The sequence below is a fragment of the Ambystoma mexicanum genome, chromosome 8 (genome assembly GCF_040938575.1).
Source record: "Ambystoma mexicanum isolate Mex_15411 chromosome 8, UKY_AmexF1_1, whole genome shotgun sequence".
Lineage (NCBI taxonomy): Eukaryota > Metazoa > Chordata > Amphibia > Caudata > Ambystomatidae > Ambystoma > Ambystoma mexicanum.
In genome coordinates this window covers 103,063,419-103,135,507 of record NC_090929.1, presented here as the reverse complement: position 1 = coordinate 103,135,507, position 72,089 = coordinate 103,063,419, and the positions used below count along the sequence as shown (strand labels likewise).

Here is a 72,089-nt window from a genome sequence, read left to right as displayed (position 1 = left end):
GCGAACATCCATCCGATGAAAGGAGTGTCAGATGCTGCCCTCGCATCCACCTTCATCCCCCCTGAAGAGGGATGGGGAAGCCTACCTCCTCCTCCCCCTCCTATGAAAGACATGACACGGAAGAAGACCAGGAAACATTGCAATCACTCCTCCTATTTCGGGTGAATTCCAAAAAGTCCTCTGGTTGACAAATATGTCAAGAGGTACCCCCTCAGCCAGCCCTGCAGGCCAGGTGCAGTACAAATCTACCCCAGAGTAGACGAGGAGCCCCAGACTGCAACCAAAGACACCTCAATTGACAGTATCAATTAAAGCACCAAGAAGCCATGTTTCTGACGTCGTTAGAGGCACCACAATTTAGCAGCATTAGACAAGAAACACACGTGCCATCCGCACTTCAGGACACAAAAACGCACTCGAAAACATGAAGAACACAGGCATACATTTCTGTTGATAGAGGACAGATACATATACGTACTGTCATTGCTTTTATTATTTTTCCATTAGCCAAATGCAGAAATGCAGAAACCGCAAGAAGCAAGAGACCCTGAGCAAAGCTGCAAATAAACTTATGGAACTGCGGGAGCACCTATGAAATCTGACAGAACCCAGTGTGACTAACCTATGGAGAATATAGAATAGCACAAACACTGTTGATGCCGCTTTGTGATTTAGGACAACTACAGCAGGCCACAGGACTCTCAGCAAGAGCTGAACTGAGTTGAATTCAGGCTGAACAGAGAGCAAAACGTGTGAGACAGGACCCGCTGCAAAGGCCACAAGATATGGATGACAATCCATTCCCTGAATGACCGTAGCACCAGCTGCAATAAACGCAAATAATTTCTCATAATTCAGAGCTGCACAGCTCCAAATCATGGGCTCTAAACATGTGACCCGGCCAACGCAGACAAAGGACAGCAGCCAGCATTGGGAAAGAGGGCGATATCATGTTACTAGACAGAGGACCGCAACAAAGAAGTTACAATGTGAGGCAAGTGTTGCACGGCATGAAAAAGTACTCTCATAGCCTAAGGTAGTACACACAAGTTACAATGCAGACACAAAGTCATTCTTATTACCTTGAAAAGTTACACCCAGAGCTGAGAACCGTTGCAGATCCCAGGCCTGTGGATGTCAGCTCTAGCCAATCACAGTTTAGTATCCATGGGGTGGGTAGCAATGGGCAAGAACCAATGGTAAGACCCTCACACTGCAAACTTGGTATAGATAGTGGCCCTCATTACGACCCTGGCGGAGATCCATGGTGCAATTTGCACCATGGACCATGGCGCAGAGCTGCCAACTCCGCCATGGGGGTTGGCGGACTTACCGCCCCATTCCGACCTTGGCGGGGCGGTAAGTCCCCAATCCCCATTTACCCTTCCCCAGTGGGGAAGGCGTCAATTACGGCACCGTAGAATACGGTGGCGTAATTAACGAGGGGACCCGTAGCGCCATGGATTTTTCCGCCCGGAAAATCCGGGCGTAAAAATCACCATGGCGCTACGGAAAGTCCTAATCTGGCGGAGAGGTACGCCATGCATTACGCTGGCGTAAACCCCTCTCCGCCAGGGTCGTAATGAGGGCCAGTGACTTGAGGAAGTAGCGTGCCAGCCACCTGAAATGGGAGAGCTAGTAGAATAACACATATTGATGACCATATCGGTTATTAGGCTCCTGCTGACCAATCCAGTGGTCCAATAGGTTTTCTGGAGAAGGGCCCTGGTCGTAACGTCACTCTGATGTCATTAGGGTAAAAAACTGGCCTGCAAGCTAGGAGAAGTTGCAATGTCCATGGATTTTTTTCTGTCCCTTTGCTGATCCCTGTTGGTTTTCCTGTAATAAACCATAGTAGGAACTTGCCATTGACTGAGTCCTCCGTTTGTCTTGTGGAAGGTGTTGGGCCTTCCGAAAGTCTGCAAACTGCTAGTGGCCCTCTGGCATACCTGGGAGTTTGTCCCAACACCCTGTGTCCCCCAACCTCAGACTCTACCATTGACTCTGCTCTCAGCAACTTCCACTTGGCCATCACCAATCGCCCTTGACATTATTGCCCCAGTCATGAGGATCTTCCTCCGAGCGTAACACCTGGTACAACTCTGAACTTGCGAAAATGGCGAGTGGCGGAATGGAAGTGGCAAACCTCAGGCTCACCCTCTAACAAACTGACATGCTCCAAAGGCAATACAGACTCTCCATCCATGCCAAGAAAAGGGCCCACATTTAGGCCTGGCTACTTAGGGAATCCAAAAACATGGCTGAATCTGCAGGGAACTAGCCCACCCATCCCCAGTCTCCTCCTACCCTCTTCGTTCCCAGGCCCTCTACAACGCACTGGCCACACACTTCGATACCAAAACGCAGGACATCCTGGACACCCTTGTTATTAACCCGCCCAACCCATCTCACACTCCCTTGCCTCCCTTGGCCCTTCACCATCCTCCTTCCTTCCTCTCCTCCTTCACCCCTGTCACACCTGAAGAAGTTACAAGAGTTGTCCGCTCCATGAAGGTCTCTTCGAAACAGGTTTCCCCTTGCTCATCCAGAATCACCAAGGACAACATTGGCACTCGCTGATTTCTGCAACAACTCTTTTTCCACTGGATCTTCCCCTCCTCCCTCAAGTACTCCCTTATGCACTCCATCCTGAAAAACCTTCATCAGACCCTGCCTGTCCAGCCAACTACCAACCCATTTCGATCACCCTCTTCCTGGGGAAACTGTGGGAAAAGCTTGTCTTGCCTGAACTCAATTCGCACACTGAATTGTTGGTGTTCTCCATCACCATCAATCTGGATTCCGAGCACCCAGATGCACAGAAACTGCTCTTCTGAACACCCGTGAAGAGCTGCTTGCATCACTGGACTCTAACTCCCCAGATGTCCTCATCCTTCTCAATCTTTCCTATGTCTTTGAAACGGTCACCCATTCCATCCTCATACAAAGGCTCCATGATACCCTTGGTATCTCGAACAGGCACTGGTTTGGCTGACCTCCTTTCTATCTAACTCTCTTCTGAAGTCATCCTGGGCACCTCCTCATCTCCTACTTCCTTCTCCTGCTGTGGTGTACCCCAGGGTTCTATCCTCTCCCATTGGCACTTTAATATTTACCTTGCTCAGCTGGCACTCCTCATCTCTTCCTTCTCCGCGAACTTCCAGTGTTATGCAGATGACACACAACGCTTTTTCAAACTTCCTGCTGACCCTCTTGCACCTTCCATCGTCCCTGACTGCTTAGCTTGTGAAAACAAAATCAAAATATCGAGGCTGAGTACCCCAAAAGGAAAAACACCAAACACGGGTTACAAAGGAACATACAAAGTACTTTATTTTATACTGAATCCAGTTACAAAAACAGAGCAAAGTCAGATAGCTATCGCCCTCAGTACAACACAACCAACTCCAGCGTGGTTCAGTGTGTTCAGTGAGAGGCGTTGTACATTGGAATGCATTTGCTTTTTCTACACTTGGTGGGCACGATGCCCAGCCCCACTTCGGGTTAATATTCCATTTAATACATCACCAATCTAGGGTTTGTGCCAAGTCCCGAACAACCGCATATAACTGGTTTGCCTTTAATACATGTATCAACAAACCTATGCTATAACTGTGTATTCTAAGTTTTTCCATGCAGGCCTTCTCAAACATTAATACAATGTAGTTAAACAGATGTTCTACGTTCAGTATTTGAATACATTGTTTCAACATATGCTCGTGGATTAGTTTCATTGCACGAGTAATCCTTCTATAAACAGGTCAACGAAGGACGAGGTCTCAGTTCACGACCCCAACAAGTGGCCTGCAGGCAAGTTACATATTAGCTATGTACAGAGGTCAACATGGCCATGTTGTATTCTGGAATGACATCGTCCACCATTTTAACTCACAGGGTGACTTTTACAAAGCGAATCCTAAAATGGCGGTTTGACCAAAAATGGCGGCTTACATTGATTTAAGGTCAGGACCTTGCAACACGGATTCTTTCGCAAGCGACTTTCGAGCAGCTTGGCGTAGGCCAATATTAATATATTTATTGCAATAGGAGGCACGATATGATTTCTCTTTCGACAAACCCTCCTTTTGGCCTATGCCAAGTGCTAAAAACTACTTTGGATCTCCTTGCAAATAACTCCATGCATCATCGTCCATGCACCCTGAATCACCATCGGAAATATCTATTTCCATCAGGCAATTTGATAAAATATCTTTCAACACATATACTTTGGAAGTTTTATTCGGGGCATATATTTTATGTCCTATCGAACCTACCGCTTGTGCGCAACATCCCCCTAGCATCGAACACATACCAGGCAGACACTGAATACAGCAACAAAGAAACAACAGGGTTCCCAAAATAATTAGCAAGACCGAAAGTACCTTCCAACCCGAAGATCGCAAGAAGTCCCAGAACCAAGCGCTTAGATCCCAGTTTCCCTCGGGAACATGCACTTCTGAACTAAGGACGTGCAGATTCTATATTGCCTTGAAGATAGTTGGGGAAGAATCTGGTACGAAAACACAGCAAGCAGACCCCACTAATTTACACACTCCACCACGCTCAGCTAGAATGACATCTAATGCCATTCGGTTTTGAAGTGCTACTAATCTATTTGCCTTTTGTTCTAACGTCATATTATAGAGTATGTCCATGGTCCGGTTGATGGTTCTCTCCAGTACTCTCACTAGTTTTCTGATATCTTCTGAATTCGCTATCTGCCCCCAAAATGGCACAACTGATTTAGCTATATCTCCCAAGATTTGTGTTGGGATGTCACCATTCTCGTCCCGCCGTGGACGAGCCGTCGAAACTTCTCTTGTACTAGCTATAAACACCCCAGGAAACAGGATCCCTAAATAACAGGTTCCCTGCCAATCCCTGGGCAACCATGGGAATGCTACATTACCACAGACAAAGTAGACAGGTTCGCCTACATACAAAGGTCTGTTTTCCCCAGTCAAATTTGCAACATTGGCACAACCTAGAAAATTTCCCATTGACTGAGTTCCATTCCTCTGTATGCAAAAAGAAACTGAATTGGGGCTATGGTTAACAGTGTAAGAAGGAGGCATGGCATCCTTGTTGCCTATTGGAGCCATCTTAAAGGAAATCAAAGATTGGAAAGGATGAGACAGTTTATCAGAAGGCCTAATAGAAGCAACATTCGGTTTACTCCTGTTTGCAAAAAGCGAGCATCCCAGGGCAGTCAAAACACATTTCTCAAAACTATTCAAATTGGTGCTATAAAAGTTCCCTGAGATGCTATCATTCCATCGGCCAAAGAACAGTGCTCTAAGAGAAATATAGCAAGCAGTTGTCAAAGGTAAAGGATGAATATACCAATCTAGCCCCTTATCCCCATGTTGCGGTAAAGGTGAACAGACCCAACAGTTAGATTTGTTAAAAATGGCATGCGTAGCATTCATGATAAGCAGTAGAGTGTTATTGTGCTACCTTTGTCTGTGCTGAGAATCCCTAGGGGAAAGAGTATGCAAATGTACAAAGGGAGTAGGAACAATAGGTGCACTTTCAGTAGGCAACAAAAGTTCTAAAGAATGAGTTTTCTCGAGGTACCACAATCCTAAGGCAGTGACTATTAAAAACCCAAATATCATCATAAAAATACAGCAATACATTTTCAGGGCCCAGGCATTTTGTCTATCGTCCCGGTTGGTCACCCCCTTATTTACAAGTCCCATACAAGTGGTAGCGGTAGCGGGCATCGTAGTCTTCAAACGGATACTCCAAAGTTCGTTGCTGGTGACCTCCCGGTCGAGCGACTTCTTAGTCCTTCCACAACCCTAGCCAACAGAATCCCCTTTCTCAAATTTGGGCAAAAAGCAGCCGAACTGTGCCGTAAGCCTATCAGATGCACAGCAAAACCGTGCCATAAGTCTATCAGATGCACAGAAAACCGTGCCGTAAGTCTATCAGATGCACAGCAAAACCGTGCCGTAAGTCTATATTCGTGGTCGTAGATTGTACCTTACTTTTCCTGGTACTGGTTGATCCGGAAACAATATGTCATCACTTCCTGCTGGAAGCAACGTGTCGGAAGCAAGTGAAGGTGCTGAATTTGAAATAGCAGTTTCCGGATGCAAAATTTGTGGAGCGTGTGGAGACAAAATGGCAGCTTCCCCAAGCCTCACGCGCTCAGAGAGATTCTCCGACACACTCTCAGTGCTACTTACTGCTTTGGGATTGTTGGTTGAAGTGTCAGCGAGGGGTTCTGTTTCTTCTGTAACGTGTGGCACAGGGTGAGGAAGTTTCTTGACGTGGGACGCATGGATCCAGTTCTTTCTCCCAGCGACCCGCACCGCTGTCTGGGTCACCAACAGGACTTGGAATGGCCCATGCCAGCGAGGCGCGAGGCAAGAGGAGCGCTCAAAAGAATGACGAGCACCCAACTTCCAGGCGGTATGCTGTGGCCCGGGCCCTCGTATCGCACAGGTAAAGCTTCTCGTACTTTGTGATAAATCAAATACAGGTTTTTAGTCAACTGGCTACAATAATCTGAAAGTAATACATTTTCAACATTTCTTAATGAGTTACATTTAGGAAGGTTCCAAATATTGGCAGGTCTCCCCATTACCACCTCAAATGGAGAGAGCCCAATCTTAGTTTGAGGGGTTTTGCGCATGGATAACAACACGATCGGTAAGGCGTTCAGCCATTTTAGTTTGGTGCCGGCACACGTTTTAGCGAGCTTGTTCTTGATGATACCGTTGTGTCTTTCTACTAGTCCGGCGCTCTGAGCATGTCTGGCCGAATGGAACTGTTTGTCAATTCGTAATGCCGTACATATCTGCAGAATTACAGCAGCGACAAAATGTGGACCATTGTCCGACCAGATAACTCTTGGCAAACCGAGCCGCGGGAAGTATTTTTTTAACATGATTTTTGCAGTAGTCATAGCTGTAGCATTTTTAACAGGGAAAGCCTCAACCCATTTACTAAAAGCACAGATAACCACCAGTACATATTTCTTATTATCACATCGTTCCATTTCAATAAAATCAAAGTGGATCACTTCAAAGGGGACAGAGGGTGGCCCAAAACTACCCCTTGGAGTTACTGTCCCCTTTCCCACGTTGTGTTCCAGGCAAATCATGCATTCCTGGATGTAGCGCTGGGCAATTTTCGAAATTTTGTCATTCACCCAAACTTTCTCTAACATTTTTGTCATCTTCTGGGCACATACATGCGTAGGACCATGGGCCATGATGACCATCATCATGACATATGCGTCAGGGAGTAGCCATTTCCCTTCTACTATGTCCACCCAACACCGTCATCATCTAGTTTCCCCAAGCCTTCAGCCCACCTTTTGGATTCTTCTAACGTGGCATCAGCTTGGATATCCCGTACAGACCCAACACCCTCATCTATTGCATAAGCATCTACAGATTCCCTCGAAACATACATCTCCGTAAGGAGATCGGTAGCAGTTTGCCTAGCTATGTGATCAGCGAAAGCATTCCCTTTCCCTATATCATCTGTAATCTTTCAATGTGCTGCACATTTCATAACTGCTAACTGAGTAGCGAGCGCAAGCGCTGAGAGTAGTTGTACTATTAGGGAGCCATGTTGAATTTTGGTGCCATACGAAGTTAGGAACCCTCTCTCTGACCAAAGTCTCCCAAAGTTGTGAACCACCCCAAAGGCGTACTGACTATCAGTATATATATTTACTGCAAGCCCTTCGGAAAGTTCACAAGCTCGGGTCAATGCTATAATCTCTGCGGCCTGCGCAGAATTATGTGTGATTCTCTTAGTTTCCACAACCGTGCTCAATGTAGTGATCACATAAGCAGCTGTGGATGTACCATCCGGAAGTTTGAAGCAGGAGCCGTCACAAAACAGATCTCCTTGTGGATTATCCAAGTGAGTATCTTTCAAATCAATTCTACCCTTTGTCTCTTGTTCGGTCGTATACAAACAATCATACGGCATTTCATCGCCGCAAGTAATATCTTGCGGGAAAGGTAGGAGTTCAGCCGGATTAAGAACACAACACCTCTTAATTTGAATGTGAGGAGCAAACAAGATCAATTAATATCTTGTCAACCGTGCAGAAGTGAGGTGTTGCGTTTGAGTTCGGTTCAGTAGAACATCTACAGAGTGAGGTACCATCATGGTTAGATCATGGCCTAGGACCATTCCCTCACTCTGTTTTACAGACACGGCAGCAGCAGCGACAGCTCGCAAACATCTTGGCAAAGCGCATGCTACAGGATCAAGGGCGGAAGAAAAGTAACCGCACGGCCTATTCTTCCCTCCATGTTCCTGCGTTAATACAGCCAAAGCACATCCATCACATTCAGGCACAAACAACACAAAGGCCTTTTTATAGTTTGGTGTGCCCAAAACTGGTGCAGAGCATAATGCAGTCTGAAGCAAGTCAAACGACTGCTGGTGTACCGCGTTCCATGGCAATGGCAAAGAAATGTCCTTCTTTGTCAAAGCCAACATCGGTTTGATCACTGGTGAAAAATTTTGATCCACAACCTACAGTAAGAAGCCATATCTATCAATGCTCTAACTTCCTTCTGTGTATTTGGGACAGACATGCCAGAAATGTGTTTTATTCTTTCAGGTGTCAATCTTCTTCCCTCCTTTGACAGGAGATAGCCTAAATAGGCGACCTCCTGACAACAATATTGAAATTTTTTAAGCGAAGCTTTGTGACCATGCTTAGCTACATGGATAAGCAACAACACAGTGCCCTCCTTACAGGCACTCTCAGAGTCAGCAGCTAGAAGCAAATCATCAATGTACTGAAGCAAAGTACAGGTAGAGGGCAATTCAAGGGTATCAAGTTGTTCTTTCAAAGCCCTACTATAAATGCTAAGAAACTCTGTGGACCCTTGAACTGCACGAATAAATGTGAATGAGCGTCCCCCTAAGGTGAACGCAAACAAATATCTACTATCCTTGTGTATAGGAATACTAAAGAACGCATTCTTTAGGTCCACAACACTAAAGTAAGTAGCTGTGGCTGGAATCATGGTTAGGATTGTCGTTACATCAGGCACAACTGGAAATTGTGGTGCCACAACTTTATTAATGGCACGTAAATCATTTATGAAACGGAATGGAATTGCATTATCGCCTTTCTTGTACACGGGTAAAATCGGACTGTTACGCAAACTCCCTGAAATTTCTTCAATCACCCCACGATGCTCAAAACCGGAAACAATGCATTGCAAAGCTCGCTCGCCCTCAACTGAAATCTTATACTGAGGAATGCGTGGCAGCTCAATTCCATGTTTCAAAACTATCTTGACAGGTTCAATCTATAAAACACCGACATCATTGTCGTCGACAGCCCACAAGCTCTCTGGTACATTCATTAATTCTGGAGGTAAAGGTCTAGTCAAGAATTGCGAGGCAGAAAATTGCTGTGGTGAAATCGTCAAGCGCACTCCATCAGAAGAACAATAAATCACTGCATTTAATTCTTTTAACAGATTCAACCCCAGCAACTTCTCTCCGCAATCCGAAGTCAACAGAAATAGACAATGGTCCGTAAAGGGACCCAAAAAATAGGTACCGGCATAGAAACCGGACAAAAAACTGGTGTATCAGAAAACCCTACAGAAACATTGGTGTGCCCTGACAGTGGAATGTTTGGAACCTGTGAATGCTCAATGAAACACTTCTGTGCTCCAGTGTCTATCAAAAACTGATGTTTCCTATTTCCCACCACCATTTCAGCGTAGGGACCTTTCTGATTGACGGGAATAGGTGTAGCTTCCAAACCCTGCTTCGGGCAATCCTAACTAAACAAAATATCATCAAAAGGAAGCTCTTCAGATAAATATGCAGCAGAAGGATGATCAAATATGTTCCTGGTGTCCACACTCTGAGTCTGATTGTCCTGCGAGAAAGGTTGCTGAGGGTCCTGTGTAAACTGACCTCTACTAGGGCCCCCTACACCCGGGCGACCTCAGGATCGCCTACCCATATTACCAGATGTATTATTTGACCTTTGTTGAAGGACGGGGCATTGTGCTCACTAATGACCCTCTCGACGACAATAAGCGCACTGGGTAATGTTCACAGGACCCAATGGCACATTCCCCTGCGGGAAATACTGACCTCTAACCTGAGAACTACCCCCTCTGGGGCCTCTAACAATTTGCTGCAATAGCACTTTAGTTTTCAAATCGCCTTTTTGTTTTTCAATCCTATCTTTTTCATAATCGACACGGTTCTCGTAGTACTGAGCCATCTGCAGTACTTCTGATTGTGATTTCGCCTGCCAAGCGCTCTCAGAAGACATAATTTGTGACTGGATGTCAGGCAGCAATCCACATACAAATTTGTCCACAAATAATCTTTTCCCAGACTCTGTGCCTAAGTCTTGTCCACTGAAATCCGAGAATACCTGTTCGAACTGATTAAAAAACTTGGTAGCACCCTCAGACTTTCCTTGGACACAGGCCGTAAGCTTGTCCCAAATAATTCTCTTTTCGGGAATTATGGTTTTTAATTTAGCAAAGATTCTGTCAGGCAAAGTTAGTATAACCTGAGGTGGTCTCTCTCGAGCTGGCCTTTCTCCGTCAAGCCTAGTTATGTTAGCCCACGTATCTCCCAACCCCGGTACGTCGTCTATAGTTCTAACCTGTTTCCACAAATCTACGGGTAGGATTACAGGAAACAACAAATCAATGTCACCTAGGGTGAACACTGAGGATTGCAAGACAGACTCTATTTCTTTATAGAATCCTGTCGGATTTTTCCTAATATCAGGAATAGATTGTCTAATGGTGTTCACTTCCTGTCGTGAAAACGGGACGTGAACAAATTGCGATACATAATGTGCAGGAATGTTCACAGCGACTATATTATGTGCAGGATCAGCCGCAATCTCAACCTTCGGGACAAATGTCGGAGGAACCTCTCTCATAGGCAACTGAGATGTAGGCAACTCCGAACGCTTACTAAGCAACAAAGCCAAGTTGAGCGCTAAAGCGGTCGAAGAAGTGTCAAGTGAAAAAGCTCTCTTATAAATGCTCAATAACTCTGTGGGACAACTAATCTTCCTTTTTACACACTCATCCTGCAGGTACTCTACCATTACCTGTATCACTTTCCTCTGCATTTCTAGCGTATATTGACTATACGTGTCATATACTTCAACAGGAGTTATCGATATGTCTGAAATCCATCTAATCGCGTCTTTCTTACAAATTTGCGTTTCCTCAGATATCGATTTACGACACAGAAGGAACCGCTTCTGTACATACATATTTTCCTCCTCGCCATCCTCATTCTGTAACTTTTCTAACTCCTTTCTATACCCAAACAACCTCTCGACATGCTCATTTACCTTCTCCACAGTGTCTCTAGAAAGCGCTAGAGTATTTAGATCTCTTTACCCTTGCGGAAGATCCGCATTATTTAATCTTCCCCACATTATGCATAACTGAATCCCTAAACCTTCAATAAAAACATTTTTCTCAGGAAAATTATCCATATTACAAAGTGTGCCAAAAACCCTAGCTTGATCATCCTTCTCCATACAATGCTTAGCCCATGCAATTAACTCATGTTTCTTCTCCGGTGGTACAGTATTGCGAGTGACAACCTTCGACCCTGCACCTTGATCGATTAAAAGCAGCTCAGGAGCACTTGGAAGAGAGGGAGCAGGCAAATTTGATGGAGGCACTATAACTGGTGCGATAAAAAGAGGTGGGGGAGCTGGAAGAAGGGGAACATTAGGCGGAGCAAGAACAACAGGAACAACAACAGGTGGGTCAGGAATAACAGGAGGAAGAGGCAAAGCAGCAGGAAGAGGAACATACGGAGGTGGCGCAGAAGCACCAGGCCTTCGTTCATTTAATAATTTGTCAATAAACTCATCAGAAATATGAAGATCTTTAGAAGGATAGATTTTCTGAATACCGAGTGAGAAAGCCCTATCCATATTTTTAGTCGCCTCTGTTTGTCCTGATCATATAACAATGCTTTTTCAGCGTTCGTTTTATGACGCCGCGCATGTTTCTCTCTACTTTTAAGTTGTTGCAATGCTTCTTTTTTCCAATTCTGCAAAACATCAAATGCTCCAGGTCTAGCCTTTTTCTTTAATAGAATTGACTCTAAATACTCAATACGAGGGATTTCAAAACTACCATTGATTAGCCACTGACGTTCGGAGGCATGTCTGGTTTGTCTGTGCCAAATGTCATTAAATACTATACTTCCAATGCCATGCTTACAGTACATAGTACATGCCGGCGACCCCTCCTCTGGTGCCGGATGGCTAAATTCCAAAGATTGTCTATCACTGCGAAATAATGCCCTAAAGCAGGTAGACAATTTCCCAGGCATATCTGAAATTCTTGGTGTTACCTGGTCAATAATTGTGTCTGCAGATACAATGCGCCAAAATTCAAATTGTCAGGATTAAATTAAGAATCGGGTCACGACTCACCTGACCAAACCTAAGGAGGTCCGATCGGATTTTAAAGAACTTAACTAACTAGTCTTACCTCATGTATGGTGATTTCGGCAAATCTGCCCGCCTCGATAAGTGGACCCTCCTCAAGATGCCGTCTCGGACCACACGCTTATCGTCCAAGGATCGGGTCGTGCAGCGCTGCTAAGGTGTCGCGTCTCGTTCAGTGGGGCCCCTTATGTCACACCGTCCGATCCTGGTCCGATAGCGTGCGTCAACCTTCAACAATCCGGCATCAATCTTGAGGGTCCCTATTCGGGCGCCAACTGTGAAAACAAAATCAAAATATCGAGACTGAGTACCCCAAAAGGAAATACACCGAACACGGGTTACAAAGGAACATACAAAGTACTTTATTTTATATTGAATCCAGTTACAAAAACAGAGTAAAGTCAGATAGCTATCGGCCCTCAGTACAACACAACGAACTCCAGCTTGGTTCAGTGTGTTCAGTGAGAGACGTTGTACATTAGAATGCATTCGCTTTTTATACACTTGGTGGGCACGATGCCCAGCCCCACTGCGGGTTAATATTCCATTTAATACATCACCAATCTAGGGTTTGTGCCAAGTCTCGAACAACCGCATATAACTGGTTTGCCTTTAATACATGTATCAACAAACCTATGCTATAACTGTGTATTCTAAGTTTTTCCATGCAGGCCTTCTCAAACATTAAAACAATGTAGTTAAACAGATGTTCTACGTTTAGTATTTGAATACATTGTTCCAACATATGCTCGTGGATTACTTTCATTGCACGAGTAATCCTTCTACACACAGGTCAACGATGGAAAAGGTCTCAGTTCACGACCTCAACAAGTGGCCTGCAGGCAAGTTACATATTAGCTATGTACAGAGGTCAAGACGGCCATGTTGTATTCTGGAATGACATCATCCACCATTTTAACTCACAGGGTGACTTTTACAAAGCGGATCCTAAAATGGCGGTTTTACCTAAAATGGCGGCTTACATTGATTTAAGGTCAGGACCTTGCAACACGGATTCTTTCACAAGCAACTTTCGAGCAGCTTGGCGTAGGCCAATATTAATATATTTATTGCAATCGGAGGCACGATATGAAAGCTGCCATCCTGTCCTGGTGAACTTCCAACGATCTCTGCCTCAACTCCAGAAAAACTGAGATCCTTCCCATTGGGACCCCTGCTCCTGCCTTCTTCCCTTCACTTTGGCCTTCCTCCATGGCCTCTCCCCCTGCTCCTTCTTCTGAAACCAGAAATCTTGGAGTCATCTTCAGTTCCTCTCTCTCCTTCCTCCCTCATACTCAGGAAATTACCAAGAAGTCCCACTTTCAACTCCTCCTTCTCAAAAGAGTTCTTCCTTTTCTCACTTTCCCCCAGAAACTCAATGTTACCTGAGCCCTGGTTCTTTCTAGGCTTGACTATTGCAATAGCCTCCTCCTGAATCTACCTTCTTCCACTGTCCGCCTCCTCCATCTAATCCAGAATAGGGCAGTAAGACTTATCCTTGGCCTTAAACCTGGGGACTGCATCTCTCCTGCCCTAAAATGTCTAAACTGGCTACTTGTTGCTGCACAGATTAAATTAAAATCCTGCTGCATCATCCACAAGGCTTTCTGGGGCCGGGGACTACACCCCCTGCAACTCTCTCTTTCAAAATCCTCTCCCTCTAAACTTCTATGCTCCTTTGGCAGCAATTCTTTGTGTGTAAAGCGCTTTGCCAAATAGGTGGCAGGAGGTTGATCGCTTTCCTCAGCTGGCTCCCTCCTATGGAACAGCCTCCCCCTTCCTCTGCATCTTGAGCTGGACTTTCTTATATTCCGGAAGCTCCTCAAGACTTTCCTCTTTACCACCTCCTTCCCTTCTTCCCTCCTCTGCTAATCCCACAGTTGCTATGTTTGGTGTGCAGGGCCCTTATGCATCCTCGGGGCCTGTGACCACCCCCACCAATCGCCACAGCTTATGTCTACCTTCAGCACTTGCCTCTGCACCCTCCCGCTTCCGCCCTGGAGGCTCGTACTTTCCACCCAACGCGGCTTCAGGTTGTGTAGCACTTACCATACCCTGCACTTCATCTGTGACTGAAACACAAGCACGGACACCCCAGCAACTACCCCCACGCCCCTCTTCCTTGTTGCCATTGCACATTCTGAATACTCACAAGGCAAAGTAGGTTCATCCTTCTTTTTCCCTCTACTGTATGTAATATGTTTTTGTGTGTATTTTAATGTGTTTCATTCCCATGTTCCCTCGTTCCCTCCCTGTTGCCCTCTGGGCACTTTGAAACAGAATTTACTTACTGTATAAGCACCTAACAAGCAAACAATAAAGAAATAAATAAAAAATAACGGATTAACCATTCCAAAGAGGTGCCACGCAACTGGGTCGTACTGGGCCATAAAATTGTCTCGGGCACCAATGAAAAAGTGTCCCACAGTTGCAAATGGCTATTCCTTCCTTTTGTGACAGATTGTTTAAGTAGTACCCGAGGTGGAGGTTTTTGATCAAATGTGATGCAAATTGTGCATTTTAAAGAATAATTATTCAGTAACACTGGTCAAAACTACTAGCCGAAAGGTGAAGTAACTTATCAAACTGCCCACATGGGCCAATAAAGTCGGCCACATTGACCAAAAAAACTGTTCCACGCTAGTATTTTGCATTTTCGGTTCGGGCATTGCTTGCCCTATTGCCCTATAGAGCAATCCGAGCCTGCCAAGCAACTATAAAAAGAGCAATGCAGCGAAGGGGGAAGCAATACCAAACCACAGTAAATAGAAGCTCCTGGCTGTAGCCAGCGCCATGTGGCTCTTTGTTTCTGGAGTGGCTAGCTTTCTTCTTCGGGACTCTTAAAAAACAGTGGGTTCCACAAGTGTAACACTTTGAGAAGTGACCATAAATAAGAAAGAATAGGAATAACAAATCATTTGTCTTTCTGGAATTCCATAAAAAAACAATTGCAAGACTCATTAAAGGGTTATTTCAGGCACACTTCAGGGGGTGAGTCACTCTGTTCTTAAACACCTCAAGTTCACAATGCAGACAAAAACTTCCAAAAGCATTTAGAGTTGAATACACATCCATTTCGGACTATGTACTTTGCTTTTCGTAAGTGGCAGTTATAGCATGTTTTTTCTGCCATTATCTCTGTTATGATCATCACAAGACTTCCATCTCGGTGTCCTCGGTCACTTGACAAAATCCTTGTGCCTAAAAGCTTGTGTACAGTGTAGAAATGTTTGACCATAGCACATAAAGTGGCCCTTGATTTCATTGTTCCACAATTATTGCTTTGTTGTAAAGTGACTGTCTTTCCTATCTCCCTGGCATGCTGTTCAGGATGTTTATTTGCATGTATGAGGTCAGGAGTGCCCGGAGTATGGGATGCCGAGTGAGTGCGCAGCTTTCCCTTCGCTACTCTAAATTCTTTCATGCACAGTTATGATCCCTCCCAATGGTATGTATTTTGCCAACTTCTGAAGCCGGTAACAAAGTAGATCCATGCAGGTTTGCTATGTGGCAACTTTGCACCAGACCTGCAGATGAACTGGCCTACTGTTAAATCTCAGTTACGATATGATATGATAATTCATTTATAGCACGCCTGTACACAAGTGTTTCTAGGCGTGACAAGACAACAGAGGGAAGACATAGGGAGGACAAGACAAACAATCTTAGTAGGCCTCGTGTCAATCAGATCCTGCAAGTGCGAGAATGAGAAGTGCAAGGGAAGAGGGGGGGGGGGAGTGCCAGGGAGACGGACGGGGACAATAGGGCATCAATACTCTGAGTAAGCGCAGCACAGGGCAGTGTGGCTCTGGGTAAGTGCAAAGGAGGCAAGGGACTGTAGAGGTTACAGTTACAGCTTCTAAGTGTGTTGCAGGCCCGGAAGCAGTGCACGGTTAACCGATCAAGAGAGAGCATGGTACCCAGTGAGACTCTGAGTGTAGCCAAGCAACTGGACGGTGCGGCAGACAGGTAGGTCAGCAGGGGAGGGAGAGAGAGAAAGCAGTGGAGAAGAGGAAGGTTTTGAGCTGCTTCAGGAACTTCAGGTGGTCCGGCTCAAGTTTTAGAGAGGCAGGGATGTCATTCAGGAGGGAGCCACCTGCAGAGGAGAGAGATCTACTCCCCACTCTCTGCCAGGAGAAACGCCTGACACTTAGAGAGTTGGAGGTAGCTGAGCAAAGGGCTTGAGAGGGAAGGTATCTAGGAAGAGAGCATTGGATGTAGTGCTGGACCCGGCCACAGAAAGGCTTGTGGACAATGCAAAGGGTCTTGAACTTGATCCTTGCAGCCACTGGTAGCCAGTGGACAGATTTCAGGGCAGAAGAGATATGGTCCCTGGCCCTGAGGCCAAGGATAAGTCTTGCAGTCCTATTCTGGATTATTTGCAGAGGGCGGAGGGTAGTGGCAGGTAGAGGCTGCCTGCTGAGAAAGAGGCTGTTGCAGTAGTCCAGCCTAGAGAGAAGCAGGGCTCTGGGGACAGTGAGCTTCTGGGGGAAGGTGCGAAAGAGAAGAGTACCTTTGACAAGGTGCAGTTGGTAGTGGTACTTCTTGGTGATGTCTGAGATGTGAGGAGAGAAAGAGAGGGTGGAGTTGAAGATGGCACCAAGGATATTTGCCTCACAGGAAGGCTAAGGAAGAGGGCACAAGGAGGGCTGCCTGAGTGAGAGAGGGAAATCGGGAGCAGGAGTTCCAATCAGAAGGAACTCTGTCTTCCTGGAACTAAGAAAGAGATGGTTGTAGGTGCACCACTCCTTAATCGCGGATAGACAGTCAGGAATGAGCGAGAGAGGAGAGGAGGCTTAGGGAATCTTGAAAGAGCTGAGTGTCATCCTCAAAAAATTGAAAATTATAGGAGAAGGTACAGTTCAGGTGGGCCAAAGGGTCCAAGTAGAGGTTGAAACCCCAGGGTGAGAGGATAGAGCCTTGGGGAATGCCACAGGTGGAGAGAGATGTGACGGAGAGAAAGGAATCAAGTTGGACCTGGGAGGGGTCCTAGAGGAAAGCGGTCCACCATTCCATGGCCTGATCCGTGATGCCCATATTCATATGATGTCAATTGACATGGCTGACCATGTCAAAGGCAGAGGACAGATCAAGGAGGATGAGGACAGAAGAAATGCTGGAATCAAGGTTAGAATGCAGATCTTTGTGGGTGTTCATGAGAGCAGTTTCCATGCCTCTGATTCCGGACTGATGATCATGGAGACAACCAACAGATCCAGTGTGGAGACTGAGCTGGGAGATGGCCGGCCTTTCTAGGAGTTTGCCCAGGAAAGGGGTGATAGAGATCGGCAATAGTTTTCCAGTTAGGGTCAGCAGATGGCTTCTTGAGGAGGGGGTGCACAAGGGCGTGATTGAGGAGAGAGGCTAAAGTTCCAGTGGCGAAAGAGTGACTGATTACAGAAATCGACCAAAGGTGGAGCGTGGGTGTCAATATGGTCCTTGATGGTTCTGGAGGAGCAGGGGAGCTCCTGTTAGGGTGACACTTTCATAGATCAGACTTGTCTAGAAACCTCGTCAGGTGTTTTCAGAGAGAAAGAGCAGAAAGGAGGAGGAGAGGGAGAGTTGGCCAAAGGGGGGCCGAGAGAGGAAGAGGGTGATGAAGAGAAAGAGGAGATAGAGGACAGGATGTCCTGAGTTTCAGTGGTGAAGTGAGAGGCCAGAGCTGTACAGATGGCCCGAGAGGGAACAGGAGAGGTAGAGACTGAAGCAGGATTGGCCAGTTCCTTACAGTTTTTAAAGAGTTTGGCTGTGTTATTAGTGGCCACTGAGATGTCTGTATTGCCTTTAAAGCATGCAGCAGGCCAGTTTGTCAGAGGATGCGCCTGAGGGCCTACACTTTCTCTCAGACACCCTGCACTTGCATTTCAGGACGGCGAGGTCAGAGTCATACCAAGGGTTGCACTTGGAGGTAGGCTTCAGCCAAATTCTCATGACGGGGGCAAGGATATCCAGAATGTTGGAGATAATAAGTTGCAGGTTAGAGAGGGCTGTGGCAGTGTGTGAGTCAGCCGCAGGAGTAGGAGGAGCAGAGAAAGCAGAGGTGAAGGCATCCACTGACACACGCTTCATGGGCTGAGTGACCGCGAATGTAGATGACAGTGCTGTGGTGGGCTTTGCCTGAGGGAATAAAGCGTTTCAGGTGAGAGATGAGAGAGCATGCAGACCAGGCATTCAAAGGAGGAGTAGGCCTGTGTAGGAATGACAGAGTCAGGGAGCCACTCGGCAAAGATCAAAGCCACTCCAACTCTGGCTCGTTTGGTTCTGGACTCGGAGAGGATCTTGTAGCCGTTAGGGAGGCGAGTGTCAAAACTCATGACAGAGCTGCCCGTGAACCATGTCTCAGTGACAGCGGTAACAGTCAGGTTCTTCGAGGAGGAGTCAGATGTCAGAGGAGTGTACGACAGCAGAGCGAGAATTGACAGTTGACAGTAGCGACATGGAGCCGGTTGCACCATTTGAAAGACTTCTAGGGAGGGGTACTGGCTTGAGGTGCACCCAGCAGAAGTGGAAGAGGGGCCCAAGAGTTGGCAGAGGCAGACAGGAGAGGTGGTAGAGGAGCCAGTAGGTTGCAGGTAGGAGTAGCGGGAGAAGAAAGGAAGTTGAGAAGACGCAGGAGAAACCTATCAAACAGGAGATTTGGCTGAGGGCTCTGGACTAAGACAGTGCCATTCAAATAGACATTAATGATGATCTTGGATGAGTGAAAGGAGGCCAAGAGGGACTCCCACCGAGTGTCACCTTTAGGAGAGAGACCCAAGACCATATGACAAGTTCATAGGTCTGGTGAAGGAACGACAAAGAGGATGTCGGTGAGATTATGTCTGGCGGAGGCACTGATGCCGGTATCAGCGATAGGGCAGCTGGGTTGCAGACAATGATGTCCCTTTTGAACTTCTTCCTTCCAGACGTAGACAGAGGTATAGGGTAGGAGACAGAGTGGCAGTTAGAGAAAATGGAAGAGACCAAGAGCAGTATAGAGGGTGCAAAGGAGGAAGGTGGGAGGAGAAGGGCGCGAGAAAAGAGAGAGGGATGCAGAGGTCAGCGCCACACAACTCAGGATGCACAGTGGGGGTGCACGGGGGTCACATCCAAGTGGAAGACACAGCAGGAGAAACAAGTTACTCACAACAGTACAAAGGCACCCCTTGCGGGTGTGGTACCTAGAGAGTGGGAGAGAACCTAATGGGACATAGTTAACAATAACACAGCTACCATAATGTAAAACACCCAGCTTTGACGTCCCTGATTTGTCGCAGCAGGTTGACGGCTGCAGGCTTCTTACTTCCCCAGCAGACACTGGCAGACACCAACTGGAGCGGCGTCTGTGGGAGCCGTCCTTTACCTCCTAGGAGGTCCTTCGTCGGAAAGGGGGCTGCTGGGGACAGAGGGGATGCCCTAAGAACAATAGTGAAGTCGGGCCTAGTGCCCAATCAGGGGACGGGGAGGATAGAGGGTGGTGGTATGATGAGTGCCCAGGTTTTGGGGTGTGGGGGGAGGGATGGGTAGATGCCTGTCTAATGGAGCTGCGAGGTGGCAAAATGGAGAGAAAAAATAAAGTTAACCCTTTTTTTTTCAAAGGCAAGATGGAAAACACACCTTTACACTTTTAAGGCAAGATGGAACAACACCAGAGCAGAAACACGGCAAGATGCAATGCAATGAGTTTTTAAGGCACAATGGAAACCTTTACACTTAAAAGGCAAGATGGAAATAGCGCTAGGCTGCAACACGAGCAGAAGCTCGACAGACAAGCCCCTTACCTGTGCTCAGGCCAGCCGACTGGGGAAGCTGCGCCGAGACCACAAGTTACCAGTTTAATGGTATCCACTACAGAGTGTAATTTGCTTTCTGACTTTTAGAACATTCAGACATGTAATTGTTCATTTTACTATAGCTGGTAAGATAGCTATAGCCGGTAAGATAGCTCAGTGGGTTAAGCGCTTGCTGTTGCAATGTGTGCGTGATCTGCAGGTTGCAGGTTCGAATTACGGCAATGCCAACTCAGCTTTTCATCTTTATGAGGTTGATAAATGAGTACCAACACAGGTTGCGGTGATATTGTATGTATATTTGCTTTATATAAAGCGCTTAAGTGCAAGTGCCATATAAAAACACATCATTATCATTTGGCCTTGGATGTTTGCTTGCATTCACAGTAATTTGGTAATAAGGACCCATACATACCGATATAAACGATACATATGGTGATCCATTCTTGTATGAAATGTATATCACATTATAGTGATATTGTCACCATATTTTTCGTATTGTACTTGTTATGTGATGCTACGTCCTGTATTGTCAAAGGATGAAAGGTCTTCTTCCATCACTTCCTGTGATGTCACTGCAGAGGGGGTCAAATGACATCACTTCCTGTGATGTCACCAGAGGTCAATGTTCTTGTGATATCACTTCCGCTACCCCTGGCATTTTGGTGAAATGACGTCCCTGATCACCACTACCATATGTACAGCATAAGAAAATCTGCTACAAATAAGAGGTTTGGGGGGATCTGAGAGGTACTTTTGAAGATATGCCTAATTATGAGTTTGGTGGTACTGTAAAAAAGTGGCATCAATTCCATTACCATCATTCTTTGAGGGCTGTAACGGAATCACCACAATCTTTACTGCACCATTGAATTTCGAGTTTGAAGATAAAGTGGAGGATTCACCTCCCCAAAAAAAAGCTTGAGGTGAGTCCTCCACTTTACCTCCAACAATCTGCAGAATTACCACAACAGAATTACCACTGGCTGTAATTTTGCCACAATTCTCCATGGAGTCCTGTAGACTCCAAAAAATGGGATTTATACCAGTTTGTCTCCACTTGTAATCCTCTGGGAAGCCCACGGGACAAAGTGGTAGTAACGGTAAATGATTTTGGCAGTAATTTGGTTGATTTACCGCAGGTTTACCAACAAGCTTGTAATGAGGCTAAATGTCCGATTTGACTGTTCATCATGTCCTTTTAATCGCACAAGATCAGGGGTTGGTGAGAAAAGGGAGCGGCCAGGGGTCTCATCACCTCGCCTGGTTTCGCATATCCCAGACACCCCTGCTTCCATAGCAGCGTTCTCCCGCTTACAGCGATGACTATCAATGAGAACCTAAAAGTGAAAGCTTTAAAACATGAATTTAAAAGTATGAGTTCAGCTGTGCCCCAATCCTTTGCATGCCATTTATTGGGGGGGATTTATCAAGCTTTTTTAAAGTTTTCTTTTTATGGGTAGCAAGGGAGGGCTCAGGAGTTGCAACTGCGACCCCTGGCGACCCCCAAATGACGTCCCTGTCAGGTGCATGGTATAAATCAACATAGCATAGCATAACAAAACACAAAACATGCAATTACACTTCTTCACACTGTTATATGCTAATGTATGTTTGCAAAGCGAGACAACAGACATCACAAATTCACATTGATTGCGGTTCCACAGAATATTGTCACACACTCATTAGTCACTACGAGACTCCTGAATTCTAATTCTCTAATGGCCGTCATAAGGAAGGTGCGGTCTTACTGTGCAAATCCCTGACAGATGTAGCAGAGCACAGGATGCAAGTCGCTGCACAGGGGCACAGATGTGTGCCACCCCTGACAAAGTGCCATTTTTGAATATTTGCTCCCTACCCAGGTGCCAGATTTTATGCTTTTTGTTGTGAATAACTGAGTCCCCATGCACCCTCTGCTGGTGGCACTGTAGGCAGTGCCCTGGGATCGTTTTGGCCGAACAAGTCAAAAAAGAAATGGCGAATGCGCGTTTTCCATGCATTCAGCATCGGAAAAAATAACGAAGTCCCATAATGTCGAACAAGGGGAGTGGCGGTTGCAGGGGTATCCCTTGCTTCCATAACAAGGAAAGCGGGGAAAACGAAAGTAAAAAGACGACCCGGCAATGCAAAGATTTACACTTTGCGCTTTTCCGCCCGTTCATTTCGGCTACGAACATTTCCCATACAATCCACTGGGATTGCCTTGTTGCAGCACCGACCCTGGCGGGGAATCTCTTCTTCCGTCCCCACACCATTCGCCTTGCCTGTGGGCCAGGAGGAAAGTTCTCCCGATGCTTTTAGAGATCCCTGGTCCTTCCCACCGCCGCAGGTGAAGGCGATGGCTCTCTAATGAGCTGTAAGCAAAATTCCTCTGTCTTCCCCATGGCTCGTAGCAATGGCACTATTACTCCAGGCACAGAAGGAGGGCCGTGGCGCAGGGTTTCTGGGCATGGACTCAGGCCAGGGGGTGAGACCTGCATTCCGATTGGGAGAAGAAAGTTCTGTTCTTAGGCCACAAATAAGGCTAGTACAGGGGTCTAGATCATTTTGCTCTCCAGATGTATTGGACTGCATTTCCCATCAGCCCTTGTCAGGACAGTCAATGGTGAGGTATCATGGAAGTCGTAGTTCAAAACATTTGGAGAGACGCAGGTTGCAGATCCGTTGGCTAGAAGTAACATAGCCATCCAAGCCCCTATCGTCTCCTGATCCCGATGGTAATGGCACCATTAATTCGGGCCCCATGGAAGGCAGCGGTCCCACACCATCACTGCTTTTATTAGGATCGTACTCTTTCTTGATGCAGGAGCAGCATGGTGGAGCCATTGTAGGGGGGATGATTTAGGGGTATGAGCTTCATCTCAAGCCCTCCCACTCAGTCATCGATCAGCAACTAACCTCAGCTCTTTATACTGAAATAATGCTTTTTTTTTTAACTCTGTCCTATACTGGCTACCGATTGGTCATCGGTCCACCTTCAAGGCTATGTGCCTTACCCACCGCGCTCTGCACAGCACTGGCCCAGAATATCCAGAACACAAGCTCACCCCCTACAGGCCTAACAGAAACCTGAGAATCAGGCACAGGTCTCCTCCTTGTCATCTCAAGTCGACCAGAATAGGAGGAGCCTCCTTCTCTGTCCAACCTACCCCATATGGAACTATATCCCTCTGTAAGTGATTTGAACCCCGCACTTCACCTAAGTCAATGCCTAGCGTGTGATGCACAGCTGAAACCCTTAATTAATTATTTGTGTCTATAAGTTCTTTTATTTATGAACGATGTACCACTTATATCATGCCCCTCTCTTTTAACCCCCCCTACCCCCCCCCGGTCACACTGAACCAGGAGTTAGGCTGGTTTGCAAAGTTAAAAATATTTATTTGATAGATTTCACAATATATATATATCACACTATTTTAATGAGTATACAATGATCACCAATGGGGTGATTTCACACTAACAATCTCTTTAATCACAAGGAGCAATGGTGGGAAAAACAATGCAGCGTACAAATAATACTTTTGTGTGTTCAATCAAATGGCAATGTGACTACTACTTCCACCTGCACACTCTTCTATCCCCCCAAAATGCAATATGAAGAAATAGAAGGAGAGAAAACAGGGTTCAGGAATGCAGAACTCAAGCAAATATATCAATCCCAACTTTCCCCAGCAAACACCAGAGAAAAACAGAATTGATTGGCAAACTTGTCAAAAATGGTTTTACAGTTGGCTTTGAATGAAATGGGGAAAACACTGAAATGGGTTTAATTCCCTGAAATTGTTCAAATTCTCATGGGAGCCACTTGGTATGGTATCAGACAAACACTAGCAATGATTTGAGAGTAATAAGCAAGTTGAAAACTTAATTTTTAGGTCAGGTGCAATGAAAAGCTATTTCACACGTTATAGATTTGAGCCGAACGAAAAATTAGCGGCAAACTTTTCCACGCAACACTTAAATTTCGTTTCTAGCATAAACTATGAAGAAGTTATGAATGTTTTCATGGAGGTCGTTTTTTTCAGAAAGAGGCAAAATTGTAAAACAAGGACACACTTTTAAAAGTACAAACAAGGTTTCTTTACACTAGGGATGGACTTATGAAGATGCAAACTACACGACAGCACAGCCACCAGATTAGGACGTCACCGATCAGGTTTTTGCCCGCCCAGATGTTTGCCTTTCTTCAGATGCAATATATCAGCGCAAAGATGATTTTAACAATATTATTACAGAAGGACTATAGGATAAGAGAGAGAGTTCAGGCAAGACAAAAAGGATTTCTAGCAATACAGTTCTGGATATGAGATAGATTTGATTTAGATAGGGATGACTATAGACAGTACATAGGCTAATGACAACCCTATACTATGGATACTCACTACCAATGTTTTGAATGGACCCGTCAGGGATTCTGGTCAAAGATTTCTGGGACAGACTGCTGGGCACACCAGACTGGACGGGTCAGTGATCAGCAAGGCCCTCTGGTCTACACTGCTCAGCAGGACTGGACTGGATCTGCAATGGCTCTCTGGTCTGCACAGCATGGCCCGGCACACAAGTGGGATTTAATCTGCCTTTCTGGTTATGAAGATGATTCTTTGGCAGGCAGGCAGTTACAACACAGCCTGGCTGCTTCTTTTTGGTTTCCCCTTCAAGTTGAGGGATGGGTTCTGGAAGTTAGGCCCAGCTGAAAGTGGTTCAGCTATGCTCTGGAAATGAGCCTTTCTGCTTGCAAAGTTTTTGGAGTCTGGAACAAGGAGTATGGATGGATCGCCAAATTTGAGATGGTGGGTTGATCGGTCTGTCTTCTAGGTCCTAAGCTGTCTCTATTTATGTGTTTCCTAAAGGGGTGGGTATGCTGAATTATCCTGGCGCACCACCTAGGTATTCTATTGGATAGGGTCTTTCCTCTCCCTTGATTGGAGAAGAAAACAGAGTGTCATCATGATGAGGTGGTTTATGAGGCAGGGAAAAACTTCCCCTTTGTTTTTGCACATGAAATATACTTTTCATATAATACATATTTACAATTTTACAAACTTGATAGCAACAGCATATCTAGATCACATATTTTGTGGAGCAAGTTTTCATCCAAGCCCCGTCTCTGTAGGATCTTGGGTCTGGATTTGACAGATTTTCTCACTTTTTGTCCAGGATACAATATCTATTTTGTCCAAACTTGGTACACATGTGCACATTGCATATGGGCATAAGTGTGTGAAGTTTCATATTTCTGACATCAGTGCATTTGCTATAAAAACACAATTTCTACAGTTATGTCCCAGAACATAGCACAGAGGTCTGGCACCTCTTAAAATGTGCACCCAAAATTTAGATTCAGAAGTCCGGGTTTTATATATTTTTAACAATTGTCCACAGTAAATTATCAGTCTTATGAGAAATCTGTTTTTTGGTCCTTTGTGAATCCACAAAATTATCTATCCCCGCCTCCAAAGGTTTCTTGTTGCTCAAGTGCAATCCCCGCCTTCTTCCTCTGGCAGAGAGCAATGTTGACACTTTAATCTGCATATCCTTTCAACCCAGGAAGGTCCTTTGTCTCTCCCAGGAGCAGCAGCCCGAGTCTCCTCACCTCTTCATCAACACATGAATGTGATTTCCTGGCCTTTTGTAAGAAGCAGAAGGGAAGTGTCTTTCCCAGTGGGGGGAAGCTTCTTTGTAGTTTTGGCTGAATCAGGCTTACTTTAAAAGTACATTTGTTACATTTTTCTTTGTTGAAATAAACTTGCAATTTTAAAACACACATCTAGAACACTGATTCTAGGCTCTAAACCATGAAGTTTAAATGGTGACAACGTAGTTTGCTCTTGATAACAAGTCACTTAGATTTGAGACATTAGATCTTAATGGTACAACTTTTATAGTTTAAAACAGGCTTTTGAAACAGTCACAGTCATCCGCTGGTACTGCGCCCAGATTTTAACAGCTTTCCCAGGCAAGCAAACTGGCTGTGGATGTTTTTGTGACCAATTCAACTTTCCTGGATATTGCAAATGCACAATAATTCTTTGTATTCCATAGCATGGGACACCCTGCAAGAAGATTGGATGTTTGCGGGTGTTTCGGACCAGCATTCTGTATTTTTTAGCAACCAAGAAAAGATCTAAAAATAGATTTCGGATTTCTTTCAGCAAGCACTGCTTTTCATCTGTGCTCCATTTTTACATGTTGGACAGCCCAACGACAGGTTCCAGCAGTGTGGTCTCCTGTTCCACCACTGACAGCAGGTAAAGTAGATTTGGAAGCCATCTTTTCCGGTTTCAATGCACAATTTTCATAGGTTTTGTCGCGCCCAGAGATTTTGCGGCCATTTTGTTGATTCTGGTGCCACCAGCACACAGGGATGTCGCAGGGCAGAGCCTAGTGGGTTAAAACATCCCACATCTCCCTTTTAGCATTTGCCGCATTGAGGATCACCTCGGCTTCCGGAAGGGACTCAGAACCTGGCTCTTCCATTCTGCTTCTTGACTGACCTAGTCCTCCTCATGGGTAAACTACTACCCCCACACCCAGACAGGCAGATGTGAGCTTCGATCATTCACGTGAGGAGATAATTAAACAGTACTGAGCATGCACAGAAATAGTCCAGTATCCACTACTCGAACTGACATCGCACATCACCTCTGCCACTAGAACGCAACTAGGTCGCACGAAACCAATTTGGTATAGCTGGTGCACATAGCCTCCTTGACTCGCATACTCTCCAGACAGCCCATCAGAGCTCCCATCCACTAGCCAGATCTCCATGAGTCGCAAGCAGGGACTTAGCTGCCCCTAACTGCCATTGTGCTGGATACTCTCCTGACAGTCTATCACAGCACCCATCCACTAGCCAGATCTCCATGGGTCACTAGCAGGTACTTAGCCGCCCCTACCTGCCATCATGCTGGATACTCTCCTGACAGTCTATCACTGCACCCATCCACTAGCCAGATCTCCATGGGTTGCAAGCAGAGACTTAGTCAGCCCTACCTGCCTTCATGCTGGATACTCTCCTGACAGCCCATCAGAGCACCCATCCATTAGCCAGACCTCCATGGGTCACTAGAGGGACTTAGCCGCCCCTACCTGCCATCATGCTGGTTAATCTCCTGGCAGCCCATCACAGCACCCATCCACTGGCCAGATCTCCATGGGTCGCCAGCAGGGACTTAGCCAGCCCTCCCTGCCTTCATGCTGGATACTCTCTTGACAGTCTATCACAGCACCCATTCACTAGCCAGATCTCCATGGGTGGCTAGCAGGGACTTAGCCGCCCCTACCTGCCATCGTGCTGGATACTCTCCTGACAGCCCATCAGAGCACCCATCCACTAGCCAGATCTCCACGGGTCGCTAGTGGGACTTAGCCGCCCCTACCTGCCATTGTGCTGGATACTCTCCTGACAGTCTATAACAGCACCCATCCACTAGCCAGATCTCTATGGGTCGCAAGCAGAGACTTAGCCAGCCCTACCTGCCGGATACCCTCCTGACAGTCTATAACAGCACCCATCCACTAGCCAGATCTCCATGGGTCGCTAGCAGGGAGTTAGCCAGCCCTACCTGCCTTCATGTTGGATACTATCCTGACAGCCCATCAGAGCACCCATCCATTAGCCAGACCTCCATGAGTCGCTAGCGGGACTTAGCCGCCGCTACCTGCCATCATGCTGGATACTCTCCTGGCAGCCCATCACAGCACCCATCCACTAGCCAGATCTCCATGGGTCGCTAGTAGGGACTTAGCCAGCCCTACCTGCCTTCATGCGGGATACTCTCCTAAAAGTCTATCACAGCACCCATCCACTAGCCAGATCTCCACGGGTCGCTAGCAGGGACTTAGCCGCCCCTACTTGCCATCGTGCTGGATACTCTCCTGACAGCCCATCAGAGCACCCATCCACTAGCCAGGTCTCCACGGGTCGCTAACAGGGACTTAGCCGCCCCTACCTGCCATCGTGCTGGATACTCTCCTGACAGCCCATCAGAGCACCCATCCACTAGCCAGATCTCCAGGGGTCGCTAGCGGGATTTAGCTGCACCTACATACCTTTTCTCTGGCTAAAATGCACACATGCATTCTACAATCCTCTTATCAATTCTCATACCTCAGACTTCTGTCCTCCAAGGGCATGGAGCAACAGTGCTTTGCGGTCATACCAATCGCACTAGGCGCTCTAAAATGACATATAACATAATATAACATATAAAAGAGGTCTTGTCTGCTATAGGATATTCCGTGCCAGTCAGTTAGAGTGCATGGTGATGCAGATGTTGCAAGGGTGTCAGTAGACCGCAGAGTCGAGGTTCTGTGTCTCCTCATATCAGCCATACAGGTAGCAACTGCTTCTTCCATATGCAATTTATCAGGAGCGAAGAAGCTTGGCTTTCTCTCCTTCGCTGACAGGGTCACAGTCATCAGTGCTGTCTTATCTTCTAGGCAGGACTATTGCAAGAGACTTCATCTGTGCCTTCCTCTAGCCACCGTCGCAAAAGTGCGATGCGGTGCAAAATGGAGCCACCCGCCCCTTCCTGAGACTCTGCAAATTAATTTCCCGTTTTCCATTGCTTCCCCGCTATGAAAGGAACTGCTTCCCAGTCTCTCTGCATCATTCGCCGATCCTTCCACAGCGTGGCTGCCTTTTCTGAAATGGAAGAGCAAGAAATGCGTTTGAATTTCTTCTGCCTCATGTTTAATCTAATCCCACGAGCGGGGCTAGTGAATTTTTTTAATTGTGAGGTATACGGATTTTTTCCAAACTGGTGCTATAGAAGTGTTGTCGCTGTTAAACACATTCTCCCATAACATTATTTGCCGGTATTCACAAAGAAATGCGATTGTTGCTACGTAAAACGCACTGTTAATGTCAGCCTTCACTCACATTGCTCCCAGAACTGCCCCGTGTCATCTCACTGGCTCACGTTGCACCCAGAACTGCCCCGTGTCATGTCACTGCCTCACGTTGCTCCCAGAACTGCCCTGTGTCATGTCACTGCCTCACGTTGCTCCCAGAACTGCCCCGTGTCATGTCACTGCCTCACGTTGCTCCCAGAACTGCCCCGTCTCATGTCACTGCCTCACGTTGCTCCCAGAAATACCCCATGTCATATCACTGCCTTGGAACATTGCTCTCAGAACTGCCCCGTGTCATGTCACTGCCTCACGTTGCTCCCAGAACTGCCCTGTGTCATGTCACTGCCTCACGTTGCTCCCAGAACTGCCGTGTCATGTCACTGCCTCACGTTGCTCCCAGAACTGCCCCGTGTCATGTCACTGCCTCACGTTGCTCCCAGAACTGCCCCGTGTCATGTCACTGCCTCACGTTGCACCCAGAACTGCCCCGTGTCATGTCACTGCCTCACGTTGCTCCCAGAACTGCCCCGTGCCATGTCACTGCCTCACGTTGCTTCCAGAACTGCCCCGTGTCATGTCACTGCCTCACGTTGCTCCCAGAACTGCCCCGTGTCATGTCACTGCCTCACGTTGCTCCCAGAAATACCCCATGTCATGTCACTGCCTTGGAACATTGCTCTCAGAACTGCCCCGTGTCATGTCACTGCCTCACGTTGCTCCCAGAACTGCCCTGTGTCATGTCACTGCCTCACGTTGCTCCCAGAACTGCCGTGCCATGTCACTGCCTCACGTTTCTCCCAGAACTGCCCCGTGTCATGTCACTGCCTCACGTTGCTCCCAGAACTTCCCCGTGTCATGTCACAGCCTCACGTTGCTCCCAGAACTGCCCAGTGTCATGTCACTGCCTTAGAACATTGCTCCCAGAACTGCCCTGTGTCATGTCACATCATGTGTTTTTTTCTCTTTTTTTCCTTTGTTTTCTTTCCCAGACACCTTGCTTTTGGTGTAACTTTTCTTCTAACATACTCAAATGTATATGTGAACATTTTTAAACTGAATCTATATTCGGGGACATTCAGAAAAACACAGATGAATGACCAAGAACGTATGAAGTTCACGGGAATGCTATGTCCTGATGAAGATGGATACCACCTGCATTGTTTTTGCTAGATGTGTTTTTTCCATTGAAACTACTATTCTGTAATGGTGCCATGTTTGCTTTATTATTTGTTTTCCTCTTTTTTTTCATGACATCATAGTAGTCGACGCCCAGCATCCCTTAGTTAGATTTTAGTGTGTGTGCTTTACTGTCTTTCTTTGAATTAATATAATTTTCTTTTCTAGGTATTTGTCTGCCTCTAAAAATTGATTATCGAAACTATTACTACTAATAGCAAGAAACATCTTTTTGTATTATAATTCTTGTTCAGGTTATGTCACTGATATATAATCTGTTGGCTAGACAGTTGGTCTGGTCAGGACGTCTGGGGGTTCCCCCTATCTGAGTGATGCCCTTTACTCACTTAGGGTACCCTATACGGCATGCCCAGACTCATTTCTAGGACTTATGTGATTTAACTTGTTGCGATTTTCTGTAGCAGCCAATATTTAATACTAGCACTTTGACACAGTAAGCACTTTTTTTTTATAGCTGTATGATATATATTTGTTGTACATTGTTCAAGAATTTCAGATGATTTAATACTCTCTTTTAAAAAAGATTTAAAATGAAATCAATAAATATGGTATTTTTTAACTATTTCTTGTTGTATGCATGGTGATCTGGGCTGCAGCTAGGGGGGCCTTTTCCCTCTCCTCTAGGTTGAATGATGTCCGTTGAGTGAACCCTTTTCTTCTTTTCCGCTGGCTTGACCCCGGTTTACTCCTGTGTCATGTCACTGCCTCAGAACATTGCTCCCAGAACTGCTGTGTCATGTCACTGCCTCACGTTGCTCCCAGAACTGCCCCGTGTCATGTCACTGCCTCACGTTGCTCCCAGAACTTCCCTGTGTCACTGCCTCAGGACATTGCTCTCAGTACTGCCCTGTGTCACGTCGCTGCCTCAGAACATTGCTCCCTCTGCAGGGGAACTCAAGTCACTGCTTGCATTGCCCTGGGCAACTTCCACTTTATTGTTTTTGAGTCTGTGCTAGCTTAGCCTTTTCTTCATGGCTTCTCCATCATAGAATAGGCCTGTTGCCCATTATGGATGGCCCACGTCTGAATTACACCTGCCAGCAAGGAAAGCTCTGGTGGCTGGGCCTTCTCTGTTCGAGCCGCCATTTGTGGAATTCTCTTCCACATTTTGCTAGCAATTTGGCTGACCTGTAACAGGGCATCAAGGTTTGGATCACCCACGCTAATACTATTTTTCACCCATCTTATCGTAGCGCCACAAGAGCACATCTTTGAGGCACTCTTCCCTTCACAAGCATTCAACCTCAATAAACAAATTCATACATAGGTGCTTTGACTCTTCATTCTGATTTCAATGAAATAAGCACCAATTCTTGCACAAGGTGCTTCAAAACGTGGTTTCTGGGTGCTATATATCCACACACAAAACCTATAGGTAAGCATCTTTAAGATACTGCCATACACAACCAGTTTTTTTGACTTTCATTGATTTGTGGGGTGATGGTTTGCTCAGTGCAATGGCATAGGATTTAGAAGGCCTCCCCTCTCTCTCCCCTCCTTATGACCATAAATCATAGATTTGATATACATTTAATTCTTATGCAGATGATCTACAACTCTTCCTCAAGGTCTCCGTCCCCCTGCAGAATTTCTCCCATCCCCACTGTGGCCTCTCTGAAGTTGAACATTGGTTGAGTAATAACAAACTTCCACTCAACCGATCCAAGGCCATGCTACTAGGTCCTTTATACCCCCTAAAAGACCCTATGCCATACCCTATTATGTTTGATCTTCCTACCAGGTTTGCTTCGACGGCCAAGAATCTAGGAGTCATCTGGGATCCTGAAATGAAATTAACCAATCAAGTAAATGACTTTGTCAGATCCTCCTTCTTATGTGAGGCAGAGTTTTCCTTTTGTTGCGCATGCTGCCCATACTATGGAGGTGGGCTCTTCAGCAAATGTCCTGCTTTATTACACCAATGCCCTGTATGACGGACTGCTCAGCTATTTGAATAGCCGCTTACAAAACCCCCAAAATGCATTTGTTAGTCTTATCTGTAAAGTTCCCAAGACCTTTCCGGTTTCTTCTGCTAGACGCTCTTAGCATTGGCTGCTTATTTCCCTAATTATATCTTCAAAATGTTGAGCCTGGTTTTTAAATGCGTCCATGGATTGGCATCCAAGTATCTATGCAAAAACATTAAAGCATATCTTACAGTGTGTTCTGCACATTCCTCCTTCACGTCGCGTAACCAGAGAGATAGGTGCTTTTCGGTTTTGGGCCCTCGCCTTTGAATCATCCTCCCGTTACAGGTTCACTCTCTGAATTCTTTGATCACCATCAGCAAAAAGCTGAAAACCCAACTTTCCATAAATGTCCATTCATCCTAACTTTTACTAATTTATCAAAATCAAAAAATGTATTTCAATGAAAAATGTCTTCAAAAATATTTTTCACATCCATGCCTGTTATATACAAATTCTTTAACTTGGACAAATGTTTTATCTACAAATACATGAATGAAAAGAGTTGATAGTACCTTGCTGTTTGTCGCTAAGCCAATACATAGGCATCTTATAAATTGCATTACCAATATGTTTAAAATGGAATTAATTAATTAATAGTACTTTGTTGTTTATTGCTAAGCCAATAATTATGGTGAGCCAAGGAAAGAAGTTGTTCCCTTTGGAGAGTTAATTAAAACAAGGTTGTAAGATATTTATGTAGGGAATTCTTGGGTGTACAAATATTTTCGAGAAAATGTATCATTGAAATTAATTTTCTGATGTTGATAAAATATTAAATAATAACATCAATTAACATGTATGTTTTTTTTTAAGTAGAACACTTTATTGGCCTCTACAAAGGTTTTGCCCATTGAATTAATCATCATTAACCGGTATGATGTTCTTAGGGAGAAAGTAGTAGCACTTCACACTTATAATGATACATTAGTAAGAGAGATAGCTCTGAATTAGATGTAACCTGTGTGCTATTTGGGACACCTTTTCCTATCATTGTTTTTCTGATGTACTTTTTATATCAGTGTGCTCTGGCACTTCGAAGTGTCCTCTATGCGCTAGATGGAATTATCAGTAAATATATTAGAACAAATAACCGGACAGACCTAAGGAAGATGGCAAAATACTTCTTTAATCTCAGGGACAAGTAACAGCTATCAAAATAGATGCTTGCATATTCTCACCTTATCTTCTTTGCACAGATTTTATATGCTTTTTTATACGTCATTTATGAAGTCATCCTACGTGGCATTTGCAAAACCTTTTAACGGGAGGGAATTGGATTAGGGGAACATGACTACTTATAGAATCATATAAATGTTAATATCTCATTGGCTGCCCCCTGTCTGTAGGACACGCCCTGAACTACCTCTACATACGCCATATATTGATTATAGCAGAGAATATGGCAGCAGGTTGGTAAATGCAACTTTGTATGTACAAGTTTGTGGCAGGCTTTATGATTGGTTAGCATCCCCATCCAACCTTGGACTTTCGTCTTGTTTAGCAGCACATGAGTGAAAATGAAACCTAGATGCTCGAGATGCGTGAATTCATTCCTTGTTTTCCTAATTAGTCCATCTTATGTCATCAACCTGATCCTTAGTTTGTTTGTTAGTTGACCTTGTAGTCTGCTCACTGTCCTGGAATATTCAGGGGATTATGACCACTATCTCCATTTGGGCTTTTAATGAATAGTTGTTTTTGACTTTTGAGTCACGTGTTAGGAGACCACGATGATGTCCATTTCAGCCTCTCATTTATGACTATTTGTATTAAACAGGGTGCCATTATCCTTTCTGGCCTTTACAAACTTGCTCACTCCACTTCACATAGTCTTTTGCCTTTGTGGTTGTTCAGCAGTTGGCACTTGCAGATGTTCTTGTCTCTCCTAATCTTAGCAGAAATATGTCTTATGCACATGGTCTGTTCAATCGGCACCCTTTGTTCCTCGCAGTCATCTCTCGAAATAGCCTCCTTGATCCCAGGCCAAGGTACTCTCTTATTCTACACATGAAAACAGCTTCTTCACCAGTTCTTCAATTTGCATTCCTAGGCTCGTCTTTTGAGGTAGTAGGGTTGATTCTTAACACAGGCTGTCGTCCATTTTCTTCCAATGGCTGTCCTAAACATTGTGTATATACCTCATTTTAGGAACCTTTGATGTACCTTTCTACCTTGCATTACAGCGTATTTACAGTTATTGGTCAGCCCATGACTTAATCTTCTTATATTTACAATTACTTCGTCTTTAGGTAGATGCTTCTCTTAGTGTTTTAGTTACATTGTCAGTTCCAAGTATTTTCATATCGTTTCGGCATAGGTTCGTACATCTTCTTTATGACATCATTCTGTCTTCATCAGACTTTACTTAGAGTTCGTCCACATTACCCATAGCTCCATTCTGTCTTCTTGATATTGGACATGCTTCCTGGTAGCATCCTTCTTCTACCTCTATGTGAGGGTATATTCTGAATGGCTGCCTGAGTGCATGTCGTCTTTCATACACTCGACGCGGTATCGGAATGTTGCATGGATTCATGCATGTGTTCCCAATTGAGCTCTTCGTCTGCTACTCCAATAGGACGGTGCTAAGGGGCAGGGGACCAGAGGAGAGGCAGCACACCCTACAATTATGTTGCTCTTTTTTCCATCTGCGCCCAAATGCAGGCAATGTGTGCTTGGAACCCTCTTGGTAATCCATCATATAACATAATATAACATAACATGACACAACATAACATAAGATTATAGCTAGTTAAATACTACTGTTAGTGACAATGACATGGGGGCTTCGGGAACCAGCAGAGGTTCTAGAAGGCAGTGACTTCTTTACTTGAAACATTTATCTCACATAGGCAGAACTGTGCCCCATTAGAGCCATTCACTCCAGACCCAGGCTGCTCCCATTGGTACAATAGTGTGGACCAGGCGGCACTGCCACTGTCCATTGATAAAAGCCTGTTAAAGTTCCTCAGTCCATTCTGAAAGAGAATATGGATGTTACCCCCTCGGAGGGGGGGCAGACATGGCCGGTAATGGCCTGCCAGCCCGAACTATGGTAGGCCTGAGTGAAGCGAGGACCTCGGCTAGGATTGTGGACCATTACCAGTCATGTCTGCACCCCTGCCGTGGGGGTGAAATACATTTGCACCCCAGGATTTAACGGGGTCTAAATGTTTTTTTTTTTTTTTTGCCGATGAGCTCTGTACGAGCCTATCTCCTGAGGAAAAGAAAAGAAAAAAGTTTTAAAAATTCCGCCGCTATGTGAGAGGGGATCTAGTCCATTTTCTATTTTATGCCGTGGGTGGTGATTACAGAAACGCACCCGGAAAAGACAGCTTTTGATTGGATAATCTGTCTTTCCCGGGTGCGAATAAGGTACTGACCTGAACATCAGTAAGAAAAAAAAAACACTCATCTGTATCGTGTGATGTAAGGCAGCTAGTGCTGGTCAAAATGAGTTGCTCGCTGCTGAGGTCTGTGCGTGATCTGCCGTTTGCAGGTTCATATGCTGGCAAAGCCAACTCAGGGTGTCATCCTTCTGAGGTTAATAAATGAGGGCCAACTTCAGTTGCGTGATAATAATTGTATGTAAAATGTTCTATGCACAGCGCTGTGTCAGAAACGCTACATCAGTAAATTACAAGGGTTGCTTTTACAACACACAGATCATGGGAGCAGAGGAGTGTCTTCTGAGTATGTTTTTGAAGAACATGGTGCATTGTGGGTAATAGCGGCTCCTCCTGTATTGACTGGCGATGCACCCAGGGGTCTTGCTATTGTGGATGCGGCTGCCACTGCAGGCACTTAGTGGCAGCGTCTCCAGACATCCTGCACTGCACCTCAGCTGAATTGGGTGATGCAAGAGCCAGGTCCTGTGTGAAATGCATCTTTAGCGTGTGCTTATAATATTGTTTCAACAAACCTGCATCTGTGGAGTTGTGGAGTTGAGAAACCAGGATCTCCCTGATTTGTTTTTGGGTACTCACTTCTCTTCCCTGCTTGCTTTCTTCGTTCTTTCCAAGCGCCACGATACCTCCGGGTGATAGCATGCCATAGAAGAAACCATAACATAACTTCACACCTGAATTCTTTACATTTTTGGTTTGTCAGTAATAATAAAATAAATGGGTGCTGATGCTGTCTTGTTGCTGCATGTCTGTATTTGGAACACAGAGATTTGGGATCTAATCTCAGTTTCTTCATGAATAACTTTTAACCCGCCCACACCCCGCACCCTGTGTCTCAAATTGCAAATATTGGCAAACCAATGTAAACATGTCGAAGTCTATGCCATAGTTGCCAACATGACCCGTTGCAATCTTTAGGTGCTTATCCAGTCCAGGTTTTTCTTTGAATTCTCGGACTTGAAGTCAGAGTTTAATAATGAGAAAAAGTGGAACTACACGTCCCAGAATGCAAAGAAACAAAAATAGGACTGGATTATGTGGCAGAGGCGTGGTACCAGAAGTATGACACTGACACAATAGGTACAATTTGTAAAACCTTTATTGAAGTTTCCTGGGTTGGAAAACTCCTACTTTGTCCTATGACTAAGATGGGAGTATCCTCGACCATCAAACGATAAACAAAAGAGGCCTAATGGAGTCCGTCAAATCAAAATGGCCTATACTAGCAAAACCTAATGCCTGCCCTATCTCTTGTACATAAAGTGTATAAAGGAGAAATGTATGTAAAGGAAAAATCAGTGTCCAAAAGAATAAATAGCTGAACCAGCTCTCCTCCCCATGTTAGACCACACAGAGTAAGGTGGTCCCTGTAGGCAGAATGACACACTCTAGCTCGGGTCTCAACACAATAAACTGTACCAAAACGTGGATTGAGGCCTGCCTGGCCTTCCACGTTTAAGTCTCTCTCTTCAGACCTCCAAATAATGTTTCAGCAAAAAGGTTAATGTCAGTCCTCCTCTGTCGTGCACAGACCTCTTCAAAAAACAGTTCAACAAAACTTGCAAGGGGGTTCCCTTCCCCAAGCTTATTATAGTTCGAGTCTCCGTCAGCAGGGCTCAGACCGCTTTCGGATGTCGAAGACTTTTAAATGTGTGTGGCTTTCTTTACAGACCTCCACAGGAGTACTTCGATTAATAGTTTCTCTAGGAGTTAATTTTGCTTACTTCGCTTTTGTAATGCATTCACTTTATCGTTACAAACAATGCACCTTTCACTGAGACGTTCGAGTGGCTACTTCCTTTTGCTGGGTCACTCCATTACTCAGTATCACTGATTCCGCAGCTGTCCTTACTTCAAAGTTCATTCACAGGTCTGCCTTTCTTTGCATCTCATCCACACATGTGCAGCCTTCACTTGCGATATCATGTTGCCACTTCAAACTCTGTTTAACACACACCGGTCTCTCAGGTCGCTGGCCAACTCACTGCCTGTGTGCGTTTCTTTCTTGGTTTTTTCGATTTCCAATTCACGAGTCAAGGTTAGTACCGCAGGCTTGGCTATGCCTCCCCAACTCTGCTGTTCTCCCGAAGGGTCACAGGCATCCTTGAAACACATTGCAGACTTCTGATGTGGGATCTGGATTTCTCCACATGTCTTTCGTGGCCTGTCGGAGGAAACAACCTCGAGTAAGGAACTCATGGTTTTTTTTTCGACCTGCTGCTTTCGTCTCTGAGTCCGTCGCTCTGCTCCGATAGGTTTGCCTCTGCCCCATAGGTTCTGCTCGTACTTGTGTTCCACCTTGCTTGTTAGTCTTGTTACTCTCAGTCACCCTCTTCCTCAGCCCAATGTTTGTGTAAAAGGGGGGGGAGTTGCGACTTCAGAGAATCCTAAAAATAGGACGGGTTAGATGAACAGAAAAGGGGGGGAATACTGCATCTCACCATCAGCTTCCTAACCCCCCCCTCTCCGAAGACCCCTCACTCAGGTGATCCTTCTGCACTGGTCCACCCCCAATGTCTGGATCCAAAGGCGAGGGCTGTGTCCTGGCACCTGAGAGATTTCTGGGGACTAACGGGTGAGACACCCTCTAGTTTCTCACAATAAGCACCTACAGATTGGAATGGGTCATGTAGTCAAGTATGCTATGCAACATGCCACTCTGATTAAATGGTCACACTTCTCTCTATATCACTCCACATCACATCCTGGTTTCTGTGACTTGTTCTCAACCAGACTCCACGTCCCCCACGGTCCAACTTACAGTTTCTGGTTAGCAAGATGCTTCCTCTATAGTAACTGTTCCTTGCAAAGTGCCTTGAGGTAGGATTGTGCTGCATTTAATGCCTATTCGCTATCTGCCGATGACACCCAAATCTTCTCCTTACCCTCTTCCACCGCTGAACATAGTCCTGTTAATGTGCCTGTCTCTGCCATCCAATACTGGGTGGCTCTTCCATGCCTCCTGCTCAACTCTTCCAAAATCGAAGTAACCTGCCTCGAAAGCCCACCCTTTCTCCCAACCACTATTTCCTTTCCCCCATCCACCATTTCCTTTCCCACGGATTGCTCCTTACACCGTACACCAAGACTTGCAAACTATATGTCCTCTCTGACAACAGGCTCCAGCAATTCATCACCCTGGCGGCATCAAGGACGAAAGTTTCCAAATTTCTAAAGATCGGTGTGCACCTTACCGATCACTCGGCCTAAGCCTTGATGCCACCCCTTCTTCTCCATCGTCTTGACTACTATTCCAGTCTGCTCCTGAGCCTACACTTCTATTGCTTTGCTCCTATAAACAAGGCACTCACAATTGCTACTCAGGCCTGCTACAACCTCTCCAATACTCTCCCACCACCTTCATTCTAGATACCTGTCTAAGAACTATTCCTGTCCATGGCCGCCCTTGCCATCTGGTTTATTAATTTGTTAAGAGAGTCGCATATACAATTTCAGAAAGGAAGCTGATTGAGAGTGCCATAAGAGTGAAAGACAGAAGGCAGAAAAGGGAGTAGGATCGGAAGAAGAGACAGGTATGGAGCCCTATAACCGAGTGAGCCCAAGTGCTAACAGTCCTAAGTCTGTGCAACTACGTGTGAGGTTAGTAAAAGGCAAACTTTGCCAGTGGATAGAGGAGGTGGTCCGGTAAATTAGCCTTCTAAGGTTGCACCTGTAAATAACTATATCCAAGCATATAACCGTGGTTGTGTAAAGTCATCTATTCAAATTTATTTAGAAAATCCCACCATTCGACCCCACCATTTAGGAATATAAGGTTGCCCGAAACTATTCATATGTAAGTCGGGATGCGGTATAAAAAATTGAAATACGTGTACAAGGGAAGGGGTGGGGAGAGATTCCGATGGGGCGGTGAAAAAGGGCCAACAAATTCTCAAACAAAGGAACATTAAATGAGGCCATTCTCATCAAAGGTCTATTTGAATTTAACACAAATAATCACTGTCGTAAGACCATCCGGGAGGATAGTTCAGGGGCAACAGGTTTGTCTTTGAACCTGATATTGCCACACAACATGGGTTTGATACCCGGTCTCGCGCTTACAGGTTGGAGTCTGGCATGAAGCACGATATAAATGCCCAATCTATAAAAACATCTCAGGTGTGTGTTCCTTAGGTGAATGTATGCTCCCATTCCATGGAGGCTGCTGGGGGGTCTGAGCCCTTGGGTTAACAATCTTCAGTACTGAAGGCAGGCCCAAGGTGGGCTCATGAGATGAAAGGCACCTGCCTTTGGGCCCACCAGAGAAAGTCAAAAGCCAGCCCAAGGTGGGCTCATGGGATGAAAGGGGCCTGACTCTGTGCCCACCAGGGAAAGGCAAAGGCCAGCCCAAGGTTGGCTCTAAAGATGAAAGGCTTCTGCCTCTGTGCCGATCAGGGAAGGTCGAAGGCAGGCCCAACGTGGGCTTATGAGATGAAAGGCTCCTGCCTCTATGACCAAAAGGGAAGGTCAAAGGCCGGCTCAAGGTGGGTTCATGAGATTAGAGGCTTCTGCCTCTGTGCCCACCAGGGAAAGGCAAAGGCCAGCCCAAGGTGGGCTCTAAAGATGAAAGGTTCCTGCCTCTGTGCCCACCAGGGAAAGTCAAAGGCCAGCCCAATGTGGCCTCATGAGATGAAAGGCTCCTGCGTCTGTGCCCAAAAGGGAAGGTCGAAGGCAAGGCCCAAGGTAGGTTCATGAGATGAAAGGCACCTACCTCTGTGCCCACCAGGGAAAGTTAATGGCCGGCCCAAGGTGGGCTCATGAGAAGAAAGGCTCCTGCCTCTGTGCCCACTAGGGAAAGTCAAAGGCTGGCCCAAGGTGGGCTCGTGAGATGAAAGGCCCCTGCCTCTGTGCCCACCAGGGAAAGTCAATGGCCGGCCCAAGGTGGGCTCATGAGATGAAAGGCTCCTGCCTCTGTGCCCACCAGGTAAAGTCAAAGGTCGGCCCAAGGTGGGCTTAAGAGATGAAAGGTCCTGCCTCTGTGCCCACCCGGGAAAGTCAAAGGCAGGCCCAATGTGGGCTCATGAGATGACAGGCTCCAGCCTCTATGCCCACCAGGGAAAGTCAAAGGCCGGCCCAAGGTGGGCTCATGAGATGAAAGGAAGGGCCCTGCCTCTGTGCCCACCAGGGAAAGTCAAAGGCCAGCCCAAGGTGGGCTCATGAGATGAAAGGCCCCTGCCTCTGTGCCCACCAGGGAAATTCAATGGGCGGCCCAAGGTGGGCTCATGAGATGAAAGGTCCCTGCCTCTGTGCCCACCAGGAAAAGTCAAAAATCGGCCCAAGGTGGGCTCATGAGAACACAGGCCCCAGCCTCTATGCCCACCAGGGAAAGTCAAAGGCCGGCCCAAGGTGGGCTCATGAGATGAAAGAAGGGCCATGCCTCTGTGCCCACCAGGGAAAGTCAAAGGCCGGCCCAAGGTGGGCTCATGGGATGAAAGGCCCCTGCCTCTGTGCCCACCAGAGAAAGTCAAAGGCCAGCCCAAGGTGGGCTCATGGGATGAAAGGGGCCTGACTCTGTGCCCACCAGGGAAAATAAAAGGCCAGCCCAAGGTGGGCTTCTGGGATGAAAGGCTCCTGCCTCTGTGCCGACCAAGGAAGGTCGAAGCCAGGCCCAAGATGGACTCATGAGATGAAAGGCACCTGCCTCTGTGACCACCAGGGAAGGTCGAAGGCAGGCCCAAGGTGGGCTCATTAGATTAAAGGCTCCTGCCTCTATGCCCACCAGGGAAGTTCAAAGGCCGGCCCAAGATGGGCACATGAGATGAAAGGCCCCTGCCTCTATGCCCACCAGGGAAGGTCAAAGCAGGCCCAAGGTGGGCTCATGAGATGAAAGGCACCTGCCTCTGTGCCCATCAGAGAAAGTCAAAAGCCAGCCCAAGGTGGGATCATGGGATGAAAGGGGCCTGACTCTGTGCCCACCAGGGAAAGGCAAAGGCCAGCCCAAGGCGGGCTCATGGGATGAAAGGCCCCTGCCTCTGTGCCCACCAGGGAAGGTCGATGGCCAGCCCAAGGTGGGCTCATAAGATGAAAGCCTCCAGCCTCTGTGCCCACCAGGGAAAGTCAAAGGCCGGCCTAAGGTGGGCTCATGAGATGAAAGGCCCCTGCCTCTGTGCCCACCAGGGAAAGTCAATGGCCGGCCCAAAGTGGGCTCATGAGATGAAAAGCCCCTGCCTCTGTGCCCACCAGGGAAAGTCAATGGCCGGCCCAAGGTGGGCTCATGAGATGAAAGGCTCCTGCCTCTGTGCCCACCAGAGAAAGTCAAAGGCCGGCCCAAGGTGGGCTCATGGGATGAAAGGCCCTTGCCTCTGTGCCCACCAGAGAAAGTCAAAGGCCGGCCCAAGGTGGGCTCATGAGATGAAAGGCCCCTGCCTCTGTGCCCACCAGGGAAAGTCAATGGCCGGCCCAAGATGGGCTCATGAGATGAAAGGCTCCTGCTTCTGTGCCCACCAGAGAAAGTGAAAGGCCAGCCCAGGGTGGGCTCATGGGATGAAAGGCCCCTGCCTCTGTGCCCACCAGAGAAATTCAAAGGCCAGCCCAAGGTAGGCTCATGGGATCAAAGGGGCCTGCTTCTGTGCCGACCAGGGAAGGTCGAAGGCAGGCCCAAGGTGGACTCATGAGATGAAAAGCACCTGCCTCTGTGACCACCAGGGAAGGTCGAAGGCAGGCCCAAGGTGGGCTCATTAGATTAAAGGCCCCTGCCTCTATGCCCACCAGGGAAGTTCAAAGGCCGGCCCAAGATGGGCTCATGAGATGAAAGGCCCCTGCCTCTATGCCCACCAGGGAAGGTCAAAGGCGGCCCAAGGTGGGCTCATGAGATGAAAGGCCCCTGCCTCTGTACCCACCAGAGAAAGTCAAAGGCCAGCCCAAGGTGGGCTTATGGGATGATAGGGGCCTGACTTTGTGCCCACCAGGGAAAGTCAAAGGCCAGCCCAAGGTGGGCTCCTGGAATGAAAAGCTCCTGCCTCTGTGCCGACCAGGGAAGGTGGAAGGCAGGCTCAAGGTGGGCTCATGAGATGAAAGGCTACTGCCTCTGTGCCCACCAGGGAAGGTCGAAGGCCTACCCAAGGTGGGCTCATGATATGAAAGGCTCCTGCCTCTGTGCCCACCAGGGAAAGTCGAAGGCAGACACAAGGTGGGCTCATTAGATTAAAGGTTCCTGCCTCTGTGCCCACCAGGGAAGGTCGAAGGCCAATCCAAGGTGGGCTCATGAGATGAAAGGCTCCTACCTCTGTGCCCACCAGGGAAGGTCAAAGGCAGGCCCAAGGTGGGCTCATGAAATGAAAGGCTCCTGCCTCTGTGCCCAAAAGGGAAACTCAAAAGCCGGTCATTGCTTGGATGAGAAAGCTTCAGGAAAGAGCAACCTTTTCATCTCTACTTTCATCTGCCTGTAGTGTTCTTGTAGACATGAAGTGGTGGGAAGTTGTTTAATTTTTTTTGTCTCAAATGACACCTATTCCGCTGCTTCCATCCAGCATGGCCTGAAACCTGGAATCCTGAGAGTGGTAATTTTAGGGGATTTGAGGTTCAGTGATGGGTTTTACAAGTTCCCTTCTTGGGAGATATGATTGGCTCCCTTGATAATGTCAAGTGACTCCAATCAAGCAACCCACTAAGTCAGTGCCTCGTCTGGGACGTCCAAGGGAAGCCCTTATTTATATATTTTTATGACAAGTTATACTCTGGATGATAAACCCTTATATAACGCCCCTCTCTTCGAATCACCCTGACCTCACTTAGCCAAGAAGTAGGTGTGTTTTTCAATTTAAAAGATTTATTGGAAAAATTAAACAATATATATATCACACTTTTATAATAAATTAATATTTGATATCACACTTAGGCATATGAATATGATGTTGATTGACAATAGATAATCTGACACTAGCACACTTCTTTACAATCAATGAGGAGTTCGTATAGGAAGGATAAGGTAGCAGAAAATACTTTTATGGTTTCAAGGAAAGCAATGAGGGCAAAATGCAGCACAGAAATAAACTTGATATGATTTCAACAAAAGATAGTATGATCACTTTTTCTTTGACAAGGAGATGGAAGGGGACCACACAATTCTCAGGAATACAAAATGCAATACAAATTTCCAGTTCCCCCCAGCGAGCTTAGAGGAAAACAGGTATGATTTTAAAGCAGACAAGATCCTTTTAAATGTGGTGGCAATGAAGTGAAAAATATGCTGAAAATGCTTTTAATTCCCTCTAGAGGTTCAGGGTGAGTGAGAGATACTTTAAATCAGTTCAGGTCAGCCCTACCAATGATTCAGGGATGGTTATCAGGTTGAAAACGGGATTCAGTAATCGAAGCAAAAGACAGATATTTTTTACACGTGGTTGAAATGAAGCAAACTGTCAATTCCCGGCACTTTTTTCCGAGTGCGTCGATTGCAATTGCGGAGGAACTATAAGGAGTAGCAAGTCGGTTCTAGGCTTGTTGGAAAGCTTAGAATCTTAGTTTATAAATGAAAGTTAAAATCGGTTCAAGAGATACGGACGATTTAGTGGAGGTAGATTTTCGGAAATGAAATTACAGTTTCAGAATGACAGATGCGCTTGGAAGGTTTGAATCAACAGGATGGACACACGATTCCTTATGATGCAGTTCTAATAGGTTAAAATAGTTTGAATTAGATTATCTTAAACTAAGAGATTGGTTTTGCACAGTTCTGGATCAGTACTCACACTATGAATTTGAAATAGGCCGTCAGGGTCTCGTCAGGTTGGGACTGGACTCCGGGCGGTTGGTTCTGAAGTCACAGCTATCTGGGTCAGCTCTGCTCTGCTGGTCTGGTGTGGATCTCTGGTTCTGCTCACAGCGATCTGGTTTGGTCTCTCTGGATACAGCACTGCTTTCTGGGTCTGCTAGTGGCACTTCACAGACGTCTGGTCTCTGGTTCTGGATACAGCTCTGCTTTCTGGGTGTTTCTGGCACAGGGTTCTAGCCAGAATCAGACAGCTCAGCCCGGCTGTTTGAATAATTTGCAAATGATTTTTAGGCCTGCTGAAAAAGGATTTAGCTGGTGATCCAGGCCTCTCTGCTTTAAGTTCTGGAGTTAAGTTCTGGATCTCTGGATGTAAAGTCTGGAATCTGGATGTGAAGTCGTCCGTCAAAATGCTTCGCAAGAAAGTGGAAAGTGAATCTCTTGCCTTTCCAAGCAGTCTCTTTTTATGTGTTTTGAAAGTGGGTGGAACGGCTCATTCTGCATGCCCGACCCTCTCATGATTTGATAGGTCAAGGATTCTCTGTGACCTGATTTGAGAAGGGATAGTGTGTCAGAGTGAGTCAGAGTCTTACAGTCTATTGAAGAAACGCCCCTTTGCTTTTACTTAGAAAATGCATTTTTCATAACTAACAGGTTTCCCAGATACACACGTCGTTGAAATTACATACACATTTCACAGATTAATTTAAAATACACTCTCGCCCAACTCTGATCCCCCTCAGAGCCTGGGTTCACAAATGGCAACATTTTGTGCTTTTTAGTGACTTTCGCCATATTAGTTTTTCCTCAAAATTTACACAGACCTGCACCCCTTCCCTGAGCATATTACTGGAAATTACTATGTCTCTATCTAAACACAGTGTCTGCAATATTAATAAATAGCGAGGTTCGGTCCCAGAACACCGTACAAAGTGGAATTTGGGCTCAAATCGTGAGGGCATTTTTCATTTTCAGGATCCCCAAGTTGTACATTTCTGTGAGCTTAATACAAGATTTTAGAAACATTTAACTTAAACATATATTTGCTGCAATATGAATCCACAGTCCTGTCTGGCCCGCCCCTAGGAACTGGGGGAGTCAGGGATCACATGTCTCTCCTTTCAGGAGGAGCTCTGTTTACAGTCCACACCCAAAATCAGCATACTCCATTCAATTGAAAGGGTCTATTGTGTTGGGTCCAGCAGGCTGCAGGGAAGTCCCATCCCTCTCAATCAACAGGGCCATGTGATATCCTGCCTCCTGGTGTGGGTCTCTGGGGTGTTAAGAGTTCTCAGGAAAGGTCAGTCTTTTGAACTTTTAATTACATAAGGCCCCCTTCTGTTCACTGCCCAGTTCTTCAAGACAGCTCCCCTGTCAGGATTTATAGAGCGCCGGCGCCGGACAGTGTCCAATGCCAGTACTGCACCTATTTTTGACAGCTGTCTTGAATTAATACATTTCAAAAGGAAAGGATTTTACTTGATAGTATATGATCCTTGCTTGACATGGCATTGATGTGGATCTGTAGTAGAGTAAAGTAAAACACTCAACCATAGTTGGATTCTTGTTTGGTGGTTTTGGGCCCATGATCTTAGCAATTGTTTTTACATTAATAAAAACGGGTTTTGAACAGAACCATCTTTCTTTGCACTGGTGGTTGGCAGGTCAGGGGACCATTTTGGTGTGCGCAAAACTGCATGGTTCTCCTGGATTCTGGCGCAAATGTGGGCTTGTCCGCCATCTTGGATTTCCTAAGCCCACAGCACCAAATGTTGCAGCATAATAGTCCAAACGTGGGTCAGGACACCCAACAATACAGATTTCTTGATTAAACAGACAGGCTCATTATGAATATGGTGCTGTGGGAAAGTAATGAAATTACTGCCACTTTTTCCACATGGTCATACTATGGTTTAGCCCTGGAATTGGTGATTTATCTCCAGCATAATGCTGGAGGTAAATTCTCCCACTTTCCTCTGAAAAATCATCAGAATTGGCAGAATTACCATAGGGATATATCAAAGGGCTGTAATTCCACCGAAATCCCCAATGGAGTCCTTTGGACTGCAAATTAATGAGGACTAACACCGCCGCCACCAGTTGTAATCCGGTGGTAAATCCGTCGGACCAAGTGGTGGTGACAGTAATTCCGTTGGGCGGTATTCCGGCAGATTTACCACTGAAATACCATCCAACTCGTAATGGGGCCCAGGATCGAGAATGCTGTCCTGTTCTGAACAAGCTGCACGTGTTTCAACGTGTATTTCAGAACTTCCATGTCCACGCTGTTAACTCCAATTTCCTGCTATTCACTCTCTTAAAAGCTACTTACACACCCAACCCCTTCTCATCTCTGCGTGGCCCCCATTTTACAATCCTTGAGCACCTCCCATGGAACTCCCTATCCCCAGAAAACATTGCATCTGTCTTAGAGTTTAAGTTAACTCTGAAGAGGCACCTCGAAGGAGGTTCACCAAGGTCATGCAGCATTATTGTCAATATGACTCTGTACTCCATCCAATGGTAAGCCCCCTTTCATGCCATTGCTCCATTCTGTATGCTTATATTTCAAAAGAGTTTCTGGGAAAAGCACTCTTCCCCAATGTTTAATAAATATAAAGACCTACAATCATATTACGGAAACTCTTGCTACTTTGACAATGTTGTTTGTTCCTTTTCCAGGTGGTTTATTTATTTATTTAATTGTTTTTATATAACGCGCCTAATACCTGTGTTTGGTTTCCAAGCACGGATCTGGGATTCAAACCTCTGTTGCTCTCTGACCAGCACGTTGCCCCTGTGCTTCCCACCGTTGGAGCCTTGCCATCAATAGACACTTTTTCATGTGGCATGGTACATATGCACAATTCCCATCGGAATCTTAGGCTTGCGGGGTGTATTCTCAGTGCGGAGGGTAACTTGGTGGAACTCTAATTCAACCAAGGCGTAAATGCTTTGCCCCTTGTCCAAGAATAACAAAATAGAATTTGAAAACATTAAATGGCGGAACTGCTCGGATTAAATTCAACTCCTCCTTCTCTGCATTTCTTCATATAGTTGAGTTTATTTAGTGCTTTCGCCAAAGCCAAAGTTCAAGCAACCTGCCTATAGATGTTGTTTACATTTGAGAACTTTAACATTCTTTTCTTTTCGTTATTGAGTGTATCTTACTCATTAGGGCAGATTCTTTAGTACAGCTGAGAACTTTGATGTAAGTTTGAGTCAGATCTTTACCCTGAAATCATTCTTTAAATTTACTGCAACTGTGCCAGTGGACACTTGTCAAATGGCTACAGTAATTAGATATACTTAACATTGCTGCAGTATCCTCAGAGGTATTCCTCCTTTCCTCTCCTTCCCCCAGAAGCTCACTGTGTCTAGAGCCCTGGTTCTCTCGAAGCTGGACTACTGCAACAGCCTCTTTCTAAATCTGCCTGCCTCTACTCTCCGCCCTCTGCAACTCATCCAGTCAGGACTGCAAGGCTTGTCCTTGGCCTCAGGCCCAGGGATCGTATCTCTCCAGGACTGAAATCTCTCCACTGGCTCCCAGTGGCTGCAAGGATCAAGTTCAAGACACTTTGCATCATCCACAAGGCCTTCTGGGGCCTGGGACTAAAATATCTCCAGCTCCTCTTCTGAAGTATCTTCCTACTCAAGCCTTTTGCTCCTCCCCTCCAACTCCTTGAGGGTCCAGGCAACGAGTTGGTGTCAGATCTCTCTCTTCAGCTCGTTCCTCCCTATGGAACAGCCTCCTTCCCTCTCTGAAACTTGAACAGATCCATCTTCCAGAAGCAGCTCAGCACTTTCCTCTTTGCTTCTGCCTTTTCTCTTCCTCTACCTTGCTGATCTCCTGTCTGATACTGCACTGGTTACCTGGCTACCCTGTGAACCATGGGCCCAGGTCCCCACCTTCCTAGTTTCACACCTGTACTGCCTCCTGGCAACCCTTCACTTGGGGCTGTATCTGCAACCCTACAACTCCCCTACCTGCACTTATCCAACACTTGTTTTTCTGCACGTAACCCTGCACTGCCACCTGCTGGCTGCACTTTTTGTTTTTTATCCTATGTCTTGCACTTGCTCCAACTCCCCTTCCCCCGGCACTTCTCCTCTTTCCTATCCCCTGCACTTGCACAATCTCATGTCACTGGGCCTAGGAAGATCGTTGTCTTGTCCCCCATGTTCCCCTCCCATTCCTTGTCGCACCTGAAAACACTTGTGTCTAGGTACGCTATAAATAAAATATCATGTCACATCATATCAGTAAGTAGTGCACTTAATAAGTTTCCAAGTGTTCCGGAATTTGGGAAAACCAAACTGGGTAGTGGCAGCAGAGGCGTCCCAAATTGCTATCATTTAGGTACATCCTACTGTGTTTCACTGGACCACCAATAAGACTAATTTTCAATGTATTAGGAATTTGCCAAACTTCATGAACTTTTTCAAAGTTGAGGTAAGAAGTGTGAACTGACATTCACACTCGGGGAAGGGTGCTTAGCCAATCAGGTGGCTGGAAATGTAGGAGAGAACACAACCTGTATTTCTCCAGCCACCAGAGGCCCTTCCCCAAGTGACTGCCGTTATTACCCTGTCCCTTTGACAACCTCCCTACCCCACGGCCTTGCCCCAAGTTATCCTCCAATCCCTCTTCCCCCCCTGAACCCTTACTCCATCTCATTCAGCTTCTTGCTCTCCCGCCACCACAGCTCCTTCCTGGGCTGCTATGGCAGCAGCCATCTTAGTTGGGTTTCCACTGGAGAAGGGGCTCACGCAATGTGTGTGGAGCCCAACTCCAATAAAAAAAATAAATAATAAAACTAAACTATTCGCACCCAGGAAGAACCTGGGCTGCGACTAGCAATAACCCCTACTTAGGGGCCCAAACAGGGCCAGTAACGGCCCTGAGCCCTTGCCGAGGCCCTCGCTTCGATCGGGCCAGCATAGACTCAGGCCGGTGGGCTGTTACCAGCCCTTTATACCCCCCTAAGTGGTGGTGATTGCTACATTATAACAATTTTAGAGTAATTAACCATTCCTGTTCATAGAGGTTTTAATGGTCATTCTGTCGGACTGGCACCTCTGACGCACCAGCAGGGTTGCAGCAGAGTGGTCCATATGTTAGGCTTGCGGATGATATGTTGAGTCTTATCAGACCATTGTTTATGAAAGGCCCATAGAGCTGGGGAAGAGTCAGTGCTTCCCTCTGAGGTTATCTCCCGTTATCTCCCGAGTGCACTGGAGGAGTGGATGCCATTCTTCACCTATGGCCAACCATGGCCTCCACTTCTTGTTTCTCTCAATAGTACAGGCAGATCTCTCCCTGATGAAGTACCATTGTAGATCCGAAATGCCTTGGCCTTTGTTGTCAGCCTGTACTTACAATAAATAATGTTTTCCACCACTGCTATGTCAACAGCATATATGATTGTGTGCAAACAGTGTATTTAGTTTTGGGCATTTTGCCTTAGATTTTCAAACATTATAGCAGTGTCTGCTGTCAATAAGTGGGCAGCCTTAACTGTTGGTCCATACCTTGATCCTTTTTAATAGTAAAAATGTACTTGCCATTCACAGTGGCTTTTTTTAGGTGAGTAAGCTGTATATTTCAGCTAAAAAAAACCTCTTATTTTAAAATGTGTTGGTCATCCATGTTTATTTGTGCCTTGTTTACCCGAAGTACAAGATGCCTTTTTCATGCAGTAAAAATATTAGAGCTCCTTCGTATGGTACTGATGCTGGTAACACTGATCTGAACATGTTCATGGGGCTTTGTGGGTGGAAGCAGGAGGGCAGAGTCTGGAGTAATCACTGTGTCCTATTTTTAGCTGGAACTATGTTTACTCTCTAATTTCTCTTATGGTAGTATTTGTCTGGTTCTAGGGTGTAAAGGTGCCTGGCACCAGGGCCCGCTTAAGGGGTGTTTGAGCAATGTGGCCGCACAGGGGCACAAGTCATAAAGGGTGCATCATTATGAGCTTCAGTTAGAATGTGACTTTCTGTTAAGCCCCACTACACGCTAAAGTGTGCTTTAGCACCTTGAAGCATCTTATTATTTTTTTTTCTTTTATAAAATCTTTATTTTTTTTTGTCAAAAAAAGATCTTTACAAATATTTCGCTCTTAAGATACATTCACAAGTAAGTTACATTGTTTCAATTACGTAAATCAAAACATAAAAACATTTAAACATAAAAACAGAACATGAGAATAAAATCAACAAAACCGTTTCACCTTAACTAATAGACTGAGAAGTACCCTAATTACACGACTCTTTCGATTTCGCTCTCAATGATCTTCAACAATTTTGCTGTTTTAATTATTGATGAGTTTGTGGAACCCCACATACATCTTGTCCCGATCCATTCTCTAGCTGTATATGTATTAGCTTGTATAAAAGAATTCATCATGTTGCAGCGCTCGCTTTCAGAGGAAAAGATGTTTTAAAGTTTCTGGTGCGTGATTGCAAAAGCGACATAGTTCATCGATCTGATCTAAAGTCAGTTTGAGCCAATGTTTTTTTCTAACTCGTGTATGTAAAAGATCAAATCGGAATCGCATAAAGGTTCGGCGAATTTTGGAACAAGGACATAGTGTTAAATATGACATACGAGGTACTTGCCGACAGACAAATTTACTATATTCTGCAAACAAAGTATATCTTGCTATCTGCATACAGGTTTCTGCCCAATCATGTTGGAATCATTTTTTCTTGATTTTTTCCTGACAAAACTCCAGGTCTGTAACAGGGATTTTGATCTTTTCCATCACCAACAACATTTGTACTTTAAATTGATTCATTGAACGGATGTTATTCCTCCTTAGCATTTGATTTAGGTCTATGTATAGGGAATTTCTGGGAGGAAACAATATTTTTGCAAAATTCAGCAACAAACGCCAATTATATCTCGCAGAAAGCGAAGTGAGGCCAAGTTCGTGTCTAATAATGGCGTTTGGCATTGAAGAGGGGAGCCCTAACGTATATTTCCAGATTTGTCCTTGAAGTTGATCTAAAAAAGGACCCAAATCATAAAGAAAAAGCTCGACTCCCTATAACAAAATAGCCTCCACTTTTTTCAAATAAAATTCTAGGAGAGGCGTTAAGGAAAAGTTACAAATTTTATGTAACAGAATCTTCATTTGGCATTTTAGGGGTACAGATTTGACTAGGGAAAGATCCTTCATTCGTTTATACGTCGCATTCTTAGATAGTATGAGCCCCAAGTAAGGTAAGTTAATGGAAATTGAAATGGGTGAAGTGGCAAATTTCCATACAAATTGACGTACCTTCTTTTTGTTTGAAAATATGATTATATTAGATTTTTGGGGATTAACAGTCAAATTATTTCTCTTGCAATAATACAGAAAGCTTTCTAATTTGGATTGAAGCCCAACCTGGGTACGATCGAAGAGCAGAATGTCATCTGCGTATGCTAACCATGGCAAAGAAAAATCGCCAAGTCTAATTGCAAAAGATTTGTCTGTGTTCCAAATGTCCTCTATATCAGAAAGATAAAAGTTAAACAGAATGGCTGCAAGGTTGCAACCCTGTTTTACTCCTGTGAAACATGGAATAGCCTGTGTTAGAGACCCCAATCTGTCAATTCTGACTTTAAAATGTGTTTGAGCATGAAGCATTTGAATAAGTGTGATAAGATATTGAGGGAGATTGGCCTTATGGAGTTTCTCCCAAAGTTTGCCTCTAATCACACAATCAAATGCCGCTTTTAAGTCCAGAGAGGCAACAAATATAGGGCTGTTAGCAGGACTGGTGGTATGTGCAATAATATGTGCCAAAAGACACGCATTGAGGGGAGTACCCATCCCTTTACGAAAGCCGTTTTGAGATCGGCAAAGAGAGTTATTTGACCGTGCAAAACTTTCTAATTCTTGTAGGATCAATGAAGCAAAAATCTTGGCTGCAACATCAATGATCGCGACCGGTCTGTAGTTATTGGGATCTGTAATTGAACCTTTTTTATGAAGCGGAATGATAATTGATGTGAGCCAAGAACTGGGGATTGTTTTAGACCGAAATATTTCATGAAACGCGCTCATGAAGATGGTAGCCCATAAAAGCGGATCATCCTTAATTAAACACGGGGGTAGTCCATCAGGACCAGCACATTTGGACCCTTTTAGTTTACTGAATTGGAGCAAGGATATCTGACTTGTCCCAAGGGCAACGATCCGGGATTAGATGACATTCGGGAAGCTGTTCAAAAGAAGTGAATTCTTCAGGGAGTGCATATTTGCAAAGAAAGAAAGAAAACCAAGTTGTACTGTCTATACAAGAGTCAAATTCACATGAGGTTACTTTATCAATTGATTTTATAGTTTTCCAGATCTCTTTAGATTTACGGTGACATATTAAGTTGACAATTCTTTGATTTTGCCGTATTTTGTATAAAATCCTGTTCTCCTTAAGTAACTTTTTATAGTTGAAGCATCTCTTGTGCTAGATGAAATTACCAAGAAAGATATCTGACTAAATAACTGGACAGACTGGCAAACAACACACTTATGCTCGCACACTCACAAACAAACTTGATTATACAGAGGTTATATACCCCAAAATGCATCATCTATGATGTCACCCTGTGTGGAAAACTACAAAACCTATTGAAGGGAAGGATTGATTATGGGAACAGATGTATCTATGGCATACATTGGGGTTAGTACATTATTGGCTGCCCCTTATCTTATGTAGGGCACACCTTGATCTACCTCTATATACATATAACACTGATTATAGCATAGAAATGGCAGCAGCTTGGTCTATGCAACATTGCATAACACATTCCCCATAGACCCTCTGATTGGTTGGCATGCTCACCCAACCTTGGACTTTCGGCTCGTTAGCAGCACGTAAGCAAAATGAAACCCAGGTGCTCAAGTCACATCACTCCCCATTTTCTCAATTAGTCCATCCTCTCTCAGTAGTACAACCATAAACCAAGGTTTCCCGTCTGTAGTTGACCTTGTAGTTGCTCTCTGTTCTGGGACATTTGAGGGAGTGTAAGCACATCACAATCTTCATCCGAAGCTTAATGAATAGACCTTGTTTTTGACTTGTGAATCATGTGTGAGGAGACCGCAAATGGGTCTCTATCAACCTCTAATTTACTGTTATTTGATTTAGTTTATGCTGCATGTTCTACCTCCTTTTGGCCTCTAGAGACTTCCTCACTCCGTCTTGTATAGACCTTATTCACTATTAACTGTCCAATACTTGACTCTTGTAAAAGTTTTGCTCTTCTTTAACCTAAGAGGAATATGTCTTACATACATGGCTTATCCATCTGCCTTCCTTTGCACTTACAATTACTCCTTAAAATAACATCCTGAGTTGAGTCTTAACACGAGCCGATGTCCTTTTTCCTATCATGTCTCTCCTAGCCACGTTATATTTTCCTCTATAGCAAGTTCCTCTATGTCTCATTTACCTTGCGTTGTTGCTTATTTACACTTATTGGACAGCAAGTTACTTTATCTTCTTTACATATATGATTACTTTATTATTTCGTACATGTTTCTCTTGTCACTGCAGTTACATCGTTACTCTTAAGTATTTTCATATCGTTTCTGTATGTCCACACATATCTTCTTCATGATATCACTCTGCCCTCGTCAGATGTCACTCAGCACTACTTGATGTCCAATGGTGCGTGCTGACATCCTTATACTCTTTCAGTATGAGGGTACTTTCGGTATGGTTGCTTGGGTGCATATTGTCTCTCATACACTTGATGCGGTATAGGGACAACACATGGGGTACCACACACAGCCCTTCACCTGCTGCTCCAGTATGATGGCGGTGAGGGGGCGGGAGCTAGGAGGGAAAATGTGTCCACTTGCTCCTCTACAAAAGAAAACCAGCTTCCTGGTTTCCTGTCTACGTAGTGGATTCTCTAACTTGAAAATAATGTTCTAGTTGCAGCATGGCGCTCCCAGCATGGCACTCCAGAGCCCAGCGCTTCACCTAGAATGTTACTTTCTGTTAGGCCTCACTGCGTGGGACAGGAAACCAACTTCCTGGTTTCCTGTCTGCGCACTGGAGCCTGGAGCATGGGAGTCGGCAGGCCTGGTGTATGGTACGTGCTTGGCTAGACTGGCATTTTGGCCAAAAATGCCAGTCTAGCCAAGTAAAACATGCCATGGTTGATTTATAATAGATGCCCAGGAAACACGTTATTCCACAGTAAGAAAGGGCTAGACTGGCCAAACAGCAGCCAATATAGCCCTTTCTTATTGTGGCATGACTTGATTTCTGGGCACCTATGATACATCAAGCATGGCATGTGTTGTTACTTGGCTAGACTGGAATTTGAATGCATTCAGTCCAACTGCTTATTGTTGCATGGCATTGTGTTCTGGGCCTACTATGCTCACTCGAAACAGAACAGTGAGGGTGGCACACCCAAAAATCTCACGCAGGGTGCTGGGAGACCTGGGGCCGGGCACTACCTGGCACGCTTCTTATCTGTACGGCTACTGGTGCCTGAGGAGAATAACTGAGGAGTAAAAAGGAAGTTTGAGGAGGAGACATGTTGATTTTCTAAAATAGCTGCTGTTCAGGCGATTTGCAGCACTGTTCACCGATATGTTTGGATGCGCACCTCTGTGGAATGGCGGTCAAATACCATGTAATTATTCATCACCTTTCCTCAAAGCAGATTGGCTTATGGGGTGACAATTGCACTCTACTATGCGATAATAATGATTGCAGCACTAGGATCTGTAACTGTTCCAAGTTCCTACAGCAATGTTTTCCCTTAAAATTCAGTAGGTACATTTCTAGAAAGGGAGGTAGAGGGTTGTCCAATTCCAGGTCTCGAGGGCCGGGATGCTGACGGGTTTTCGGGATATCCCTCATTAATATTCATGAGGAAAAATGTGCATGCATTTAGAATCGTTGTATGGAAATTTATCTCATGAATATTAATGAGGGCTATCTTAAAAACCCAACATGTATCTGGCCCTCAAGGCCTGGAGTTCGGCAACCAGAGCCAATAGGATTTTTATTTTGATAACGACTGTTTATAAATGACACACCATAAACAGATATTGTCTAGGCAACGGAGCAACAGATGTCTTAATGATGTCTTACGCATCTGTTTGATATTACCTTTCTCCAACAGATGGAAGTTGGAGTCAGTCACCCACCCTTCGGTTATTACATGTAGCCCTAAGGTTACGTGAATCCCTGAGCTTTATGATGTCACCATTTCATATAAGTGAAACAAACTCACTTTGGACCCTTGGCAAGCTCTCTGAAACTTGAGAGCAGGTGCAGATGTGGGCAGATGCAGAAGGCGGAAGGAAAACGTGCCCCCTATGGAGGGGGGCAGATGGGTGTTGGATAGACAGATAGTTTACCATTTTTAAAATGCAAGGTGACCTGGGCAGACGGAAAAAAAAAGGACAACAGATTTAAGGCAATAGAGGGCACCGGACGATTATGTAAGGGCATTCAGTAAAACTAAAAGTCGGGCGTTTTAAAAATGAAAGCCCGTTTTGAGCTGTTGCAGACCTCTCCTAGATACGGCGCGGCGAAGAAGCCTCAGGGTTAATGTGAACAACCAGGTGCGCACCTGCATTTCCAGGTGCCTGCGGAAGACGGATGTCCTCTCGGCGCTAATACATCAAGGCCAGGTTTTCACGCGCTTGTTAGTAAACTTCTTTTCGATGTCTGGGCCCCATTCCTCTTCTCGTCTTGCTGTCTAGCGGCACAAAGGTCGCCTGCGCATCTAAAAATAGGCGCTTCACACCGGGAACTGCGTATTCTTAATACTCAAAGCAACATAGTATTCCCACTGGGGAGGGTGTTGACTCATTAAAACACAATGAGTGATGCAGTTTCATCGGCGTGATTAGGCTCTTGCATTGATGGGACATTAAGCATGGTCGTTATGAGTAGCCAGGTGCCAGATGTGCTAATGAAGGTCCTTCTGACTGCAGTGTGACTCTGCAGCGGATCTGGGGTGCCCTTTGCCGGATGCACTTATGTGCCAGGCAGTCACCGTCCATGCTGTCACCTCCTTCCTTGACCTTTCGTCTTTTCTCCTTTACTTGGTCAGTTCTTCTGGGCTGATATGCCACCAATGCCTTCTTGTTTGCTTGTTTATATAAGGTCGGGTTCTGCAACATTTGGCTCACCAGATGTTCTGGACTACAATTCCCATCTTCACTAGCCAGCATAGGCAATGTTGGGAGATCCTGGGTGTTGTAGTCACAAACATCTCGAGCTGCAGGCTGAAGACCCCTGATGTATTTCTCAACTAAATATTAATAATGAAAAAAACAGTGGTGGTTATCAGGCCCATCCTAGCACCCCTGGTGGATATCAGGGTGCAGAGAGCGCCTTTCCGGATAGAGGGAGGGAGCGTGTGCTGCATGGGCTTCATTGGGCAGGAAATGTGGCTCTTGTACCATGTCCACACAGGGTGATTGGTATTGGAAATGTTGCTGGGTGCCAGGTGGTATAGCATTCACTGCCATCAATACCGCTAATCTGAGCATTGGCGTGAATGGGCTGGAGGGAGGCCTCGTGTAACAAACAACACTTGACAAAAAACAACATTTAGGGCGCGGGAGTCCTCCTGTTCTGTCACTGCTATTATGATCTGTTAGCACATGTAGATGGTTATTGAAATCCTCTTAACCAATCAGAATGTTCACAGATCAGTCAATAACTAGTGGTATTGACTGCATTCTAAACATTATGTCTGCAAAAGTAAACAGGAAAAGAAAAAGGTAATTTCAAGGTGTCATTTTTTCATCAAGGCACTTTCTCGCTGGGGTGAGCTTTTTTGCTGAAACATTTTATTTAACACAACAAAGTGAAACATAAATCGTAGTAAAATGCTTTCACATTCTTACAGAGAAATCTTTTATTTTTACCCAGCATCTAATGCCTGATCATGTTAAACCCACTCCAGTTCAATCAAGTTTACATGCCTAATTTATGAAGATAGCCTTATTTAAATATTACAAAATAAAAACACATTTAATTTACTAACTCTGTTTAACTATTTACTTTAGTCACTATTAAAGTTTTTGTTTCCCTTTTGAAGACTCCAACACTGCATTGCTATAACCACTGTGTGTTAATAGCCCTATAGACCGCATTATCTCTTGGGATAATGACCCTTTCCCAACTTAATGCCCTTTTGTTCACCACGGCACATAATGTGGTGGCGGGTCATTATTCCGCGATAATGACACCTCTCTTGTTCTATAATGCAATAGTACAACAGACAAAACATCCATATGCTCTTGGTGCAAAGCATAAAGTCACGGCACCAGCTCTGCAGGAGTGCCTGTGTGAAAACAATTCTACTCCACTGACCCAAGGTGGACTGTTAGTTTAATCATGTTAGGAGCTTTCTAGGTCCTGCCATCGTCTTAGTGCACAACTCCACAATGGACCCCAATGGGAATGTTAGATAGGAGCCCCCAGTGGTCCTTGATGAACATACTGACAAATACAGGCTTGGGACCAGTCCAATCACAAGGATACATTTCCCATGCAGTTAGTGAGAGTTGTCCACTGAGATATGGATAAGTTGGAAAGTGAACTCAAATATTCACCAAAAAGGAGCGAGTGTGCGAAATGTGTATGCACAAATTCACCAGGCTCAGCAGAAAAAACTGCAGTTGACAGATCAATAGAGAAAGGCCAAACAGGAAAAGAGGTGTCTTATAGTAGACCTGGAGCAGGGACTGCGCTGATGCGCATCTCAGAACGCGGAGAAGTGCACTTAGGGACAACGGTGCTACCCTCTGGAAAGCCCAAACTTCCATCATTGTGGAGAAACCATTGGCATGGCAAGTCACATCCCCTCAGAGCACCTTCAGATAAAGTTGCCACTACGTGGCAAAGCTCGGAAGGGCAAATTGTGTTTCACATGGAAAAACAATCAATCCAGGTTTTACAATGTAGGGATTTGTAACCCCATAAGTGCCAAGGATGAGTATGCTCGTCCTTTTTGCATAGACTTGCATATCAGCCTGGCACATGAAAACATGCAGCCGGATTTCAGAAGGCCCATTTGGCAATCCTTACAGTTTCTTTGTTGGCCACACTGGCACCTTTTGCAATCCTACAGTCAAGGCACGTTGAGTCAATATTGATTTCTGAGATTTGGAGGAAAATAAGGGGTGCGGTCTTCTGACTGTCAGGGCTTCAAACTACTCCGCTTTTACCACTGCAGCGACCTCTCCTCACCTGTCATCGTTGCGGTTGCACAGGACGGGAGGCACACTTGGGAAAAGTCTTCCATATGCACATAGTGCAAACTTACCTTCTGAGAAATCCACAGTCATCCTGGTGCCCCTGTCTTTTCTCCCTTCGTGATCTGCATTTGCGACTTTGCCGGAAGTGAGTCTGTGACCTGATCTTACACCCACCAAGGGGTAGGGTGGCACTACAAGCGATGCGGTGGCACTACAAGTGATGCGGGGCCACGATGTGGCCTAAGGAATATCCCCTGGCTGCCTCTATCATGCCACGCATGGCAGGTAGAGCCTTGTCATACTCCCAGCTTAGACACTCCTGTCCCTTTAAGGGAATTGAGGATGGGCTCTGCGGTGATGCTAGCAGTTCCCTGACACGCAACTCCACTTAGTCGGGTGCAGAAAGCTTAGTCACGGGATGAGGAGCAGGACCCGATGGAATGCATTTATTTATTTATTTAGTTATTTGGTGCCGAAAACCCACAGGTATTGGGGTGACATAACATAAACACTGGACGTAAAATAGACAGTAGATTAGGAGTGCAGTTGACAAGGCAATGTTGGGAGGATGCTCAGTGAAATAGTAAGGTTTTACAGTTGTTGATTGAAGAGATAAAACTCAACCAACCAGTCACCTCTCAATGTCTACACATTCATACGCCTAAGACTGATTGGGCAGGCCAAGGGTGCCCAGCCCGAGGGCAGGGTCAGTGTGGGGCAAGCATAGAGAGGACCACCCATGGGGAGGCACAACCCAAACCCTGGTTTCACATCAGAACTGGAGGCCATCTGCAGGGGCAGGACCCCATCAGCCCTTCTCAACCTCGGGTGCCAAAGAGACAGAACTGAGTTGTCTTGCATCAGAGACAGGCTGGAAAGCAGGCCGAGGACCTACACAAGGATGGGCCTGTGGCAGAATGCTGTGGGAGTTCGGGGAAGGATCTCATTTGGAGATGACTAGTAAGGAGTTCAGAAGGAGGAGAAGGGCAGAGGAAAGATCCAGGAGGCTGGTGAAAGGAAGCCCCGGGAGGTTGTATTTAGGAGGTGAGAGGAAGTTAGAGGAAAGACCCAGAAGACTAGGGAAAAAAAGATCCCAGGGACTGGAGAGAGGAAGGCCCAGGAGGCTGGGGGGGGGTGTGAAAACCAAGGAGGCAGGGGAGAGGAATGTTCAGGAGTCTGGGGAGGTGAAGACCAATGAAGCAGGGGAGAGGAAGCCTCAGGATGCTGGGGAGGTGAAGACCAAGGAGGAATACGGGAGAGGAAGGCTAAGGATGCTGGGGAGGTGAAGACCAATGAAGCAGGGGAGAGGAAGCCTCAGGATGCTGGGGAGGTGAAGACCAAGGAGGAACACGGGAGAGGAGGGCTCAGGAGGCTGAGGAGGTGTAGTCCAATGAGGCAGGGGAGAGGACGGCTCAGGAGTCTGGGGAGGTGATGACCAATGAAGCAGGGGAGAGGAAGCCTCAGGATGCTGGGGAGGTGAAGACCAAGGAGGCAGGGGAGAGGAAGGCTCAGGATGCTGGGGAGGTGAAGACCAAGGAGGCAAGGGAGAGGAGGGCTCAGGAGGATGAGGAGGTGTAGACCAATGAGGCAGGGGAGAGGACGGCTCAGGAGTCTGTGGAGGTGATGACCAATGAAGCAGGGGAGAGGAAGCCTCAGGATGCTGGGGAGGTGAAGACCGAGGAGGCAGGGGAGAGGAAGGCTCAGGATGCTGGGGAGGTGAAGACCAAGGAGGCAGGGGAGAGGAGGGCTCAGGAGGATGAGGAGGTGTAGACCAATGAGGCAGGGGAGAGGACGGCTCAGGAGTCTGGGGAGGTGAAGACCAATGAAGCAGGGGAGAGGAAGCCTCAGGATGCTGGGGAGGTGAAGACCAAGGAGGCAGGGGAGAGGAAGGCTCAGGATGCTGGGGAGGTGAAGACCAAGGAGGCAGGGGAGAGGAAGGCTCAGGATGCTGGGGAGGTGAAGACCAAGGAGGCAGGGGAGAGGAAGGCTCAGGAGGCTGGGGAGGTGAAGACCCAGGAGGCAGGGGAGAGGAAGGCCCAGGGGGCTGGGGAGGGGAAGGCCAATGAAGCAGGGGAGAGGAAGCCTCTGGATGCTGTGGAGGTGAAGACCAATGAGGCAGGGGAGAGGAAGGCTCAGAAGGCTGGGGAGGTGAAGACCAAGGAGGCAGGGGAGGGGAAGGCTCAGGAGGCTGGGGAAGTGAAGACCAAGGAGGCAGGGGAGAGGAAGGCTCAGCAGGCTGGGGAGGTGAAGACCAAGGAGGCAGGGGAGAGGAAGGCTCGGGAGGCTGGGGAGGTGAAGACCAAGGAGGCAGAGGAGAGGAAGGCTCAGGAGGCTGGGGAGGTGAAAGCCAATGAAGCAGGGGAGAGGAAGCCTCAGGATGCTGGGGAGGTGAAGACCTAGGAGGCAAGGGAGAGGAGGGCTCAGGAGGCTGAGGAGGTGTAGACCAATGAGGCAGGGGAGAGGACGGCTCAGGAGTCTGGGGAGGTGAAGACCAATGAAGCAGGGGAGAGGAAGCCTCAGGATGCTGGGGAGGTGAAGACCAAGGAGGCATGGGAGAGGAAGGCTCAGGATGCTGGGGAGGTGAAGACCAAGGAGGCAGGGGAGAGGAAGGCTCAACAGGCTGGGGAGGTGAAGACCCAGGAGGCAGGGGAGACGAAGGCTCGGGAGGCTGGGGAGGGGAAGGCCAATTAAGCAGGGGAGAGGAAGCCTCTGGATGCTGCGGAGGTGAAGACCAATGAGGCAGGGGAGAGGAAGGCTCAGGAGGCTGGGGAGGTGAAGACCAAGGAGGCAGGGGAGGGGAAGGCTCAGGAGGTTGGGGAGGTGAAGACCAAGGAGGCAGGGGAGAGGAAGGCTCAGCAGGCTGGGGAGGTGAAGACCAAGGAGGCAGGGGAGAGGAAGGCTCAGGAGGCTGGGGAGGTGAAGACCAAGGAGGCAGAGGAGAGGAAGGCTCAGGAGGCTGGGGAGGTGAAGGCCAATGAAGCAGGGGATAGGAAGCCTCAGGATGCTGGGGGGTGAAGACCAAGGAGCCAGGGGAGAGGAAGGCTCAGGGGGCTTGGGGGGGGTGAAGACCAAGGAGGCAGGGGAGAGGAAGGCTCAGGAGGCTGGGGAGGTGAAGACCAATGAGGCAGGGGAGAGGAAGGCTCAGGAGGCTGGGGAGGTGAAGACCAAGGAGGCAGGAGAGAGGAAGCTCAGGAGGCTGGGGAGGTGAAGACCAATGAGGCAGGGGCTAGGAAGGCTCAGGAGGCTGGGGAGGTGAAGACCAAGGAGGCAGGAGAGAGGAAGGCTCAGGAGGCTGAAGAGAAAAATACCAGAGCTGGAGAAAGAGAGAGAAACATACATTGAAAGAGAAAGATAAAGACAGAGAGATAGAGAGAGAAAGAGAAAGCGAGAGAGAAAAGAAGGGAAGAGAAGAAGGAGGGTGAAACACTAACCAGGGTTGCTGGGGAGAGAGAGACCCAGGAAACTGGAGATAGAGAGAGAGAGAGACAGAAGAAAGGGAGAGCCATGGGACTGTGGGGAAGCAGGGAGACACAGGTTTGAGGAGGAAGAGACCCAGGGGTCATGGAATAAAAATGGCATGGAGAATATGAGTGTCTGATGGGGAGGCTAGAGGGAATAAGTAGGCAGCGGCAAGAGGAGTGTAGGAAGTGAAGAAGGAGAGTAAAGGAGAAGGGGTCAGGCGGAGTCCAGGAGAAGGTTGTGAGAGAAGTCCAGGAAGAAGGGTTAAGAGATGCTAAGGAGATGGTGGTGAGGGGAGCCTATGAAGATGTAGCAAAGAAACAAGCACTGGCAGTTTCCAACAAAAACATATTTGAATATTGAGGTATAGACTGGGTGTGTAAATAAGGTTGGGGAAGGAAAGAGCATATGTTTGAACCATGATGAAATACAACAGGGGACAGAACAGCTCAAGAACGAGATGTTGGGGAAGATACTGCTAGGATGAGCGTGAAACGAGGCATCAAGGAGGAGAAGCAGTTGGGGTTGGAGGGCTAGAGACCCAAGATCCTGAGGGAGGCCGCGGGCACCGCAGAACGCCCCCCCTTCGCCATCCTAGGGTGGCCTCCTGTCTCCTTATGGCCCTGGGCCTGATTTTAAGGCCAGCTCCAGTGTGACTCCCACTACAAGAGAGCTGTCAGGCTACAGTGCAGACTGGAGACCCGAGATAATGCCCCCCACTTTCCCCCAAGCTTCGCAACAAGATTGCCAAGGGGAAGCGATGAACTCTAGAGATTGGGGCTGTGCTCAAAGACTGAAACCGGTGGCTACGGTCCACGACAAACTAAGCAGACGAAGCATGATTGACATTTTAAATGGAGCGTTTAGGTTCAGTTTGAATCAACGGTGACCTACCACCTCTGTTTTGTTGCGTTAAGTTAGGACTCAGGTTTGACGGGAACTGAAGCACTTTTACATTCAACACTATTGAACCTCCCGAGGGACACTAATGTTTGCGTTGGCCATGAGCTCTAACTGCGTTCTGGTGGGCGGCACGGATCGAGCTACTCTCTGCACATTTCTGGCCAGGGGAGTTGCTAGGTCTGGAAACGATCCCGGGCTACATTAATGTCACGACTGTCAGTACTCAGTACTAGCTAGCCTTTTGGGGCTTTTATCCCCTGAACTTCTATCCGGGGCTACAACCAGAAGACCCGGGGTTATAGCCCCCTGAGCCCCGTCTTACAACCCCTCTGTTTCTGGCCCTGGGGGAGTTGTAAGATACTCCTGCTAAAGAAGATTAATTTGCTTGCGGTCTGTGGTGATCTGACTCGACTTTGTGACAAGGTCCCTCACTGAAAAGGTGGCACTTTTGGCAACACTTTATATCCTTTCTGTCTTTTATTGCACTTCTTACGATGTGCCCTCATCTGTTTTTGTATTCATTCTCTATCTTCTATGTTTGACCCTTAAACAGCCAGGAATCTGTCATCCTTTCCACGGCTACTTATTTAATTAGGTTTTAAAAATATTTTAGCTGTACTACCTTAATACATGTTCTCGCCACTCTCCTGGAGAGAAGCCTTGTGCACGGCCACGCTACCATGAATGAGAGTGGCGTGCTACATGAAAGAAGTGCCTTTTTATCATTCTAAATTCAGCCAAAATTTGAATTTGGGTTTGGGGTCTGGCTGATGGAGACTTTCAATTCGCTCCTAGTGCCTACCTCTTTAGGGAGGGCCCCCTAGGACTCTAAATAAAAATGACCTAAAGATATAAGCTGATAACTACTCATAGAACCATAAAGCAGACCTCCGCCTTTGGATGCTAACACACTATATGTCATCATTTGGTGGCTAGTATAATTCTGTTGCCATTAATTTGCACAATGTTAATAGTGGCAGGGTTATGAATGATGCCATTGTACCTACTTACATATTTGGATGTCGTATGGTTGAGCAAGAGAACAGATATGATTGATTACGGTCCTTCGTTATCATGGCCTAATTAAGCACTGGTACCTGCCCAATTAGGATAGACCGTTTGCAACAACACGCGCTCTCGCGGGGAGTTTGCATACAGCAGGCGGGCCTGGCGCTTCTGCCCTCTAAGGCGTATCATTATTGGAATTTCATCCCACTTGAAATGTTGTTTCTCTGATTTCCCAGGAGCATTGCTTCGTAAAGCACTCGGCCGTCTGAGCTCAGAAACTGAAATAGGTGGTGCCGCCAAAGCAGGGCTACAAATTTATTTTGATTTAGTAGCCCCCTCTGAAGCTTACATTTAAGGGATCATATTACATTTTTGAATCACCTATCCTTTCTCTCCCCCCATTTTATCCCCCCTCCAAAACTTTCTCATTTAAATTATTTCAGCTTTTTAGAGTTGAGCGCGGGGCGGTTGCTATAGCTCAACGGCCGGGAGTAAACCGAGCATGTTTACAACACCGTTGGCTTCTGAATTTTGCAACATTGTGGCAGTTACTCCTCTGCAACGGGCCTTTGCAATAAACCGAGTGACAGTAAACGGGTACTCTGTTATGCCGTGAACTCAATGAATCATGTCCGCCAACCTGGCGACGGCAGATTTAGCGATATTTAACTGGGGCTTGTTTCGGCAGGGATGGCGCTCATTATGGTTGCAGACTAGGAGCAAGAAGCTCTCCCGGGGGTTATTTCAGCGGAAGAATATGAAAGATGTGGCCACATAGGCAGCATTCTTAATGTTCATAATTTGTTTTTGCTGAGCAGTCTCTTAGAAAAGACAACCGGGCTGTGGCGGGAGCACGCCTGCCCCTTTTGTTAATTTTTCCAGTAATTGCTGCCACCCTTCCATCTCTTCTAATTGCTGCCATGAGTGTTTCGACTCCCCCAGATCCCTGGTGAAAAAAAGCAATAAAGAAAAAATAGAAATACGTGACAAGGAGGCTCCACAAAAGAGAGACGATCACCCTTAACAGTTACGCCAAATAGAGGATACGATCAAATGATCACTCGACTCCCTGCCCCAATCGGTCTTATTTTCCAAGGCACGCGCTTCCTCAGGACTCTGCTATCTTGACTTCGGTGCTGCTACAGACATTGAATTTCATTCTCCAAGTACGGAAGCCTCACAGAGAAATTAAAAAGAACCCTTTTTCAAGCATCCATTTTATTTGTAAATACTGATGGTTGGTTGAAATTAATTTTAAGATTACCTGTGAACATTTATAGATGCTATGCTCCTCATTATGACAAGTGGTGTTGACGGTAAAAACCTGCGATATATTAAATACCTCTTGTTTTTAAAATACCAGCTAAGTGATGTGTGGACCTCAGTGCAAATCTGCAGGGAAGGTTTTATTCTGCATACAATGCAGGTTTCTTATGAGTATGGTCTCTCTGTAGGCTCAGCTGCAGATTTGAATTATCTGGAGAGTTCCAGAAGACTCCTCACTTGTAGGTATGGAAGGCTTGACATGATTGAGACTGCCTTTGCACCTGGGGGATCTACTGCCTGGGGCCCCAAAGAAAGTGCAGCAAGGGGCAAACCCTCCCCATTCACCACATACAGCACTTCCTATATACCCCCAACAGGTACATACCCCATGGAATCCAAACTCAGAATTGGTGACCACACCAGTACCACCAAATTTGTAATGAGGCCCGATGTGTGTGACGTCAAACCGAAACAACAGGTGCTGCTTTCAAATCATGGGTTTTAAATCTTCTATTTCTGGATTTTTCTACAATGCCATGCATGTTTTTTTTTTTAAGTTAGTGTGTCCCACTTTAAGGTTCTTGCACAATTTGTTTAGCAGAAAAGGCTCAGCTGTGTTGTGTGGGTAAGGTGCTGTGAGTTGGATGGAGCACTGGTACATGTCCTCAGATTCATGGAATATTTGCTCGGTTCAAAGTGAATTTGCACTTTGAACCGGGCAAATATTCCATGAATCAGGCCCAAGTGACTATCCCTGAACTGCATTCAATGTATGCTGCTCGTACACACGCGGATGCATGCTGCTCGTGCACACGCGGATGCATGCTGCTCGTGCACACGCGGGTGCATGTTGCTCGTGCACATGCGGATGGATGCTGCTCGTGCAGACGCAGATACATGCTGCTCGTGCACACGCGGATGCATGCTGCTCGTGCACACGCGGATGCATGCTACTCATGCACACGCAGATGCTTCCTTCTTGTGCATACGCGGATGCATGCTGCTCGTGCACACGCGGATGCATGCTGCTCGTGCACACGCGGATGCATGCTGATCGTGCACACGCAGATGCATGCTACTCGTGCACATGCGGATGCATGCTGCTCGTGCAGACGCAGATACATGCTGCTCGTGCACACGCGGATGCATGCTGCTCGTGCACACGCGGATGCATGCTACTCATGCACACGCTAATGCTTCCTTCTTGTGCATACGCGGATGCATGCTGCTCGTGCACACGCGGATGCATGCTGATCGTGCACACGCGGATGCATGCTGATCGTGCACACGCAGATGCATGCTGCTCGTGCACACGCAGATGCATGCTGTTCGTGCAGACGCAGATACATGCTGCACGTGCACACACGGATTTATGCTGCTCGTACACACACGGATGTTAAAGTAATGGTGCACTTTTTGTATGTGAAATGTATGTCCACCATTTATTTATACATTTACTTATGTATATATATGTTTTAAAAAGTGACAGGCATGCAGCCAAGCAGGAGCGAAACTGCTTCACAGCTCTTGGCGCGGTGTGTGCTTTTTTATTTCTAAGATTGGACTAACAGTGTCACACCGTTTGCAGGTGTTTCAAACTACATTTAAAACGCTTGCAATGTTTCAGCACTTGAAATACTTGTTTTAATAGCGCCTTCAATCCAACTAAGCGCTCGAAATTTTAAAATGATACATTCTTTTATTTTTTATTTATTCTTAATATACTTTCAACCAAATGGCTTTGCATATGCAACACACTACATGATTACATTTCTAGCATTTGATTGTATTGCAATGTGTAGACTCCTGAACAATTTACCCAATGTTTAGACCCCAGAATTGGGTCCAGATGCCTATTTCACTTAAGAACGCCCTTTTTAGACTCAGTGATTCAAATGAAATATTAAGAGCTAAGAACAAATTCAAAATGATTATTACTTTTTAACTTGGCTATAAAACCAAGATGTATTTCAAATGAAAATGATGGAATAATGATATCCAAAGGACACGGTTAACACGGTGCAAAAGTCACCCGCGTTTTTTGGTGGAAGGCTGAACTCGGAAAGTCTCCTTGTGCTTTAACTCTGTAGACGGCTCGGATTCAGAGTCTACCTTATAAGGAAATGGAAGCCGTAAAGACATCTTCTGTAAATTGCAGGAGGTGGTGTTTGTGCCAGATTTAGCAAGCAGAGGGAAATGGAAAAAAGCATTTACCACTCAATGGGTCCTGTTTATCAGTGGCCATTTTCCTGTAGGAAAAGAAAACATTGGCGCTTTAAACTTGCCCTGCTTTTAGCGTCAGCTTATATCTAATCGCTCTAATTAGTATTCCTCATTATGTCTCGGCAAAATTAATTTGTCCAAATGCCCTGAAATAGTTCCAAAATGTCCACTGGTCTACCCGATGCTTGCTAATGAGGCTTTAACTCTCATTAGCAATGTCTCGCTGTCTTTATTGGCGCCTAAGGCTTTGAAACTAGCTGAAGTCACGCCCTCATTGATGAACCCATTATGAGACCCGTCAATCTTCGCTCATTTCAATCCTGCTTCCCACTTGCAGATCTGTGCAGAACTGCGCAAGCGCGCGGTCCTTCTACGGTTGCAGATACTCATGGGCGAAAACATTGTTGACAGTGCACGCATAGACTTTAGACCATGATGGTGCACAGAATCAGTTGTTGAGCCTTTCCTTGGTGACCAAGAACTTGTGGTTGGCGGAGCCCGCCACTGTCCTTTTGGGTTGCCAGATTTGTCACCAGCTTTTGATACTGCCAGTTTGAAGGGCCTTGCTCATAACTGATTCCATTCATTGCTAAATCCTACATCAACCCCCATTAAATCAATCACATACAGTCAGTATGAGGTGTGGTTGCCCCCAGGGTCCTAATCAGTCGTCCCTTCTTGTGAATATATATCTACACCCACCAATGCAAATTCATTGCAATTTAGGGGTCAGACTGCACAATTACTTGGAAGAGACGTCTCTTCTTTTTACACTAAGCACAGAGAGTATTTCCTCTGTTCACTTTCTTGGACATTGTACAACTGTTGTCAATCAGTGGATGTTGATGGCTGACTACAACGTAAATGCATTTCCTGATCGCTGGAGGATCCGCTACCTTATGGTCCAGTCATCTTTGGCCATTACTTTTAGGGTACTGTCGCAAGCCAGTAGAAATGTATGAAGAGGAGGTAAGTGCTGGGGGTTTCGAGCCCATGGGTGATCCATGGACGAAGTGCTAGGAGTGAAGAGTGCTACACGGCTTGGGCTGCGGGAGGTGTAAGTGCGAGTCTTCAGAACGGAGGGTGTGCAGATGCAAAGTGCTGTGGAAGACAGGAGCTGGGAAGAAGCTTAGGACCCTCCAGCCACTCCAAAGCCAGTACCCAACCAGCACAGAGCATGCCTTGCTAGGCTCTGCAGCAAGCTCCCTAGACATGGAGTGCCAGAAGGTCTCTGAACCCGAAAACCAAGGACAAAGCAGGTGCCTGCAACACACTCCTCAGCTTTGGGCCGTCTGCCCCAAAGGACAACACAAGCCCATTGAAGAATCTGGGAGAAGTACCTCGATGAGCATCTACAGATGTCCAACTTAAGGGACATTTTCAAGTTAGTCAAGTTCCTTGATCTGCAACCGACTGCAACGCTGACCGCTGTTAAGCCGCCGTTGCTTAAAGACATCCGAGAAGTCTCGACGAGTGTGTCAGAACCACTGATCAGCACTGAGACAACGATTCCTGACCCATGAGCCGCCATGTTGGCTAGCCTGCAGCCCTTCGTCCAGCTTCACTCGCTGAACCGTCTTGCCGCTTGATACCCACAGCTGACTCCCATCTCGAAATCTGTCACAGAAGCCTGCAAAGCGCCCTGAAGCCGGCTCAACCATGTCGAGCACCAAGAACACCTACAGCACAAAGTATGTTGTGGTCCTGTCCCCCTGGTGCTTCCCAGAAGGCCCCTCGAGACATGTTTAAGACCCATTGCCCCCTGAGTGCTAAAACCAAGAAACCTTAACAAACCGTTATGGTTATTAACCATAACGACTACCCTCCTGTCAGTATCCAGAGTGCATCCCTTTTCCTACTTTGAAATTGTCTGTCCTCTGCATTGCCTTGCAGGGTGGGTTGTATTTCATAGTGTTGTTAGACTGTCTGTTGTGATTAATAGATATTTTTAATACAACCTTGGCTGGACACTCCTTTTATCATTGGGTAATAATTGTATTTTCGCTGTGTTGCAACTAACCAACGATCCACAACCTTTCGGAGATAAGCCGCCCTAAGGAGGTTTACAATTTACTTGTTATTCCAATCTGTTTGGATCCCTTCTGGTGTATTAGAGGTGTGGAGCTGATTGATGGTTTAGAAACTGATATTCACCCCAGGACCACTGGTACCCCGGAAGTTGTTTTGTCACACCACCTCTTTCATGAAATCTAACCTTTTTTTGTAACAAAATGGGAATAAGATGTAGATGTGCCTTAAAATAAACATTTAGGTTCTTGCATTTCTGATTTTTCAATGGATAGACGGCGCTGCCATCTGTTTATACTACTTGCCAATGTAGGTAGTAAAAGGGTCACAAATAATGTCGTTTCTGAGCATTTAAACATACATTTGATGCTGGCAACCACTTTCCCATAGTAATCAGAGCTGGCATAACACAGTAGCTTCTTTTGATAACCACGTGGTGCTAGAAAAGCTGGGTATAAGCTGATGAAAGGGAATTGGCCCAACAGCGACAGTAGTTATAATTAGTTTCTACTAAGATGCAACTTTGCTTTTGCAAGTATTTATATCAGCTGGGACGCGGAAGTGTCCATTATTTAATAAAGAGCCTGAAAATCAGTCAAAATCAATAAAATACTGACGGGCTCCTGACCAATCACATGTCAGGAATAAGCACTAGGGCAGAGGTCTTCAAACTGTGGCGCGCGCCCCCCTAAGGCGGACGCGGCCGATTCCCGGGGGGCGCCAAAGCCCAGCATGAAATGTAAAAAAAAAATACATTTTTTTTTTTTTTTAGATTAGAGGAAATGGGAGGGGGAGCTCACATGGTCAGACTGGACCATAAAACGGTTTTAGGCACCAGTGAAAAAATGGCCAGCAGTTGCAAATGGATATTCAGTCCTTTAGTCACAGACTGTTTATTTAGTACCCAAGGGGTTGTTTTTTGTTCAAATGTAAATAAATGGTGATATTTAAAGAATATTTATTCAGCAACAATGGTCAAAACTACTAGCAGCATAGTGAAGTAACTCCTCAAACTGGCCCACATTGGCCAAAAAAGTGGCCTATTTTGACTGGCCTACACTAGAATTTTACATTTTTGGTAGGGTCATCGCCCTATTGCCCTATAGGCCAGTCCAAGCCTGCCAGCTCATCCATAATGGGTGAGGGGGCGTCCACCCACTGGCCACCTCACCCATTATGGAGGAGCCGAGGAGCCAGCCCAGTGAAACACGGAGAACTCCCTCAGCTTCTTTTTCCAGCTGAGGGAGTGCTCCTGGGCTGGCTGAACTGTCAAAGGGAAACACTGTTTGCCTTTGACAGTTCATTTCCCCAGCCGCACATGATCACTGAGCCATGCAACGCTGGGGGTGTTCTGCTTCGCCAGCCTTGCATAGATCATTGGAAATGCTGGCTGGGGCACTGCATGTATGTATGTGCGAGGGGGTGCTCCTGCGCCTCCTCGCACATACGGCAAAGCAACCTGGAGCGGGGCATTTTAGCAACCACGCGCAGGCCCTTGCAGAAGGTACATTTATGGCGATTTATTTTTTTATTTAAATGTGTATGGATGTGTGTATGCTTGTGTTATGGGACTGTGGCTGGAGCAGGATGGGCGGCAGGACTGGGATAGTGGTGGGAGTAGGGTGGGGAGAGCCCATGGTCTGTACTGGGAGTAGGGTGCGGTGACGGCACGCAAAGTTTCATAGCGATTTCTACATACTGTCCATCTGGCACTTTTGGGGGTGCCCGGGCTGCCCAAACTTTGCTCAAGGGGGGCGCAGGCCAAAAAAGTTTGAAGACCACTGCACTAGGGTATCATTAAAACATGTATTGTGATAAGCAAAAATAAAAAATACAGCATCAAAGTGGGGATTTGTGAACAGTGGCACGTTTGAAGAAATGTGCACACATTTTGTCTTCCAAAAGGGAAGCTAAGGTGAAAAATCTAATTTGGATAGAATTGAAAGCAAAGCAGATGCAGAGCAGAAGAGGGGTGGGAGGGGTTATAGCATACACTGTAGCATTTGTTGGTCTTTGCCCACTTGGGCATATTCTTCAATTCTCAGTGAGTGAGTTGGCAGTAGGTCAGCAGGTACAAGTGGGTCAAGGTCATGTTGACTCTGCCCCTCCCACTTGCAAATCACCACTAGTCTTTTATCCGCTCCTTTTGTCTGCACCGCCCCTTTAATTCCTTATTAAACTGCCGCTTAGCTGATGGTAATGCTATCGATAATGGTAGGTGAACATATATTGCACACACCAATGGCCCGCCAGAGGTATCATGACGCGCAAAGATCTTTATCAGTTTCGGCTGCTAATTTGTATCATCATTAGGGTATTTATTGAGCGCAGACATAGCTTTGGGAAGCCACGGAGGACTTTACAATCATAGAGGGAAGAACAAGGCTAGGGAGCGGAGAAACAAAGGAGTGGGGAACTAACTAGAGGGGAGGGAGGGCAATAGTCAGCAATGGATCTACAAGAAACCAGGAGGGGGACACAGTGGGGATCAGATCGCCCAGTCACAGGGAAGGTGGGGAGTGGATGGAGTATGGACCTAGGGGTTAGGGAGGAGCCATTGTTTGAAGGGAAACAAATATATTTTCACTTTTCGTCG

General features: G+C 46.2%; 1 protein-coding gene across 1 annotated transcript; it reads left to right on the top strand.

Annotated features, from left to right (window-relative positions):
- The first annotated feature begins 21,548 nt into the window (after positions 1 to 21,548).
- LOC138471448 (S-antigen protein-like) lies at positions 21,549 to 61,006 on the top strand. Its single transcript, XM_069609079.1, has 2 exons — positions 21,549 to 21,600; positions 60,390 to 61,006. Exons 1-2 carry the CDS (start codon positions 21,549 to 21,551, stop codon positions 61,004 to 61,006), a joined length of 669 nt encoding a protein of 222 aa, XP_069465180.1.
- Positions 61,007 to 72,089: the final 11,083 nt, after the last annotated feature.

Excerpts from the sequence above, each read along its gene's own strand:
- LOC138471448 (XM_069609079.1), top strand. The coding sequence starts at position 21,549 with ATGACTATCAATGAGAACCTAAAAGTGAAAGCTTTAAAACATGAATTT. Across the intron at positions 21,601-60,389 it reads TTTAAAACATGAATTTAAAA|GGGAGAGGACGGCTCAGGAG; the intron begins GTATGAGTTCAG and ends CCAATGAGGCAG.